General features: G+C 44.8%; 2 protein-coding genes across 2 annotated transcripts; both read right to left on the bottom strand.

Moving 5' to 3' along the window:
* Nucleotides 1-3849: 3849 nt before the first annotated feature.
* nfil3-6 (nuclear factor, interleukin 3 regulated, member 6) lies at nucleotides 3850-6627 on the bottom strand. The gene is made up of 2 exons (XM_061090111.1): nucleotides 6445-6627; nucleotides 3850-5733 (listed from the first exon to the last, which is right to left on the bottom strand). Exons 1-2 carry the CDS (start codon nucleotides 6535-6537, stop codon nucleotides 4447-4449), a joined length of 1380 nt encoding a protein of 459 aa, XP_060946094.1. The 5' UTR covers nucleotides 6538-6627; the 3' UTR covers nucleotides 3850-4446.
* Nucleotides 6628-24498: 17871 nt separating this feature from the next.
* LOC133022580 (uncharacterized) lies at nucleotides 24499-25921 on the bottom strand. The gene is made up of 2 exons (XM_061089406.1): nucleotides 25852-25921; nucleotides 24499-25322 (listed from the first exon to the last, which is right to left on the bottom strand). The coding sequence occupies exons 1-2, from the start codon at nucleotides 25895-25897 to the stop codon at nucleotides 24499-24501; spliced, it is 870 nt and encodes a 289-aa protein (XP_060945389.1). The 5' UTR covers nucleotides 25898-25921.
* Between the last annotated feature and the right edge of the window lie 35027 nt (nucleotides 25922-60948).

Raw genomic sequence — 60948 nt, 5'->3', positions numbered from 1 at the left:
ACAGAAAGAGAGAATCTGTTGTTTTCTCGGCTGCAGCTGTGAACCGAGCAGATGTGACCTTCTGTGTGACATCCAACGGTTTCATGTGTGTTTCCTTTGGCCTTGTGACGGAGGAAGAGTTTTAGGGAAACCCTTGTTTGCTTCTGAACCAAGAGTCGGATTAGATGAATCTCATCTGGAGGTGCAGCGTGATGGGAACAAAATCCACCTTCCACCTCTTGAACCTCACATGAAACCACTTGCTGCATCTGAAGCTGCGTTCCATCACTTATAATCCACTTGTGATGAAACTGGAAGGTTCATGAAACGTGTTATTTTCAAGGATTTAAAAAAATTCTTCTGCAACTTAACGTTTCGGCTCAAAAGTGATTGAATTCAGCAGATTGTGCAACTGAGGTGCATGTTTGGATTCATTCTGATCACAAGCAGGAATGTGTGTGAGTCACGCCGGCAGGACGGAGCACGGAGGAGATTCACTGACTGTTGAATGTCTGTTTCTCACGCTGGAGTGCAGGGATCAGAGAGAGACTCGCCATAGGAGGGTGTAGAGAGAATGGATTTTGCATGTTCTTCCCACGTCTGAGTTAGTGGTTGTGTCTGTATGTTGGTCCTTAAAGAAGAAACACTACAGATAACAGATAATTGCAGTTTTCTTGCTGCTCCCCTTTGAGCTGCAGACAGCAGAACATGCTCATCCAGTGCAGATATATAGATAATATCCACTGGAGCGTGTCCACGTGTCAGATCCTCATCTCCCGGCCTCCTGCTCCAGGCTCAGCTGTGGTCACGCTCTGCTCGGTGTCTCAGCAGATGTACGACACAGAGCATCTTCCACCCAGAGGTTTAAACAGGAAGACAACACGGCCTGAGCCGACGCCTCCAAGGCTGAACTCTGCTGCCGATGGTTCTCTGAGTCCGATCCTCTTCAAGGCTGTTCTGTATTTTCAGGAGAGAAACTGTGTGGAAAAATGCTCCATTGTTTTATGAAGCTTGTTCCACATTCCAGCTCGTCACAGTAACGCTGGTGTTTGTGTTGCACAGTTGAGTCATTAACTGTCTTTGTGTGTTTTGTCCTTGAAGGTTGTTGAAGACTTTTCACATTTGCTTCTCATGTAATGAATATTATTGAGATGTTTTTTATTCACTCATCATCACACATTACATAACAAGTACAACGAACTTAGAAACTTTATACGACTGAAGTAAGAAGCATAAAAATAAAGTAGTTTACAATTGTAGCCTAAAAAAAAAATGTTTTTAAATAACTCTTTTCAAAATAATCACACAAACATCGAACATTTTTCTAAACCCAATAAAGAGCCATCTCCTTATATGTATATATATATATATATATATATATATATATATATATATATATATATATTAATAATTATTAGTAGCCATTTATACAAGGTATGGTTATATTTTGTAGTAAGATTATTTAATTTATAGTCATTTAGAACTCAACAGTTGTTCTGGAAGTAAAAAATCCCTTTTGATTATCAACCATAATATTTTAACCATCCAAGGTAGACTCACCACAAACAAGATACTGCAACAATGTTTTATTCTCTTGTAGAAGATAAAAGTCAGAAGATTAACATGTTTTATTCACGTTGTCAAACAGAAATACTCCACTTCCCACAATCCTCAGGTGTAAAAGTGACATCTCTGATTGGTGGAGCTCGTTGTTACCATGGAAATGTTCACAAATGCCAAAATAACATTTCCTATAATCGCATGGTTCACCGTTACATCACGTTCACAACAGAACAAATGAGATTTTTCTTTCTGACACGCTGTGCGGCTTTTTAATAGAGACGAGGAAAAGAGTCCAAAGGTCAAAATCATTACAGCGAGGTCAAATTCAAGAAGCTGGAAGTCGTTCGGAAGGAATAATTCACAATTGATTCCTTCACTCTGGAGATAAATATGTTCAAAGATTTTCTGATACATAAATGTAGGAAAAAGAATGAGAAATCCATCATCTATGGAACCAGGGTCGTTTTAACAGTGGGTGGTCTCTGTTGAGGAAGTGTAAACTTGCTCTTGTGTTTTCACGGTTGTTAAACTCTCTTCATCCCTGTTGAACTCTTTTTGTTCTTCTTGGTTTGATAAATATCTGGATTCTCCTCCCATGGCTCCAGATTTGTGGGAGTTGCTTTATTTTTAGACTGCGGTTCATTCAGAATCCACTGGACTCCGTCCTGACATCACATCCATCATTCATCAACCACCATTCCTTCACATCTCTTTGTTCTTTGTTTCCTCCTTCTCGCTGGAGGAGACACACAGTGAAGGAGCAGAGGCATCAGGCCCTGAACTTGGATCCCCCCCCCCCCCCCAGAAAAACACACGCACGCACTCCTTCTGCATCACTCCCTCTCTTCTTTGCGTCCCATCCTTATCCCCACCCTACCCCGACGATTTCCCCCCTTCCAGCCATGGCTGCAAGCGTTCCCATAGCAACTGGCACACTGCCTGCCTAGCAACAGGCTTTATCCTTTCACTGGAGGAAAAAAGGGGGGAATGCAGTGGGGTGCGTTTTCTCCTTTTTTATTTTTTTTAAAGGGTGCATGCATGTGGATGTAACAGCAGCGTGTTGCAGCAGCAGCTTCTATGAATCAGGCTCTTCTCTCCTCTGAGCTGTCCCCCTGCAGCTCCGTGTCACCACAGGAAGCTTCACCTGTCACTCAGGTTATTTGAGCTTTCACAATGTGTCAGAATCTGTTTCCTGGAAGAATTACAAGCAAAATCTCGGTTTTTACTTTTAGAATTCAGAGCTGGAATCAATAGTTGTTAGGCAAAACCATCTCAACATCAGTGATAAGGCGATAACATCCCAAAAAGACAAATAACAATCTGGAATATTACACATATATAACAGTGAATATTCATTTATTCTAAATTCTATTCACCTTTTCATACTATCTAGTATACTTATATCTAAAATGCACGTGCACACTCGTTGGATGTGGAACCATCATCTCTTGACTTACCTGCAGGAACAATAAAGATTTCAATGGCCTGAACCATGAGTCTTATCTTGTGGTGAATGGTGAAACTGACTTTGTGGCTCCATTGATATTTTTAGGGCATTGTCTCTGCTGCCCCCTGCTGACACCAAAACAGCATGAACATTCACAAAATCTTGTATAAATTAGCATAATCAAAAGAACAAGAATCTTGAGACTGAATGAAACTGTGTTGTGTTGTGTTTTTGTTCTTCCAGTTGTTATAGTTACAGATCTCACTGTTGGTTTAGATGTTTTTTTAAAAGAACTTAAAAAATAGATGTGAAAAGGTAAAATACTAAAAGAGAAACAAGGAAAGTAGGATGTTCAAAACAATTCAGAGAAAGTGAATAATTGAATAAATGAATTGAATGGAATAAAACGATCTGTCTGTAAAACAGTCTAGATGTAAACTAAATAGGATGAATAAATACAACTCAACGTTCGGGTCAGACATCACGTGTTTTTGTTTATAGCACAGCCTCAGTCGGCTCCAGTCACTGAAACCTCTCGTGACCTTACACTTGTTTGGCTGCTCTTTCATTCTGGGAAAGGTCGGAGATTCTCTGGAGTTCAGGTCTCATAAGCAGCTCTGCTCATATTCTCACTTTAAAACTCTTCAGTCTTCAGAGTCAGTCTCTGAAAAAGTTCCCATAATGCAGTTCAGTAGTGGCAGACCCTCCTTGACTCCTAAATGCTGACTCCGCAACTCAAGTGAAACATATTTGAAGTTAAAATCTTTAGTCTCACGCCAAAGCTGAGGTAACATTCATGATGTCACTTATTTTGTCTCAACTTTAAAAGTCTGTCATGATGAGAAATGAAGTCGACACCATTACATTTATTTGTTTTTAATATGAAAACGTAGAGAGACACAGTCATCACATCACATCATGTTACAGTGTATCACCTGAAATTAAAAATTAAAAAAACTCCTATTCACATGATGCAGATTTACACAAAACAAACAAACGTAACAAAGTTTTCTGTTAACGAACTACAATACTTTAATTTCTGGATGTTTTTACTGTCCGCTGCATGTTGCCGCCAATTTGACCAAACATCACGTTGTGTTGAAAACCTGCTGCTCAGGTTCCACTTGTATTTCACGCGTCTTCTGAATCACCACAGCCGGTTGTGTCTCTAAATGGAGTGAGGCTGTTTGAGTTCTTGTGATATTGTGATGCAACCAATTTCATGTTGTGTGTTTGTAGTCGTCACAGTGTGAAAGATTGTTTAACATTTAACACAATCACAGAAAAAAGTCTGAGCAACGATGATGAAGTAGTTGTCGAGCTTCAGTAGTTGTTACACAGCAGGTTATGAGATTTATTAGAATAGAACATATGAAAACAACACATTTATTAGACTTGAGCGTTGGGTTTAATCAGTCTTTGTGAATCCAGGATCACCTCAGTGAACCTGAAAGTCCTCAGTTGACTTTGGCCATGAGCTGCTGTGTGAACAGCTTCTTCAGCTGAGCCACCTCCTCGCTCAGGGAGTTGAGCTGAGTCTTCAGGTGCGTGTTCCCCGGTGGATACGCCCCCTCAGGGTGTCCTTGTGTGGGCGGAGCCTGGAGGCTGTAGCTGGCGGCTGATGGGTTGTACTGAGGGGACTGTCTCCCCCGCCGTCCCTCGTCTCCCTCCAGCTGCTGGAGCCAGGCGCCGGTGCAGTGCCCCCCCCCTGTCTCGCCTAGACTCAGTCCTTTGAGCGTGGGGCTGCGTCGGGCACAGCCGTGGTCGCCTGCAGCGTCGAACCCGTCCCCACTTCCTGCCGTCTTGAAACGCAGCTTGTGGGGCAGGTTTTTCATGGTGTCTGCGTAGTCCGGCTTCCCTCCGGTGAGCGCCACCGTGTGGTGGACCTCAGCAGGCGAGTGGTGGAGGTCGTAGCCCAGCTCCTCTGCTCTGTGGGGGGATAACTTCCCATGATCGCTGAGCCGGTCTTCAAAGAAGATGGGGCTGCCCACGCTGGAGCCACCGGGCGTGGAGAACCCAGAGTCCTCCGACATGTGACCGGCGTCCCTGGAGCCCCGGGTGCTCAGCTGGGTCGGCTGGTGGCTGCTGTGTGAGGCCGAGGAGCCGTGGTGGCCTCCGTCTCCACCGTGGAGGTGATAGTGAGGAGTCAAGGTCTGAGTGTTGTGGTGAGAAGTCGAGGTGAGGGGCAGGACGGGAGCGGTGGACGGGTCTTTGACCAGACCGAAGCGGAACTTCAGAGCCAGCAGCTCCGCCCTGAGACGAGCGTTCTCCTCCAGCAGAGCCAGAACCCGACTCTCCAGAACCATGTCGTTCACACGCCGCTTCTCCCTGGAGCGCTTCGCCGCCTCGTTGTTCTTCTTCCTCTTGTCCCAGTAGCCGTCGTCCTTCTTCTCGTGGGGGATGAACTCGCGCTTGCGTCGGATGCTGGAGGAGGAGGGGCTCTCCTTGCGTTTGATGGCCGAGCCGCGCCCCAGGAGGGAGCGGGCCAACAGGCTGCTGGAGGTCAGGATGGACACGGCCTCGTCTGTGAAGGACAGCGGCCCGGAGCGACCTTCTTCACCTCCGGCTGGACTAACCGCTGCTGCCGGCTCCAGCGCCTGGAGCACGGCCACGTCCTGCTGCCCCCCCATGTGCTGGGAATCCTCCTCGAACATCTCAGAGCTGAATGAACTGAATGAAGCTGGAGAGTCTCCGCTGTGAGGTGCTCTGTCTGTGGGAAGGAGGCGATGAAGCAACAGTGCCACCTAATGACCAGAGAAGTGAAGGAGAAGGATTTAGTGGTTATGCAAGGACCATTACAACACAAGATTATGTAACACCATTACATCTCTCCCATAAAGAGACACTTACAAAACTCGCATATGGGACAGTGTGTGTTGTAATAACAAAACCAACCAGCCGAACACACTTTTCAGGTTCAAACGTGAAGCAAACTGCAGCTTTTTAAACATTCGAACATTAATAAATGTCAGTTTCATTTTGACTCGGTCAGATCTTGACCTATATTTGTATTTAGCCTAGTTTCAAACCTTTACTTCTGTTTTAAGACTTTTCACGTCCTGTGTTAATCCCAGTTAAATAATTCCAGACTGTTTTTACTTGTTAAGTGTTGAATATTAAAAGTATCAGAGCTGAATCGTCTCCACACAGAATCACTTAACCTACATTTATATCTAACTTTCACATTCACAGTGAATCTGACCTTGTTCTCGGGAAAGTTTCCACTTGTGTCTCGGTTTAGTTTACTTATACTATCGTACAATAAAACAAGAACTTTTTAAAGCGATGAACAGAGAGTTGAAACCACGTCAGCCTGGATTACATCGGACCATCAGTCTATTAAACTACCGAGGGAGCAGCTGTTATAATAAAATACTTAAATATTAAAAGTTCTACGATAATTTGTTATTTCGCCCAATGTTGTTAATTTAATAAAACTATTGAAATAGACGTACCTGTGGTGAATGCTGCGTGTTCCTCTGCGTCTTTACGCACAACAACCTGTGATGTAAACCTCGTGTCCTCCTCTCCGGGTCGATGGTGAACATCCACTGCGCCGCGCTGCGCTAAAGCTCCGGTGCTGCGCAGCTCCGATCTGCTCCACTTGGAATGTCGCAGCTCCTATTTGTAACGTTCGGTTCAGCTCGGGACTGTGTGTGTCCTCCCGTGCACCGGGTTGTGTGTGAGGGTTTCTGGACCCGCCTCCCTGATATGCAACCCCCCCTTCCCCTTCCCCCATTCACAGCTCGTATCAGCTTTCACAACATCGGTCATCATCTTCATCTTCTTCACCATCCTCATCTGACCTCCCTCCCTCCCTCCCTCCTCGACAGGATCAACACTTGGATAATGTTGCGTCTCTGCTTCTGTCTCAGGTGTAAACAGAGTCAGACATGTTTTTATAGATGTTTATGTTCTGAACCCTGGAGTCATGATGTGAAGATTCTAATTACTGAGAAGTTTGCTGAACCAAGATGTGTCTGGAGGAGATGAAGCTTCAGCTCGGTCAGATTTATGTGTGTGACACAGAGACTTAAAGAATAAAAACTATAAGAATGATATCATCAACATCCAGATCCAGGTCCAGAGCCAGATCCAGATCCACCCAAAGATATCTACTTTGAAATGAGGAAACAGGTAAAAAGAGATAAAATAAAAATAGTAATATAAATATAAGATAATGAAAAACTAAAAGAGATATAAACATCATCAAAACATTTTAAAAAATAGGGTATTAAAGGGAAAACAATTCAGAGAAAACAATTAAGTCAATCTTTCATTAATTTAAATTCAATTAAAAGCCTGAATAAAAAGGAAGTCTGCTTTAATAATGTCACTAAATGAATGAGAATAGTTTATTATTTCTATAATCGAATATATCAACTGTTTGTATAACACGTGGTGTCATCTGTCTTGAATATAAGTTTTGTTCATGCACAGTTCATCTAAAGATATGCTTAAATTGCTTAATTGTCATTTATATATTAGAAACTGCTGATTTTGCAGTTAACATTGCACCACATTAATACAAAATACACCACAGTTATGTACTTGGACTTTTAAATGACAAGCATTATTATTTTCTACTTTACTTCGTGATATGATAAAGTACTTAATCAAATTAACAGTTTAACTAAATGTTCCACTGTACAAGAACTTGTTTCAGCCAATGGGATATTTTACTGCCGAGGCCTCACCAGGTTAATCTGCTCATGTAGCAGCTTTGAGGAAGTTGTTCACACAAAGTGTCTGATTCAAACTTTATCTCCTATTCCCCACAAAGTCATATTTCACTTACATCTTTTCCTGGAACTTTTCTAATCTGCAGCTTCATCGTTTCTTTCCAGGAAATGATCAGGAATGCCCAGGAGCTGTAAACGCTTCCTTTAAGGAAACATGGAGCTTCAGACAGCGGCTGTCTGGAGAGCTGCTGCGGCAAACCCTGCAGAGTTATGTAATATGTCACAGATACGCACACAAATACTTCACAGCACACATCGCTGCACAATGAATACAACACACAACAGATAGTGTGTCTGAACCCCGTGTGTGGGTTTATCACAGTTTATCAGAGTCGTATCCTGAGTGTTACACAACGTCTGACTCATCGTTACCCTGGTGTGTGACCGGTCCTCTGCAGAGTGAGATGGCACCCGACTGTGTGTGTGTGTGTGTGTGTGTGTGTGTGTGTGTGTGTGTGTGTGTGTGTGTTGTGTGTTGTGTGTTGTGCTTGTCGTCGACCTGCACCACCAGGGAACACTTCAGTTCTATAGCAGGAGACGACGGACCGAACGCACTCGATCATATCACTCATGTAAATCTCCTGAGTCAATGTGCTCCGGCTGATGGTGAGATTCCCTCCTCGGCCCTTTGCCCCCCCCCCCCCACTGTTTGGCCACGGCTAATAGACACAGGGGCCCCTACCTGTCCCAGTACAGTCCCAGTACAGTAGAGCCTCCCAACACGACTTTGTTCATGTGTAGATTTCACTGTTACACAACAGACCTTCTGCCTCTGATTAGATCCTTTCACTTGTAATTAGTTTCTGTCCATGACGGGATTACAAGGCTGAGAGACGACGTCTGTGGGGAATCTGTCTGTAGGTGGGACGAATATCTTAAAACAAACGGGGTTCACACATCTCCTGTGTGTTGTTAAGGGCCCAAGGAAGTGTAGAGGTCAATTCGGACACACACTGCGACTGGGACTCATGGTTGTTAGTGAGTCAGTTGTCCGGTTCAGGTTCCGGTTCAGGTTCCGGTTCAGGTTCCGAGTCGAGCTTTACCAGAAACAGGAACAAGCTGCAAATAGAGAAAAACGACACCGGACCCAAAGAAGTGAGGAGCCGGCTGCTAGTGAAGTTCCACTGACGAGTATCAGACTTCAAATGTTCTTGTGACTTTTATCTGTGCACGTGTGTGTCGTCAAATTCATGAAGATATTATTCTAAATTGACACGAGTTTGTTCTATTTGCGTGTGTGTTCTTGTTTCTCTGCCGCCGCACAAACACACTTGTTTTCAGTTATACGAGACGTCTGACACAATTCTCAGGCTGCTCGGGTCTGAAGGTTTCACAATCCGCCCCCCCTCCTCCGAAGCTCAACACACCCAAACCTGATTAATTTCACAAGCAAGAATTATTACTGTTTTAGACAGAGTCAGGCTAGCTCTTTCCACCTGTTGCCAGTCTTTATGCTAAGCTAAGCTACATGTCTGCTGGCTGGTGTGTGTGTGTGTGTGTGTGTTCATTTCCCCAAATGTCAAACACTTCCCTTATTGTTCCTCAGCGTTTCAATAACTTTTCAATCTGCCATGTTTTACTATTTATTAGAATAAATTAGAATTCGTCATAATATTATTTCTCTGAAGTTTAAATAGTTCATCTTTACTCTGTGGTGAAGTTTGTGGTGTTTTGGACGATAAAAGATAGATTGATAAACATGGAAGTTTCTTATATTGCTGTTGCTAAAAGTTGAATAATTATAGATATTTATTGCTCAACCCTTCGCTCCTAAAGTACATCAATGAGTGAAGGTTTTATTATCGTGAGATTTATTAGCAGGAGCCACTTTTCATTTTAATGATCAATTACTTCTCAGTAAATCAGAGAAATAAAAGATTAGAGGATTTAAATGAGCTGATTGTTGTTTCTGGCGTTGAATGAAGACGGTTTCACAATCGCAGTGTCAGTTTGCTTTATGCAACAGGAAGTGAGTTACAACATAACTTCTGGCTGACGGTTCAGCTTTTGAAACCGGAGCGTGTTACACATCGACTTGAGAAAGTGCTTCAGGCTCCTTTGGTGTTTGTTTGATTTAAAGTGATGAGACTTACGTAGATTGTGTGTTTTCGACATTCTTCAGTTTGTATGCACACGTATCGTTGAATTTGCATTTCCAATCTGCTCCCACAAGTGTCTGCATGTCACTGAGGACGAGTTGCAGTCAAGTGACTTGGGGGGAAAACAACACCAAGTTCAAAGGAACCACATGAGTTCAACCAGTTCGAGCTGAATTCCTGACATTCTCTCCGAGGCTCTGACGGATTCACCTCGAAACTTTGACCTGCAGAGAGCAGAAATATGTGGAATGGTGGATAAACATCTCGGGTCTCGGGAGCTCACGAACATGAACGTGAGAACCAGTCACGTTGAAAGCGGGAAACACGTGAATGAAAACATGAGGAAGTGTTTACAGGACGAGGACAACTACGAGTTCACAGTCAAATTCAGGACAAAGGGAGAAACATGCAACTTTAAATATCAGCAAAGGCAGCGGCAATATCTGATGTTGGTTTTCCTCTCAAGGTTTTACAATATATGTGTGAATGCTCATAGTTTAGTGTCATAAATAAAACCCGTCTCATTATGAATTAACCATTAATCTTCAACTGTAATGTGTGGATGCAGATTTAAACCTTTGATTTCACAGCCACATCATCTCTGCTTCCTGCCTTTCTTCATAATTCATGTTCTCTCTGGAGGTTTCTATCTGCAGCAGGATGGATATTAATATCTGGGCTCTGTTGCTGCCAAGTCGCTGGCACAGACCACACCCCCGACATCACCTCACACCAGCTGACCAGCTCCACAGGAGGAGAGAGAGGAGCGAGGAGTCGGACAGATAAGTGGGAAGGTGTTAGCCCGAGTTGACGGGAAGAGGAGCGTTACGTAAAGTTCCTGCAGGAGCTTAAAATACACTGAAGTAGAGCTCTGGGGGCGGGGGGGTGGGGGGGTGGCCATCAACCCGCTGACACAGTTGGACGCCGCCGGATGGAGGTCACGCCCGTGGCCCTCGGCGGAACGCCACCTGTTCGAAAGGCCTGGGATCCTCTTCTCCAGCTTCTCTGTGTTTCATTTACACATCTTCTCCTCTCCTCTGTTACCCCCCCCTAGGATGTGCTCTTAAATAAGCATTTGTCCCATTTACTTTACTACGGATTAGAAGAAGAAAATCCCTCGGCAGTGACACAGTTTTGCCGCAGCAGCACCGAGCCACACGCCAGCTCCGTCCTGGTTTCACCTGACGTGTAACGTTATCTAACGAGGATCAGAGCAGCCGACGCCCACGCTGTCGGGCAGTAATATTTCATAATCAATTTTTTGAAAACTTTCATCAGCAGTTTAGCCTCCTTCCTCTTTGGTCTCAGTTTTGTCTCTTCCTACAAATACTTTCTGCTGCTTTAGGTGCTTGCACTTCTCCTTTCCTTTATTGGTGAAATGACAGAATAGACGAGGGTCGGATATAGAAGAGGTGTTGGCAAAGAAAAAACACAAAATTAGTTTGTGTTAGTGTGTCTGTAGGATGTGTATATGAGTCTATGGTACAATTATATGATATAATCAGATTTGTGATCTCTTGTCATGCACAGTAGAAATGAAGCTTATTCAATCTAACATTAACAGTAACTGTGTCCTGAGGTGAAAACACATCATTATTTCATCCCTGAATAAAAGATATAAAGTGATTTATTCCTGGTGGAGTCGATTCCTTTCATGTAACTTAGGTAAACACACTTGTTTTGTTCTCTGCTCTCAGACCTAAAATAAGGAGAATGAGCTTCCAGGGTAAATGTTCTTCTTTGTTTGTCTGATGACTAAGAAAACTGCAGTTAAAAAGAGAAGCTGTGCTCATGTTCTGAATCATCACAGCCTCCATCCAGGGCTCGTACACATGAGAGATGTAGTGCAGGATCTATAAATAGGCTATGACTCAGTTTGTTTGACCTGGAAGGAAAGGGGGGGGGGGTTGTTTCATAACAATCTGTCTGTGTGTGTGTCTGTGTGTGTCTGTGTGTGTTTATTGATCATTTCTTGTTGCTCTGCACCACAGAACATGTCAGTCATCCCTCAGCTCGCCACCCGGTGATGCTTTCACCACACGGACCCTTCGCTGTCGGCCTCATCATCACCGGGGGGCGACCTCTGACCCCCATCAGAGGAGGGAGACGTTCACAGAGGAAGAAGAAGCCAAACGCCTCCGACCCGCTTCCCTCCTCACGCTTCTATTCCTGGGCTGTGACACACGTCACGCCGTTTCCAGAGCAACCGCTTCTGAGGGAGGGGAGGGGGGGCGAGGAGGTGGTGTTGGTGACAGCGGGGGGTGGCTTATGAAATGCTCATAAATCAAATTACGTATATTACAGAGGACGTGTCCCTGGAGACTGGGGAAGGATTCATCTGAGTAACAGGAGAATATGAAACAAGCAAACAGCGGAAACGAGCACAATTTAAGAAATCTGATTATTATGGAGCAGAAATAAAGTAACTGGAGGTTTTCATCTGTCATCATCAGCATCAGGGTGGAGAGACTTCCTGTGACATCATCATGATGAGAGGCTTGTGTTGTTTTCTCCTGTTTACCCAGAATTCAGAGCAGCCTCGCTGTTGTTCTTCCAATATTACATTTCGTGAATAAGAAAAGCAAGATCCTTTTCAGTGTTAGAAATATTTTCTTTGTAACAAACATTTTAAGATATTTTCTTTGTCTCTTGGCAAAACATATATCCTCCATTTATATTTATAATAAACTGTATTGATAAAATAAGCTGCTCTTTATTTTTGAATACATATCTGTTGGTAGATCAACAGTTGTTACAGCCAAAGAATGAAGAACGATGCTTTATGACCACATTTATCCCCAAACTCGTATAGAACTTATTAAAGTAGAGATTTAAATGTGATAATATTCTCTGAAAAGATCAATGAGAAAGGTTTCCTCTAAAAACATCAGCAAAAATAAACCATTTCACTTTCTGATCCTCTTCTTCTGCTTGATAATAAAGTTCAGTGACGCAAGTCAAACTTTACAAATCAAATCAATTAAAGCCAAGATTTAAAGGGAACACTTATATGAATTTAAACTCTAAATATTCTGTCACTTCTAATAACTCGGTGCACATCCCATAATAAGTTACATGTGTGAGAACACCATCCACCTTGTTCACGCGCTGATTTACAGCCGTATCATAGTGTGAGTTAAATAAGAATAGAGTGAGTTCCCAGTGACTCCAGTGAGTTGAATCCCAGCATGGGGACGAGAGGAGGTGTCGGAGCCACATCACACAGTTGATTGGGTTCCAGGCAGATGTCAGGGGGGGTGGTGGGCAATTAAATCCTTCAATTTGGGAACAAAGGGTGTAAACAGAGGGAGTGGCGGGATGTTATGTAACGGCGGTTATGAAAAGCATGCTGTGCGGTTGCGTAATCTGTTCATAATGGGAGGCTGGTGCAGATATAGATGCCCCAGTTTCCCCTTGTTCCCACAGCGTGACACTGGCCCAGTGTGCTGGGAGCTCGGGTTCAGCCGGGGCAGCCCTGGCAGCACCCGCTGTGTTGTGGTTCTCCTCCTCTCCTCCTCTCCTCCTCTCCTCCTCTCCTCCTCTCCTCCTCTCCTCCTCTCCTCCTCTCCTCCTCTCCTCCTCACCTCTTCTCCTCCTCTCCTCCCACGACCCTGCTCCTGTTCTCCTGCAGGAACACAAGCAAATTTTGTAGAGACGATAATCACACAGCGTGGTTCAACCTCTCTACACCCTGTCACACAGATTATATTGTGAGTGGACAATCAGCATTGTGTGACATCTCCTACACTGTGCAGGCTTTAGTGTGTAATCCCTCAGAGCGCCACCTACATGTCACATGGCACACTCCTGTTTGCCTTCTGTATATCTTCATTTTGTGATATTCACAAAAACGATAGAACTTCCAAAACTATGAGAAGCCTTATTTCACACTTGACATTAGGGATGTAAACTTATAATCTTACAAATTACACTTTATACATGAGCAACAGCACGAGGTTTTGAGAGTCTTGTTTCCAAACTTCTCTGTTTCTGCCCGTCAGGAGCTTTCAAACTAAAACGGGTTCGGCAGCGTTTCCCAAACTCTCACTTTTAGCAGATAAGCACTGAATGTTAAGTTCTTCTCCGACTCGTGTCCCAGTTCAGTGGAAAAACCTTCAGTTGTTTCTGTGAAATCCAACAAACAAACACATGAAAACATGATCTCCATCAGTTGAGCTAATTCAATTCTGTTCAATTGAGATAAATGAACAAACCTCGGACTAATGTGTTGTCACAGCTTGTGTCTCTAATCTTTCAGCTATGGGCTGTAACTCAGTGAAGTTGTTGTTGTTGTTGTTGTTGTTGTTGTTGTTGTTGTTGTTGTTGTTGTTATCCTCGTACGATCTTTCTTTCCGTTTCCCATCCATCCAGGATGTGATCTTCACTTTAATGTGACGCCTGCCTCCTGATCCCAGTCGGCTCCACACGTTGGACCGAAGGGATTTTCTTATGAGTCGAGTGAGAACACGGTCATTTCTTTAAATCCCGAAATAGATCGGGAGGCTGCTCAGCAGCGGCCGTGAGAGGGAAGCCGAGCAAAAAGAGCTTTTGAATATTTGGCTGAAAGGGCTTAAGCTGCCCCCCCCCGAGCCAACCCAGAGATGGAGGAGAAATGTGGAAGATTAGGATCTAATTTGGAAGAAGGATTTATCCCAGTGAGACCTGAGATCACCCTGCTCAACCGGCTTCGACCTGGAAACTCACAAACAGTTTGATATTTCCGTGCAGGATTATATAAATAATGTGTTTTCAAGCTGCTTCAGGCTTTAACTCTGACTTCCACCCAGATTGATCATCAGAAGAGAGAGTTACTGTTTTCTTCCTTCTGATCTTTCCATTTCCAACAGGATTCATATTCATCAAATCTCTGAAAATGACGGATGATTCTCTCGGTTTGTTTCTCACTGTCAACCGATGTTGTTATTGTTCATTGGCAGCAACAGAGGGTTTTACCCATTCCATAAATTGTTCTCTGTTGTAGTAATGATGTAAACAACATGTGCACGTTCAATCTGGTGGTGCCTCGGTTCTCCTGAAGCCGATGACGAGCCGGTACAGAGCTGATTATTATTGCTGTAGACAAAGAGTTGTTTATGACTATTATAAATAAAGCTCCTTTCAGACGAGAAATGAAAGTCCAGACATTTTCCTGAGGGGAGGAATGTTGAGAACACAAATGTCAGAGTCAGTTGTTAAACACTTAGGAACTTTTCCTTTAAAATGTCCAACTGGTGATTGATTTAGAGCCAACGCCTGAACACGTCTTAATTGACATTTGACTTTTCTTTTACCCTTGACGCACGGCAGGTCACAAAGGTCAAAGGTTGGTTTCCCTGGGGTAAAGTTTCCTTTTATTACAGGTGATGTTTTCTGCTGCACATTTTCTTTTTCGTTATTTATCTGAGTCTCTTTTCAACATACATAATGTATGTTTGACGCTATCAGAATAAGAAAATCATTGAGCTCCACAGAAAGAGTGAAAATAGAAAACGTGGATGTGACTGATTTATGTGACTGTGTCGTAACGTGGCGTCATGGAACGAGACAAGTGAGTTTTCATTGTTCAGAAAGAGGCGGAGGAGGAGGAGGAGGGAAAGAAGGGTTTGTTCAGGACAATGGTTGAACTAACCAGGGTGTGTTCACTCTGCTCTTACCTCATGCTCTCACTGTCTATTCATTCATTTCACAGAAACAACACGTCCTCTGTGGAATGAGAAAATGAGACTTTATATAAACACACATGATGCAACTCATCCGTTCAATGAACTGGAGAAACGTCTCCGTCAGAAACACCCGTCATCCAGCAAATGTTGTTTTTATATAACTTTCAACTCGCTCTTCATTAAATCCTCCGTCTCATCATGTTATTATTTAATATTCAGTCAGCAAAAAGCTGTAAGATCTTCTATTGGAATCAGATTTATTGTCACAGACTTAATAAAGAAGAGCAAACTGTTGTTCTACACAGTTAATAGTAATGATAATAAACTTTATTTGTGTAGCAACTTTCATACAAGAAATGCAGCTCAAAGTGCTTTACATACAAAATAGATCAAATATAAGCAATGTTAAAATGTAATTCATATTAAAGAACAGCTTTCAAGTAACATAAGAACATGTCAAAGTGATATTTAAAAGAAAGGGAAATAAAGATTCCCATTAATCCATAACTTGAATCTGCTGTTTGCTCTTTCTACAGCTGTTTCAACATCTCTTCTCCTTCTCAGTTTGTTTTCATGTGTCAACAGCTTCCTGCTCGGTCTGTCCCCAGATCACTGCTGCAGCTTCACTTGTCTTCTGTCCAACACGTCCACGTGTGACTTCCCTTCTCTGAGGATTCGTCCAGAGTCGAGGACGAGTTCCTTGCTGACGAGTCCTGACGACAGGAAGTGGTGTGGGTGGGAGGAGGAATGAGTCATCCAGCATCGCTCCGGTGGTGTAGAATCGACTCCAGCAGCATACCCCCCCCCCCCCCGAAGAAGTGATGACGTCAAAGCCGTCACCCTCTCTCCTCAGCACCCCCCCACAGAGCTCTCTTATGGTGTTGGATGAACTCAGGGTAGGATGAGCAGAGTCTTCTTGTGTTGTCAGCTCGTGTTCGGCCTCAGTTCTTCTTCAGCTGTCGAACCTGCTCACCGTTGACTGAGTGAAACCCAAAGACTCTACAAAGTGAAACCATGGAGATGAACTTGGTTTCCAGGATGTGTGGGATCGTTTCCAGGACAGATTGGTCTCTACCTCGTCTTTGTGAAAGTCTGTCCCACTGCTGCTCTGCTCCTCATAAACAAGCTCCCAGTCATTCCAGTGCACTTAGAGAAAGATAACAGCTCCGTGAGACTCATGTTGTTGACGTGTTGTTGGTGTTTACTGGTTTGTTTGTGTTCTGTGAATCGTCATAAAGGACGCACAGAAAGACATTACCCTGGTGTAAATGGATTTGTTCATGTAGTTGTTGGCTCTAATTAAGTGAAGATTACAGATGCTACATAACTGCTGCAATTTCTCATATAGTTTTTGTTTGTTTGTTTGATGGCGACGTTAATGAACATTCGTATGAAGCTGCTTTCAGAGCTCAGGATTAATCTCCTGATGTTCTCCAGATAAACCAAATGTCCGAGTGAGAAGCTCCCAACCTTCTCTGGAGCTTCTCCTGCCAGCGCCTTGTAGTAAAACCTCCAGAGAAGGTTCCAATGAGCCTGAGTGAGAACAAAGCACTTGACAGTTCAAAGGTGTCACAGTTCTGTTTAGTCATGAGTCCCAGGTTGAGATGAACAGTGGGATTTTAGTCCATTCCAACATTTACTTCCCTTCACTGACATGTGGAGCATCGAAACAGAACCAAACAGAACCTTTTGTAGTTAATAAAGTTATTTAATGGAGGTGGAGAAGTTGACACAGAACCTTCCACATAAAACAAGCTTAAAATGTCTTCAATATTCAATCAACAATGATGATCTGATCTTATATTACAGGTTAAGGTTAAAGAATCTGGGTTTTGAATAATTTACATTAATAATAACAATAATAATAGTAATAATGATCAGCAGTACTTCAATACTTTGCAAAACTTTGAACAAACAATGTAGTTTCCATAATCAGGTCTTGAAGGACGAACAGTGGAATGTTTCCTCTTGGTCTCTGAGGCTATACTGACCTCTGCTGGTAGATTATACATAATCCAATTCAGATAAAATGGATGAATGGTTTTAAATATTAATTCATATTTATTGGTATGTTTTTTGGAAGATAAAAATGTATTTCCTACGTGAAGAATCAATTACATTTCAACGTATACCTTGTGAAAATCAGAGCAGTTTTAATCTCAAGGTTGAAACTTTATATTGAAATATAACAGTAAAACTCAATTCATAGAGAATAACAGAGACAATTTATGACTGAACATTGTCTTTATTATAACTGCTGAATAAAACAGTGCTATAAGATATAAAAAAAGCAGATTTGACACAAGATACAAAGCAGAGATAAAAGAGCCTGAGACTTTTTACTTGTTAGCTGTAACTACTGTTAGAATGTTGGTTCTAGTGATTCCTCTTCCTTTAGGTGCAGCTCTAGCGTGGTAGATATCTGAAGTGTAGAAGCAGCAGCACGTCCAGGTTCACTTGTCTTCCTGTGACGTCTGGTCCCCGTTGATCTGGCCGGACTCCCAGCGCTGCCACAGAGGAGCCTTCTGACCTCCGGCTCGGTGAACCTTGGGCTCCTGCTGTGAGATTAGAGGAGGGAGCAGGATTTAGAAGATGAAGATCAGCTCCTTGGTCTTGTGTCTCTAGATTTGAATTAAATGGAAAGTGCAGAGAATATAAAGGATGCACAGGATCAATTTCAGAACTGTACTTATCCAAGAATGAAGAGTGTGAAAAGAGTGAAGATGCCGACAGACACGTCACCCTGACCCAGAACTGGTGAGAATATTAACACCCATACAATCACACTGGGATCTCACCAGTTCTGTACACAAAACATATTTGCAGTTGACACATCACCTGCGACTGCTCAGATTTCTGCTGGTCTCTCCTGGAGGGGGGGGGCCAGACGCGCTCCAGTTTCCCTCTGGACTGTTTCCTGACGTCTGCAGGACAGGAAGCAGCAGTGAGACGGATGATATCAATAAAAACACAAGATTTTAAATGATTTAGCATTTCTCACACATATTTAGACCAAACCACATTTTTGCCTGAATGTTTCTGGCTTATTTCCCCCAGTAACTTCAGCTTTACTTCCAAGTCCAGTCGTGTTTTACAGTATATTATTTTGTGGGTTTTTAAAAAAGTGCATCCACTGTGTCGAGGAAAGTTGTGCACAGCTCAGCCAAAAAATCTTCTTCTAAAATAATGATACTGCATCTATTCTGCTATTTACTCTTGTTTTTCACCCTCAGTGCAAATTCCAATGCGTTGTTTAATAATCTCCTCACACCGAACATCTGCGATCAGGCTCTTATTAAAAATAATCCTAGTAAATTTAGCAAAAGGAAAAAGAGGATCCTTATTTGTATTCTGATTATCAGATTGAGTTTTCAGTTAAAAAAAGCTCAATAAAAGCTCTTAGTTTGGGTTCAAATAGAATCTTTAATGATATCAACAACATAAAATATTTATTTACGATATAATTGACCTCATCATTGTGATATTTTCAGTGTTAAAAGTCATTGAATGTCGTGTGTGGAGTCATCTCTGTGTATCGGTGCCACATGTTCAGTGTCGTGGACGGTCGGGACAACACTGAACACTTTTCATTTCCTGTGTTTGGCCCAGACGCTTTGCTCTGCTGTCACATGCAACTTCATCTTCTTCACCTCGAGCCGACACACACATCGTTATCGAGCTAGTCACAACATGAACATGGTGCCACCTAATGACAAGTGCCCGGTTGAGTCAGGTCCTGAAGCTCTGCTGCAGGGTTCCTAGGCAGCCGCAGCAGACGATGCATTTCAACAAGACGCAGCCGCCGTTTCCCGTCCTCGGTCTTTCCTGCAGGACGAGAACCTGCCCCTGGTTCAAGCTGGAGATCACACAGCCGCCCTCCTGCTGTCACTCAGCCCACCGGCATGTGCTGACTCACAGAGGAGCGACGTGCCCTTAACCATCAGGGACAGAGTTGACACTAAGTTGTCGATAAGACCGCATGGATAAAGCTGTGTGAGGCTAATGTGGAGAGGCATTCGTTAAAGTGCTGAGGCCGAGTGTCAGAAGAAGAGATGTGCTCTGGATAAAGATCTAAGTGAGACTCAAATGACACAGACTGGGACTGACGGGACGCAGCTTCTCAACCTGATGACTTCTTTAAACTCTTAATTAGTTTGTTTTCAAAAGTTTAGTAACGTTTATCACAAAGTACTGAAGAAGTTGTTTGCAAAGTGTTGAAGTTAAACAAATTAACCTCCTTGGTTCATAATCAAGTAACATTACCAACACAGCTTTATGACTAGCGATGTTTAATATAAACATATAATATATTATATTATACTGCATTACATTGCATATTGCAATTTGACACTGTTTACTGTTTTGCATTTTGCATTTCACTTTTTACTTCACTTTTTATATCTTTTATCTTTTATATCTTTTATATATTTTTATATAGATATGTTTATTTCTAAATAAATGTTACTTTGTATAAATATTAGAAAAAGTGAGTAAATAAGAAGTAAATAGTGAGTAAATATATATTGTTATTCTTATGTGTGGTGTATTTATTGTGTTTTTATGTTTCTATGTTCATTGTATGGACCAATAACCAGAGCAAATTCCAGGTAGGTGTAAACCTACTTGGCAATAAATACCTTCTGATTCTGATTCTGATTCTGATGTCCCTCAGGACTAAGCTACATGTCCCATCCCTGATGTGCAGGGTGGACATGTCACCTTCACACTCACCTGCTTCCAGCGTCTGTGTGACTCCTGACTTCTCCTCCTCCTTGCTGCTCCTCCTGTTCTCTCCGTACAGACTGCACCTCTGTCTTCGGAGCTCCTCCTCTCTCTCTCGGGCCTGACGGATGTCCTTCTCCACCTCCGGCTGCAGAGCCAGGGCTGGACGCAACTTGAAGAAGGGGTTTCGCTGGAGGACGGGAGATTCTCGGCCCTCCCTGGTTTTGCTCCTCACCTCAGCAGCGGAGGTTGAACCATCCGAGGTGATGGAGTCCATGCTCCTGCACAGGCGTGAATGCTTGTCTTGTTTGGCGTAAGGGGACAAGCGTGTTTTGTCTCGTGAACCCCCGGTTGGGCTTCTTGATCTCAGGTACTCAGGACTTTTCTCTGTCTTCTCAGAGGTTTCTGACTTGTGAAGCCTGAGGGAACTTTCCAAGGAAAACCTCTCTAGACTCCACGTGCGCTCCAGCACAGAGGGATTAACATCTCCTCTTATTAGTGTGGTGGGATGTTTCCTGAGCCTTGTCGGACCCTCTGGGTTATCCTGCTGGAAAGCCTCAAACAGCAGCTTGGTCTCCTCTAGCTTCCGGATCTCTTCTTTGCTGTATCCTCCTGGGATCGTCCCCTGGCTGACCAGCACCAGTTCTCTCTGGATCTCCTGACTTATCTCCTTCTGCATCTTGTGCTCAGAGAACTGCCAATCGCAGCGCTGATCCACCTGGGAGGGGAGTGGCTCCAGCGAGATATTGGTCTTAAAGGGAATCTCCAGCACATCTGGATTATCTGTGAGATTGAAGATGGCTCCAGATCTCTGCAGGTTCTGCATGGCCTGGTTTTCCTCTTGGATCTGTTTCTCCACAGAGGTATCAGCAGCTGAGAATCGGTGTTGGGATGAAATATTGGGAATTACATGAGGGTCGATTGGGGTCAAATCTGTCGGCTCCCATCTTTCACTTTCATCATCATCAGAGTTATCAGCCTCTTCTGCATCCTCAGACATTGCAGACAAAGACACTCTTTCTTTCTTATCCCCATTCTTTTCCTTCTCGGTCACATTCACCTTTGCTCCCTCGTCCACGACCGTGTGACTTCTCTTCTCTTGCATCTCAGCTCCATCCATCATCCTCACTTCTCTTGGATCCACTTCTGTCTCAAAGTCCTTCTGTTCCTTACCTCTTGTTCCTTGGGCCGTCTCCATCATTTGTCCGTCCTGCCGTTGCTGCACCAGCTGCAGACGTTGAAGCAGTTTCTCTCCCTGTTGGATATCTGTTGCTATTCTCCTGCTGCCGTCTCCCGTCTCTCCCTCTGTCCTCGTCGTCCCTTCAGAGCCTTCGGAGTTGGGATGTTGGGACACTTGTGTTTCACTGCTGCCGCTCTCTCTCCTCACCCAGTCACTCTTCGACAGTTTATAGTCCAAAGATCTGGTGTCAACGTGCTCTTCATCGCTGTCGGTTTCCTCAGCAGGAGTCTCTGGTTCCTGTGGCTGACTGGTGTCTGGTCCACTGGGCTCTGAAGCATCATCTTTCCCAATTAGACCAGGTAGCGTTGGTACATCTGAGTCTGTCTCAGTTAGACTGTCAATATCCTCCTCGGTTTCCGTCCACATCGCAACATCCCCAGCTTCTTCATCTGATTCTGTCCCTGATGGATCCTGACATGTTTCCATGAGACAACCAGTGTCCTCACTAGATGTTTGGTCTTCATCAGCTGGTGGCGTGAGGACCTTGAGGTTGGACGGTGATGTGGCGTCCATACACTCCTCAGAAGTCTCTGTCCCTCTGACTATTACCTCATCCTCCTTGGTCTGTGCTGCCATTAACTGCCTCTCACCATGATGCCAGTCTAAGCCGCCGGGATTAGCTTTATCTTCTGTGGCGTCAGTTGCCCCAGTTGAATGGGTCACACTGGAATTATTCACCATTCCACCTGTGCTGCTCTCTGCTGGCGGCAGAAGAGCACTGGAGGATGGAGGAAGAGGAGGAGGTGGGATGAAGACATCATCTGCGCCCTCGTCTTCCATCAGGCCGTGGTATCTCCTGGTCACTGCCTTGGTTTCACCTTGTGGATTCTCACCAGACGTTTCTGATTGGACGTCTGTGTCAGTGATGGAGGGACGCCCGTCCTCTCTGGAGACGAGACCTGGGTCCATGGGGACGAGCTTCTGAGACACTATCAGCTGTTTCCTCTGTGTTCCCCTTTAGTTCTGCCCTGTTTGGATTCAGATGAAAAGAAAATGATACTGATAAAGTAACAGAAAATTAATTTTGATGCTGTGCACATTCATAAATCAAGATGAATGAGCACAGACCAGTTGATCCTGCACCTTTCTGTAATTCTGTTTCCCCACTTTGGAACCGGGCCTTGTTACATGACCTAAGTTCTTTCATTTCTTTTGAGCAGAGCCTTCAGCTCCCAGGATGTTCTGGTGACTTGTCCCCCCCCCCCGGCTGTGGCCGAGCACAGGTCATTCTGCTGACAAAGGGAAAGAGTAATCAGCTTTGCTCGGTCTGTTTTGGGACACGCACAAGATTCAATATCCGCCTGCCCGGTTGGACTCAGAGTTTTCCTTTCAGAAGCAGTTTTTATTCGATGATACATTCTGTTCTCGTCTGGTATTATATATATTACTGATCATCCTTCTATCTACAGCTGTTACCAGACACGTGTTGTGTGTAGTGAGTCACAGAAAGCATGGAGACACTCTGCAGCCTCTTTTCAACACTTCTCCTCCTTAATTGAAAATATCGCCTCTGCTTAATCGGGGTTGCATGTGTGAGTCTATATTTACACCTGTATTCAGGAGCTTAATACCAGCCGCTGCAGTTTGGGATTATCAGCAGCAGCACCACCATACTTAATATCAAGCTTATGAGCAACAAGACATAATAAAGTGGATTAAACAAGCTTAACCTGTTTGTTTCACCTTCCAAGGGACGTTTTCTCCTTGTTGTCATGTAGAAGATTATTTTACTATTCAACAAATATTCAAATACTTTGATATGATTTGATTTTGACTATAACACAAGCTCCTGAGTCTGTGTTCTTGCTCTTGAAGCTCTACTATTAAAACCTGCGAGAGAGAGAGAGAAGTGTAACCAGGAAGTAAACAAGTTAAAAGGTCTGAACCAATGGTGCAGAAGAGTTTGAAGGAAGAAGAGACCCACCTGCTCGTAGATCTGCAGCCATCTTCTGTGTGTGATCACCTCAGTGGAAATATGAATGATCCGGCTGATGATGGAGCTGATCTGCTTAGCAGCTGTACTTCCTGTCCTCTGTGTCATGTGAGCAAACAAAATCCTCTTCGGTTCAAATCACCCACAGAGACAATGTAGTGACATGGACAGGCCGATTGTAATGTGTATGTAAAGATATGGACCCAGGTTGAAAAATACTGGAATCACCCTTTTAATGTTATAATATTTCCACACTAAGATTTAGAAAGTGAAATAGTGAAAACCAGTCCCATGTTGTTACTCATTATTAGTGCAGTAACTATGAGGTGCTTTAAGAAATCACACAATACATGAACACAATTATATATTTCTTTAATAAGCATATATTCCCGTAAACAGCCACTGTAATGAATCCGTCTTATACCAGGTCACAGTGACACCATAATAAAACACGTCAGTAAACAGGACATAACCCAGATTATAGAAATACTGAGGTCACATCCAACCTTCAGAAACTCGTCCTCAGTGTTTCAGATTCTTCTTGATCAAGTATTAATTCTCTTGTTGAGGGTTAAGAACAGAGGATGTCCCACGTTGTTAAGATCTATGAGTCAGATTTGTGAATATGGGCTATACAAATACATTTGATTGATTGATTAATTAAAATCAATTAGACCATGATTAATCATCTTAATGCTGCAAACTGTGAATTTCTTTCCTCTCCCAGTCCTCTTTAGTTTTTCCATTCCTGGAGGAAGTACCTATGGAATAGTTTCTGGCTTTTAAGGCAACTGATAAATCCCAATGTAAAGAAAGTAAAGGTCACTTGAGGTGAGACTGCACAGCTGCAGGAGGGCATATTGAAATGCTCCACTTTGTCCACCAGGGGGTGGAAGTGGATCTTTAATCACACCTCTTTAACAGTCTTAAAACATCCTGAGGCTCTGGTTCTTTGACAAAGTGAAGGGGTCCGAGCTGAGTGACAAACCACTGGGACCATGTTGGGCTCATACTGGTGTGCACTCAGATAAATGATCATTGAAGCAGCAGTGGTGTGTGCGGAGAGGCACAGTGGTTTGAAACATTAGGATCAAGTCGAGAGTCTTTCTCTCACATGACGGAGCAGCACTTGCAGGTCTTGGGCTTGGAGGTGTCTCCTGTCTCTGCTGTGCTGGGGGACAATGGTTCATTCAACCCTTTGTCCTCGTCCTCTCTCTGGACTTTAGCTCCAGCTCCTTCCAGGGGAACGTCCTGAAGCTCTTTCTCTTTCTCCACCTCCTGCTCTGCTGCCTCGTTTGACCCTGACGGAGGTGAAGCAGCTGTTTCCGGTTCCATGAGGTATTCCTCTCCGTCCTCGGTGATGATGACTCGCTCGGCGGTGAGCATCCCTTCTTCTTCCTCTTCGCCATCGCCTTGGTCAGATGTGGCGTCCGTGTATCCCAGGAACAAAAGGGTCACGGGGCCGTCCTTCAACCTCTGGTCGTCCACATCCTCTATTCCCACGTCTCCAACAGCCATGATGTCCTCTCTCTTATCGCCGTCGTCCACGCTCGCCTCGGCCTCTAACTCGTAGCTTCTGTCCAACACGTTGTTGTCTTTAGACACAGCTTGATGGGTGAAGAGAGACGGGAGTTTTTCCTTCAGGATCCCGGAGCGTTCAACCTTCTCAGTCTTCACCTCCGTCATGTTGGGAACGACTGTGACCTCGTCCAGCAGCGCCTCCATCCCGACCCCGTCGATGACGCTCAGGATCTGGCCCAGCTCCTCGGTCGAGGGTTGACCTCCTGACCCCCCCACGGTGTGGATGCTCTTCCTGCCGTCGTCGAACACCGTGTGGACCCGCTCGGCCCCGGCGGACGTGGGGGCCACAGATCTGACAACAGTGGCCCCTGTCTTCGGGTCCCGCTCCACCTGCACTGTCAACATCCCCATGACTGAAATACAAGAATTCAGATGAAGTATGAGATGAAAACAACTCCCAAGGCTAAATTACAGATAAATATAGATTCATTTGTGAAGGTGAAAGGTTTAAAGGTGCACGCCGGGTCACAGAATCACAGCTTTGTGACACAAATAGCAAAATACAGACGGCACAAAAAAACTAATGAGTAGAAAATGACAAAGTGGGTTAAACATAAGTGAGGTTCAGCTCAGTGGATTCGTTAAGTCGTGGCCTGAAGGCTGAACTTGGACAGAACGACCGAGAACAAACGGGTCATTGTTCGCATGAGGAGAGAAAAGAGACACAACTGAAGATTTCTGTTCCAGCTTGTTTTAAAATCGTATATATTTCATGTTAGTTGGGGAATATCTTGAAACTCTGGGACATTATACTGAAGGGCTGCAGGGGGACGGATGGAGGCGTCGGGCACTGATAAGGAAACGTGAACTCAGTGTGTGAGTTTCAACCCTGTAACTACACCACATGATATATATTTGAAGTTAAGTCACACTGAGTCTCACCTGATCGGCCATCGTCGCCACTTTCATGAAACATCCTCTTCGCCATTTCAATGGAGACGTGATCATCAACCTCTTCACGTACTGTGGAGGAAAAGCACAGGACTGTAAATACAGATGAGTGACTCCAGAACATCTCAGACATGAACGAACCAGAGTCTGATCTGCTGAGCTGAGATTCACACGCTGGACCAGTCGAAGTGAAACACAAACTTTAAAACAAATGAATGGATTCAGTCAACAGAAACACTGGAGTGCTTTTACTTTGAAACAGGTACAGGATGTGTCTTATTGGACGGATAGAAACTCCTTAACACTGAGTGTAAGTGATCTCAGGCTCGACTCCCACAGGCCACGCTGCTCGAACCCGATATCACAAACGCCAGAATGAAAAGCGAAACGCTCACTCGTCCACTGTGACTTCCTTTTGACTTTTCTTTCCCTTTTCTATTCCTCCCTGCACCAGGTAAATATGAGCTCAGACGAGTTGGAGTAAACTTTTGCCCTCGTGGCGCTGTTGTATAATCGAAAGGATTTTTTTCCGGTACAGTTGAAGTAGAGCTGTTCTTCAGACACGGCTCCATTCTGTCAGCCGGAGTTAACTTACTGTTCTTCAGGCTGAGATTTAGTTATGGTTCATTATCATCTGTCAAGACATAATAGATTCCAGGACGACACAGTCACGGGGGAGACAAAGAAGAAACAGAAGATGATGGAGAACTAATGATGACTTCTTACTTCAGCCTGTGGGTAAAGAACAGATAAGTGTGGATTCTCTTCATGGTCAAACACTGCGTCAGCACCGAGTTCTGACTTCTAACACAAGCCTCCTCGTGTGTTTCTCCTCAGAGCGAGTTAAAGCAGCTCAGTCATTTCAGTCACGCTGTCGGATGCCAGGGTCGGACTGAGCTAAATATATATAATACGATACATTAAAAATAACAGTGATACATTCGGTTGAGGTTACAGGTCATATATTAATAAGCTCATATGTATGTATAACTGTATTTGTTATTTAAAGTCTATGGTTCATGTACTAGATGCTCGATTGATTTAAGATAAGAGAAGAACGGAAAAGAATGAAACAGGGAATAAAATGACACAAATACAAAATAAAATCCTAAAATATTGTCTTTACAGAAGTAAAAGAAGAGGTTAAAAGTTTTTAATAATACATTCGGGTTTAGTTTTGAGTGGAAGACGTCAAACTGAAAAACACACACAGATATTATTCATCAAAGCAATCAGGTCATTAAATTCAGGGAGAAGTTCTGGTTTTATTCTCTGATGCAGTGAAATTATTCAGTTGTTGTATTTTTTATTCATGATACATAATTTGAGGGGCACAACTCGTCCCAGTTGTTTGGGGAAGTAAAATGTTTTGTGTTTGTTTTAACATTTATTAAACAGTTGCCAAAGCACCAGGGGGGGCGGGGGGGTCAGGAGGCCAAACTGAATTCTGTCGGTATCACATGACCCTTGTTTCTATATTCATTCATGGGTAAGTTCGATTTCTTTTCAAAGTTCAGCCTTGGAGGAGAATGTGTGCTTTTGAGGCTGTGTGTGCTTCACAGCCTCAAAATGATTTCAGGCTATTTATGTTTCCAGCCTTGTTAAGTGAGAAGCCACAGTTCTAGTCAGAGGTTCCATTCGCTGTGTGTGTTTCTGTCTGTGTGTGTTTCTATCTGTGTGTGTGTTTCTATCTGTGTGTGTGTTTGTCTGTGTGTGTGTGTGTGTGTGTTTGTGTCTCCTCACTGTTCTCACAGTCACGTCTGCTTATCTCACCTGATAGTGGCTGAGGCTCCGGCTGCAGCTGCACAGTTCACACACTCTTTGTTTTCTTCTTCAGTCGCTTGCTCCTCTTCTCTGGCATCAGCTGCCTCCTCTTCCTCCTCTTCGTCCCCGGGCGTCTTTTGACTTTCGGTTTGTTCACTGTAACACACACAGACACACACATACAAATATGCAAATTACAGCTCAAATCATAAATGATTCAGAGCGGTGGACCAAGAGACGCTGTGTGAGTCTGTGTGAGTGTGTGTTTGTGTTTGTGTTCAAGGCAATAATCCATCACAACATAGCTGCTTCCTGTTTGCTGTTGTCATGCTCAACGAAACGTGTGTCCCTGATAAAAACATGCACTCGCTGCTACATGGCAGATTTTTGCATGTTTGCATTTTGCAGAAATCAGAGTCTGAGCATCAAATATGATTTTCTGACACACAGTACGACTTCCGTTAGTACAGTATTGTCCTGGTAATGCATCAGAGGGGGGGTAGAAGCATCGTCTGTACCAACTCTACTCTTTTCAATACAAGCCGGGGAAGTGTTTGCATCAAATCTCAAAGCTTAATTTACTTCAAGCTTCAAGTTACTCATTCCTTCATTCGTTTCAAATAATAATAATAAACTTGCCCGATGTGCAGCTTCAGATCTCTGGTGTCCATCAGTGCCCGGTCCCCTCATATGGAGGGTGTGGCCAGGGGAGAAAGAACCAAACAGATGTGATACTGAGAACATCTTCATCTCCTTCGGGATCCAAAACTCACATTTAGTAGTAAACGACGACAATGCAGGCGTTGATTTATCTTCAGGCTAAACACAAAGTGACGCTGCTGCACAAACACACACACGCCCCGAGGCAGTGGGAGCTCGGAGGAAAGCAGATTGTGTTTCTTCTTCTCCAGGCTGCTGCAGTTTGCATGATGCAGCAGTGAGCCACTGACCAGATGGGTTGCACTGGTTGTTGTGTTAATCTTTAAAAGGGCGTGTCCTGCTGGGAACAGTGAGGTCGTTAATGGGATCCATACCGACTCAGTGAGAAGGATCCCTGAGAATAAAGGGCTGTTTTCTCTTCTTCTCTGTCGTCACCACTTCCTCCAGGAACGTTTTAATTAAGTGTGTTTCCTGCTTTGGCTCGAGCTCGTTAACAACTGGTTCTTTAAGTGTCACGACATGTTAACTGATCTGAAAACAGCTTGTTCATGTCAGAGCGACTCCGCCCAGGAACACTTGACGTCAGCTCGTGAGCAGCTCGGCCAGAGATGTGACGAGAGGGTGGGACACAGCGGAGGTCAAATTATAACATGAAGCAGCTGGAGGTAAACAATGAAAACCATCAGGTCACATCCCAACTTTCACTTTTCACATTTACAATAGAGCTCAACAGCAAATTTCCTATTCATTCATCCATCAATGTCTCAGAAAATACTGTTTTCTGTCGTATATTTAACATGACATGATGTCTGTGGTTGTTGTAAACATCTCCATGGTAACGGGGAGCACCAATTAGAGACGTCACTATTACACCTGAGGATTGTGGGTAGTGGAGTACTTCTCATGACGTCATGAATAAAACATGTTTAATATAAAAAGTTGTGGCTTCTACAGGAGAAAATAACTTTGTTTCACATTCTCGTAACTTGTGGTAAATCTACCTAGGATGGTTAAAATATTATGGCTGATAATCAAAACCGGTTTTCAGATAATACTTGAGATTTGAACTTCTGGAACTGAACTGTTCAGCTGTTTATTAAAAGAGTTGATAGATCCTGACCTGTTTCTGTGTCGTCTTCATTCACCGTCCTCGGCTTCTTCTCTTCTCCTGCTGTCCAAGTCTCTGCAGGTGAAAGTTATCCCTTTAAAACAGAAATAAAATACATAAACACTCGGTGCAGCTTGGTCTTTTCTGTCTCAGTTGTTAAAGTGTTTCATCAAAGTCGGTAAAAACTAATAAAGTGTGGGTTTGTTGAGTCTGTTTGTCCAAATCTCAATGAGTAAAGTTGAGTCCAGCCTGTGAATATCTGCTCACTTCTTTAGTCTCACTTTCCTGCTCCAGCTGCAGAAAGTGTCACAATCATCAAACTCCATCTACAAACTCACGGCTTCACTTCAGATCACACAAATCACACAACTCCTCTAACTTTCTTGTAACTTCATCGCTTCACGATCACGTTCTGATAAGTCTTACCTCTCAAAAGCAAAAATGTCTTTTAATTTTAGTCCCCCAAAGAAAAAAAACACTGAAGCAACTGCTGCACTTTCCTGGTCTGAGAGTTCTGCACTTCTGATGGTGGGTTACACCCGCTTTCTGATACACTTCTGTGGTAACACCCCTCTGCAGTCATGTTCCCTGAGGACAAGGACGTCTTCTGTATGAAAGCAGAGAAGAGAGGGAGGGAGGGAGGGAGGAGTATTTTTAGGGGACGTGACCAACAGATTAAAGCGGCTGATACAGCTGGCAGCGAGCAGGGATGCCGAGAGAAATAGTTCAGTGACGCAGCACATTGTCTGCATGCTGACGCCGGATCAGTGCCGTTAACCTCCGCTGCCAACATGCTGAACTCCATCACTCTCTCTCTCTCTCTCTCTCTCTCTCTCTCTCTCTCTCTCTCTCTCTCTCTCTCTCTCTCTCTCTCTCTCTCTCTCTCTCTCTCTCTCTCTCTCTCTCTCTCTGGTGAAGTGGGTCACTGGTGTTTGGGCTGATTCATTTCTTTATTTCGTGCATTAGAGCCGAGGTCAGGACGGCTCCACTCGGGCCCTGCAACCTTTTATTTCACAGACCAGGGATTATTGGCCAGAAAGTAAACTGGGGAATGTTCTCTGCGTGCTTCACCTCGGGGGGGTCGAGTCCGAGTGTTCCACCGAAGTGACGCCGGGGGTGCGGTGAGATCGTACTGACAGGAGGTGAAAGTTCTGGTTTGAGGCCGAGCAGAGAGGGACGGTGAAAGAGGGGAAAGTGAAGACAGACATCCGTTGGTTCTTCTTTGCTTCGAGCTCTGGATCTAACATGTCAAATAGAAATGAAATCTCTTCAGAAGGAAGTAAACATCCCAGAATGACGTTAGATGTGTTGCTCCACAGCCTCTCTGCAGAAACACCTATAGCATCAGTTGATATTACGACAGCAATGTCAGACGCATGTATTATATATTATCACACCATTATTTATTTCATGTACTGTTAGAACTATAGAGTTACACTATTGTAACTTGACATTACTTACTATAAATATCAATAATTGATATGATAAATAATAGGTTGGAATAACACTTTCCCAGCTGGGAGCATAAAGTGATTTTCAGTGCAGGGAGACGGCATAAAATACATGTTATAAATTACAAATGACAATCACACATATGAAGAACAACAGAACAGACACATAAGTCACACAAAAGTTAAAGAAAAATAAAACAATTAGAAGGGCTCTCAGTGGACGCCTCCCACGCAGCTTGTGCACTGGTGTGTCGCAGCGGGTGGTGTGTTGTGTGTGTGCATGTGTGTGTGTTCATGGTGACACTAACTAATTAATGTGATTTTAACTTTCAAGTTTTTTGCACTTGAAAGTTAGATCCACATTATCTTCTGCAAACCACACAGAGATGAGAGCAAAGTTTATTAAATCTGATTCAGTGGTGAAGGAAATCGAGGTCAGTGCCTCAGCTGGAGTCTCCTCCATCACTCTCTCTCTCACACTCACTCACCCAGTGGAGTGTCGGAGGTCTGGTAAAGAGACGATGGGGATCCACGTCGATATCGATCAGCTCAGACTCCGACTCTCTGATCAAACATGTAAGCGCCTCACAGAGATCGGCCTCACCCAGGCTCAGTCAGGCAGGGGTGTATGTGTGTGTGTGTGTGTGTGTGTGTGTGTGTGTGTGTGTGTGTGTGTGTGTGTGTGTGTGTGAAGTTAGCTCCAGCTCACATTCCTCACACGTTCAACCTGCACTCTGAACTTTCTCACCAGCGTCCAGGCCGTAAAGTGCACTCAGGCTTCACCTGTTGAAAGCACGTGGCCCTGGACTCGGGGGTGTCTCCTGAGTTTAATGTGTAACTCCCGATGTGTCGGCGGGGGGGGAGGGGTCCGCTCCTGCTGCCTCCACATCCCTCAGAGGAGAAATGGTTTAGATAATAGAGGGATTCATTTATTGGAAGTAAAATCAATTTAAACAACGATTTCAGCCGTAAGTGTAACAAACGTTATATTATTTTCTGCCCTGAGGTTCAGATCATATACACTGAATCTCCTCGGCTCATAATCCTGTGACGGACTTCAGACGTCACATCAAAGCCGGTCGCTGCGGAGGCCCGTCTCTTTGAAGTGCGGCGGCTCAGAGCCCCTTTGAGACGTATCATAATTCACCGTTAATGACTGTTTGTTGGCTCAGCAGCAGATAAGAGAATATCTGCTCGGGGCTCCAGAGAGAGAGAGAGAGAGAGAGAGCGCTGACTTCAGATCTGCTTTTCATGTCGGGAAACGAGGTGACGGACCCTGTGGAGTGTTGAGTCAGAACTTTGTGCTCCTTCCTGATGCTGCGTGATAACTTCAGCTGTGAGGAGGAGATGATAGTGAACAAGTCGTGACTCTGACCTCTGTGTATCAGGGGTCAGGGTAACATTATGAGTCTCATGCAGAGGTCACTGGCTGCAGGAACAGGAAAACCAGTACAAAACAGGGATATCAGGCTTATTAGGGTTAGTGGGTTCTTTCCTGGTCTTTCAGTTTGAGAGCAGGACATTTTGATTTCATGTTCTCTGATGCTGTCACTCAAAACCAAGCGCTCACACTCGAATATGTGTGACTGCAGATATTTCACACATGCACAGAACCAGCGTGAGGAGAAGAGCTGAAGCTGGGGCGCAGGAAATCTAAGCTTAAGGTGTGTCTGCGTGCCAGCCCATGGTTTTGAGTGAGAGCATTTTTTTAAAATCAGAATGTGAAATCAAGAAGTCCTCCAACTGCTCTGAGACAGAAAGACAACGCCCCGGTATACAGAGGGAAAACCTCCATAGCAGTGAAGGTGAAGAAGAACAGTCGGAGCTGCAGTTACAGTCGAGTTACTTCATCATCTCACTCACAGAAGTTTGTCACTGGAAGACAAGCGATATCAGATACGAAGAACAAAGTCGAGCAGAGATCACAGGAAACGACAGCGACATCAAGACCAATTAGATCTGTGACACACGACACACGAGGCCACAGGTGGAGAACGGGAGTCGTGACGGAGGGATAATGAGGAGCTGCTCTGCTGAGAGGTTTGAGTCTGTTTGGATTTGATGAATTAAAGAAACACGAGGTCACTGACAAACCTGCAGGGAACGTTATCTACACACAGCAGCAGCTCATACATGCACACACATGTGCACGTGACAACACAAAAACACTTGTGATACTGTATGTGTGGTGGGTGTGTGTGTGAAGATGATGAGTGACAGATGGTTCATTGGTCGTGTTCCCAGACGCCAAGGAAACAGATTTATATGATGGACGTTATTTCAGATTATATGTGTTTCTCTTGTTTGGACACAAAGAGACAGTTTGTGATCTAAACATCCAGACAGGACAGTATGAGGATGAAGAGGTCTCAGGTGTAAGAAGAAAAACAAACGTGGATTGAATTCCACTGAGGATTATAGCTCAGGAGATTCGCCTCGGTCAGAAGAGCAGAACAGGAAGTCTCATCGAGAGCTGCAGCCGTTCAGAGAGCTGACACAATGTTTTCATGGTTTCATGTCGGCTTCTCCTCAGGAACTTGTTTTCTTCTCCCAAACAAAGCAAGGAAGTTAAAGTTGAACAGGAATTAAAATGAGGCCTGGCAGAGAAACCCGTGTTTGTTCGGACCTGTGACTCCGACGTCTCTTCCTGTAAAACGCACAACTCAGAGGCGACAGCACGATGATAAAAGCAAAAGTACGATTATATAACAAAAATAACAACTGTTCCTCTCAAGAGTGAATAAATAAAAACAATCTTTAGAGCAGCACAAGCAGGTGCAAAAACTATTTGAGAATTGGAACTCAGCTTTGACTGACAAATATTAGGTTAGGAAGCTTGTCGGGATCTTTGAGTGACAGCTGTTTATATTATGTGCTACTTTTTGTCGTGGTGCGTCTCTTTCTTTGTAGCTTTGCTTTCTGTCTGAACCACTTTTCTGAAGGTGATAAAACCACTGAGTCCTGAGTGATCCGATCACAAGTGGAGAGCTCTATGCTCATGCAGTGTGAACATGCCCAAGATACATCGAGGATCCGTTTGAGACCTGATCTCTCAGACCAGATTCAGAAGGGACACACGTGTTCTTTTTGCTGTGAGTGGTTTTGGGCAGAAACTGAAGCAACACACAGTTGAACCCTTGAAGTAGAGGACTCACGTGTTTTTAGTTCTTTAAATATTGACGTAAAATGCACTTTTCGACAGTTTTTATCTGAAAAATAATGCATTATCTTCAACCTTTGTGGTTTTCTGTTGGCACCTTGCACAGCTGTGATGCTAGTTGTATATTTGTGGTCAAAAAATCATCCTACAGTTGACTGTGAATCCAGGGGTTTGACAAACTTTGTCTCCCCTGGTCATCTACGCCCACCCCACCTCTCCACCCCTCCACCCCTCCATTCCTCCATTCATCTGCACAATTACATCCTATCACATTCCATCACATCAATGACCATCCAGGTATGAGCCTGTTCCGTCTGGTTGATAATCTGAACGTCCTGTTTCTTGCTCCGGCCTTCGAGGTCTTCCTCAGCTGTCAGATGAGGAGTTGTCGTCTTGCAGCACACAGATTGTGCGCTCTCGTGCGTGTCTGCCCGTGTGCAGCCTGATGTCAGTGTGACTTACTTCATCATTGGCTCAAATCAGTATCAAGGCGCCGGCTGCTGCTGCTGCAGATGGCTGCTGTGAGCTCGGCTGCCTTGAGCTGCTCTGTCAAGTACTTGTTAATTAGAGAGAGGGGACGCTCGTGCTTCCCAGAGGAGTGCGTGCTGCACTGTACAGCCCTCAGTGTTTAAACCCCCCCCCCCCCTCCATTCAAACAGCAGATCAGTGGAGGATGCTGTTGCTCACTGTTGCTCACTCGTCCTGCTCCCTCGGATTTCACTCGCTCTCCTACAGGCTTTGATTCGCTCGCTCTGTTTTTTAGTTTGAAAGAAAATATACTTGTTGTCTCGAATGCGTCTCAAATTCTGCTGCAGTGGAAACTGACCTGTGTGTGTGGGGGGGAATGATATGTTCTTCCAAAGGCCAGATGACTGGGAAAACTTAAAAAACATATATGCAAGCCTCTCCCACACAAAACAGTTTTTTATAAAGGAATAAAGTACTTGTACATGTACTAACTCTTTTAGGTACAGACCATTTTTGACTTATCTCTATTCAGACCTTCCTGCAAATGAATGCTGACAAATTAAAAGGCAGATAGCAGAGGAATTTTGATCAATGTTCAAATTAGAAATGAAACCAGCACCCGGCACAAAAGTCTCGTCCCTCTACCTACAGATTCTACAGATTCTAAAGATTCTCATGCCTCGCTGTGGGATTACGTGGATGTGAAATGAATCTAATCTGTGTGAGAAGATGATATAACCCCCCCCCCCCCCCCCCCCCCCCCACCTCTCCCTGGGATCTGTTCCTCCTGTTGAGGGAAATCAAAGAGCCTCAGCAGCAGCCTACACACGTTACCATCACATGCACGGATTCACCCACATTCTCCGTATGGAAACGTATGATTTCTCCAAGTGAGCTCACATTGATCCGCCCACATGGCAGCCGGGGGGGCCTTGGCATGCACGGGCACTTCACCAGCTCCAAGGGAGAACATGCAACATGCAGCAGAGCCGATAGACAACATGCTCCACGTGAACCGTTCTGCAGCATTGTCTGTCTGTCCTCCCACTCCAGCTGCAGATTGAGATGTGCAACGCTGCTTAATATACGTTTATTCAAAATGGGCCACAGAGCGCTGGAGGGCTCACACTCAGAAATCACATCAGTGAAGGAACATCTAGTACTCTGCAGCCAAATCTGCATATTTCAGTAATAGAGATTCGATTTAAGTTCGATATCTGTTTTTTGATTTACTTCAGGACATATTAACTCCTGCCCTTCCTCTCCTCCTCTGCCCTTCACCCAGTATCTCTCTTCTCCCTGTAGAGTGAGAGGAGAGGGGAGGGAGGGCTCAGCAACAGATATATAATGGGGTCACGCTGCATGGAGAATGGGGATTAACCATCACTGAAGGTCAATATATGCTGCTAATTGCACTTTAAAGCGGCTTAAAGAAGTGTGAGCACCATAGGCTGTGTATGAAGATGGATGAAGCCTCTGTGGTTTTACCTGGTTCCTGATGCAAAGATGAGCACAGAGGTGGAGCACAGGTGGAGCTTCCTGAGTGAAGACCTGTTTCCCATCTCCGTCATGTCTTCAGGCTCTAGTCTTTTTAAACATCACGTCCCAGTCGTCAGCTCAAGCAGCTTAAACTGACGAGTGATATGTAAAATGTATAATTAACCTCTCAACTGAAACTAAGCTCAGAAAGTACTTTTAATTGGCCGTTACAAGATAACCCCTGTTCCTTTACCATACTGATCCCTTTAAATAGCATAAGCTCTCAACATGTCCATTTCTTTCCCCCCGTGGATAAATATGGATCCTTAGTTCATCAAGTATCATCAAATGTCAGGAAAAGTTTCCAGGGAAAACGAGAAAAGCTATTTTAGCAAATATGTTTTCTCCTGATGCAGGTTACTAGTGTCTCGATGCCTCAGTGAATCAAAGAGCTCTTAACCTCAGGAAACCTGGGATTCATGGAAGAGACTCATCTCACTCTTTGGCCCCGAGCTCATTAAAACACAAAAAATAAACGACTACGAGGCTGTGACCTATTTTTTGGGATCCAGACTTTTACGCTGATCTAGAGAAAGACAGTGTCGCAGAGGAGTCGTCCAGCCAAAGGTCAAATAAGGTTAATTAAAAGAGAAAACTATCATAATCCAGTTTCTTTCCTAATGCAAATTTTATCCATGGTCATTTTTCACGGATCTCTGTCAGTGATATTCAGATATTTGTTTCTTCAAATGGACAACATCTTTTCATGGTGACATTTCTAGTTTATACTAATGGAGTCCCTCAGGGTTCGATGCTGGGTCCCCTCACATTACTTCCTGGCCTCATAATATGGAAACACATTTTGTGATATCATAACTATGCTGATGACACATGGTTCTACCTATCCCTGACCTCTGGAGACGTAAAGCATGTGACATCACTGGTTGGATTCCCGACAACCTCATGTCAGAACTCCTTAATTACATGAATCCCAATCTTTAACATAACTAGAACTGCGTTTTTTATTTTTTTTAATATACGTCCAGAGTGAGAAGCTCTCATACCGACGCAGACGATTGTCTATCTCCATTATTTATTGTACTGTATATCAGAGTCTATGTTATTATTCCTCATGTTAACTGCAGTAGCAGAGCAGCTTCATCAGGAGCTGGATCGGCTCTGGTTGCACATTAAACCATCTGAACGAGTGGATTGTGTTTCCATAAATGTTGATTTATGAGGCCCACGTTAACCATATCTGCCGGGCTGATGAGAGTAATGGGACTGTGGAGCAGACAGGCTCATCAATTATTGATAGGAAAAGAGGGGGTGGGGGGTGGGGAGATGTGTGGCTGTGACGAGCAGCTGGAGGAAGAGCGTCTGAGACCGTGAACCCTCTTCTTCGTTGGTCTGTTATGAGAAGGACAGCTCTGTTATCTGCAGGTAAACCAGACCACATTAGGGCGGAGGTTGTGTGTCCCAGCGGAGGTTGTGTGTCCCAGCGGAGGTTGTGTGTCTCAGTGGTGAACGTCCATCATGTCCATCAGCTGCTCATCGTGGGCTGCAGGGCCTCAGATACCAACAGGTCAGTTTCAACTCGTCAGTCTTGAGGGTTCAAGCTGGGACAGAAGAGTCAGGAGATAACACGACAGAGCAGAGACTGTTGAGTTGATGAAGTTAATACCAGAACATCTGCCTCGTAGACAGAAGCTCAGTTCTTCACATTTAGGCTGAATCCGCATGTTTTTGTTTTGAACTCGGACACCTGCTGGCTGCACTACGAGCAAATCAAACTGAGAACTTTGGAAACACCATTGATCCTTTGTTCGTTTGAAACCTCTGTTGTGGATGACGTTAGATGACGTAGACGCTCATAACCTCTTTCTGATTGGGTCTTCTCGGTCAGGGTGAAGCCTTGATTCGTCAGGCTCCTGTCACATGACCCCTCCATTCCTGAAGAAAACAACCGAGACGAGCCAATGTTCTTTTATTCACTTGCCTGACTGTGACTCCAAGTTATTCTCAACTTCAACAGCACGATGAATCAAGAAGCTCCTGATGCATCTGGAGTTTTAAGGTACGAGTGTTAAGATCCACAGAAGAAAGGAGGTGAACGTTTTTCTTTTTCTATTGACAGTGATGAATGAACGAGCCCGGATGGACCCTCGACTTCCACCTTCTCTTCTCTTACTCTGCGTCTCGTCCCATCTGACCTTTGACCTCCACCCCTTCTCTCCTCCTCTGTGTCACCAACACATTGAATTGTCGTTGTGTTGAACAGTAACACAAGAGCATCTTTAAAGATTCTGTGCAGATGGAGTGTGAAGAGTTGTCTCTTCATCCCACTCCTTCATCCTCCGCCACCCCCCCACCGCTGCGTGTCCTACCTAATGAGGCGCTCCTCTTCAGCATGTGGGCGTGTCTTATGGCAAATCTCAGCCGCCTCGGGCGCCGATCTGGATGTTTGTATCTCAGTCAGATTGTCAGCATGTCGCACATTTCACTCTGTTGATGCTCTCACTCATCTCTGACATGCAGACACATAAACAAACCACACACACACCTCCAGCGTCTCCTTGTGTTGTGTTACCGTCTCAGACGCACAAACAACAATTCTGTCATTCTTTGCTGGGAAAGAGTTTTGACTGATTGATACAAGACTATGTTTTGTCTCGATCCTCTGAGACAAGTCAGAACCCAAAATAAAATATGAAATGAGTGAGGAATGGAATCGCTGTCACACTGTCACTGACGTACTGGGACTGGGAATCGAACTCACTCACTATCTTTAGTAACACGGTTGAGTTCCGATCACTGCAAATCAAAATGTCTGTGTCTCACCTCTCAGTCAGTTGTGAGTATATTACTTATTAAAGCATTGTTATATAAGATCTCTGCAGTAAATCATGAAGATTATAATGTTCAGATTCTGTTGAAACTTTTCAAACATTTGTCTTTTCAGAGACTTAACAGTTCAAAATATTGTCATATTGAAAGTTGAGGCAGTGCAATATCCTGGAATTGACAATATCTGGGATATGAAAGAAATTAAATATTGATTTGGAGTTAACACACATGACAATATCATGAAAAATTATTGAGTGCCTCTTAAATCATTTACGTTCCTTTCTGTCTTGACACAGTAACATTACATGTGAAATCCTGTTGGATGTTGTGGTAAATTTGTATAAAATTAAGTCATATATGAGAGTAATTTATTTACCAAAAAAAGATATTGATATTGCGACAGGCCTATGAGACATGTAATATTTCTATATTAACCTTATAAATCAATGTGTAGATAATACATGATTAAAATTTGGCAGATAAAAGTAAATATTCTTTATCATTTTACCTGAAATGTGTCACCTTATGATAAATTTCCAGTGTGTTGTGCTCATCTCATACTAACTAAGCACAACAGTTCATTTTGAAGATGACCAATTTTGACTAGAATTTCGAACAAACTAAAAAATGATTCCTGTGTCTCAAGTGTCTCAACGTCTCTTCTCCTAATAACCGCGGCCACAGCAGATGGATCAGTGCACAGGCGTGAGCGGGGGGGAACCAGGAGGGGGGGGGGGGGTGGCTGACTGCAGCAGGTACGGCTCATTTTCAGAGCCAGTGAGACCGAGCCGGGGACAAAGTGGTGGCAGCAGTAATGAGGAGGATGACAGTGATGCTGATAGGTGGTGGTGGTGGTTTGTCTGGACCGCAGCCGGCACATTTAATAAAAGAGACGGAATGTCCTCATCGTGCCGTCAGGGACAGACAGGCCGAGCGGCTGCAGGGAATCTGTCTCCTGAGCACTTGGGTCACATTAACTCCATAAACTGTCTCTGTTGTTCCACAGCCACCGGTGAGGACGCCCTGTGACTCGTCCCTGAATGTTTACTCTGTGTCTGGTCTTCATTGGAGACAGACATTTTGGATTCAGTCTATAGTTTTATCACTGGTCCTGCAGTTAACCTTTACCCTGTTTCCTCTGACAGGACATTTCTTTGGAGTACCTTTGCTTGTCTAGAAGCTTGTAACCTCACATAGTCCAAATTTCACAAAAATAATTCTGTAGGCTTGAGCGATAATGAATAAAGTGTCTTAACTTATACAACTTGCAAAGTGGAAGAGTTCAGGTCAACTAGATATGAAGCAAACAGCAGCTCCGTCAGGGTTGTGACTGTTTCAGGTCTTTTATAATGACTCCTGACATGTTTACACCTTGAGAGATGTGGATGTAGATTCCTCATTGTTTCGACACATGAACATGAGACTATAAAGTAAAATAAATGATATGACATGAAATAATCTGTAAAAACGTAAACTTAGAAAACAGGATCAAATATAAAAACGATATCTGATTATGCTAAAACAAGGAATTCAAAGTAAAGGGAGAATGCTTCAAAGTATATAAATAAATATGATATATTGATATTTTGCCATTAGTTTATTATTGTAGATGCTAACATGTGAGGAGCAATCAATTATATTGTATTTATATGGACAATATAGATTTACTCGTGTTTTTTTAGCAATATTATCTTCTGAAATGGAGTGAAATATAAGTATAAAGTCACATAACCACTGAGCCTAAGTACAGCAGTTCAGTAACTGCACTTCCCTGCAGCCAGTCACTCACTTTCTCAGTGGTCCCACTGTGACCAGTAACGATGCTGCAGAGCCTGAACCACAACAACATCCACAAAGAAACCAGACCTTCAGTCAGGTGATCAGTTCTGTCTTCATCACTGTAAAGATATCTCTTCAAGCTGCTTTAATGTTGCCTGTCATTTACTTTCACGCAGGTTTACAACCTGTCACTTACATGAGTCACCGACTGAAATGAGTCTTCACAGTCCTCGGCCTGGAGTCACGACCGTTTACATCTCATTAGGAGACGCTCAGCCTCCTTGTCCTCAGCCTCAGGACCCATCTGGTGCCTTCACAATAACATGCATCGTTTCCCCCTGTGCCCGAGGGGCTGATGGGGGGGGGGGGTTCCACGTACGAGGGACCACGCCTCTCGGGTGTAAAGGAGTGTGGGGGGGTGCAGCTTGGGGAAATCAAATCACATGAGGTGGAATTTATTTCCCAATCACCGTGAAAGAGGAGGACACCTGCTGTAAGACCCCTTGATATCTGTGGAACAGACAGTGAAACCTTCCTGATGAGTAGCAGGAAGCGGATTGGTGGAAAAACAAAGACTCATTATGAAGATAAATCATGGATCTTGTCGAACAGAACCAGAAATGTTTCAGGGATTCATATTTAAGAGTTTGGTGCAGATCACAATCTTGTTTCTTGGCTGTGACGTGCTCTCTCCTGAGCTTCCTTCTATCTCCATGATGAAGCCTCCGCACACTCGATCCTGAAACCCCTGCACACAACACCGGGCAGTGGATGTAATAGAGACGAGCTGGTGTGAGAATAACCCGAAATAAAAATCTCCTGTCGGGTGTTGAAGTGACAGAATTAGCCGAGGATCCTGGGAGAGGTGCGGACAAAGGAGAGAGGATAGTGTTGGAATGTGGCCCTTTGTTGTCGGTCTGATTAATGAACGGCCCCTGTGGACTACAGCTGGAGCCTGTGGCATAATGATACCCTGTGTGTGTGTGTGTGTGTGTGTGTGTGTGTGTGTGTGTGTGTGCACGCAGGGGGGTTGTGTCTGAAGAGCTGGGTGGAAATTACTGGTGTTGGTAGAAGGGGGATAATGTGCGTATCTGTGCAAGGTGTGTTAATATGATGGGCTTGAAATTGGATATTAGGCTTGTATGCTCTTGCAGTGTGGACACGTCATGTATGAGATGTGTGTGGCTGTTTACTTTAGAGGAGGGTTTTCTTTAAGACTGATTTGTCTCTCATGTAGGAGCCAGCGGCTGGTTATCGTAGAGTGTAAACACAGGGAAACCACAGGCAGGTCTTTGTGCTGCAGTTTCGGTTTAACACACATTGTTTGTGCAGGTTTAACAAATGGAATAGAATTTATTAAGCCTCTTTTCCACTGGTCAAAAAAACAAGTAACCGCTCTGACATCTGGTTTTTGTCTGGTCTGCAATGTGAACAGATTCTATCGGCATTAAGGGGAAAGTGACAAATTAAAAGTGCAATGTGTCAGGACAGTGAGGAGAGAGTTCCATGTTTTTTCGTGTTTTTTGACGTTGAACGTGACCAAAAAACAAACTCGTCTACTGACAATGGGAGAGGAGTCAATCGTCTTTTTAACCAGTGTTTAAAATGATGTAAAAGGGGAATTAATTATTAATCATTAAGGTATTTATACACTATAAGTGGCAGCATGAGTGGTTGAATTGCTTGAGTAGTGTTTCCGGTTTAAAAGTAATTAAAAAGAAGGCAGCGCAGATGAAGCACTTTCATCAGGACTCTGCACTCTGCTGCTGTAAAGCTTCTGTTTCATGACTTCGTGCCTCCAGCTCTCGTCTGAACTGCCGACTCATCACATCGGACTGAACGTCTCGCACCGCTGCACATCTGATGTCGACACTGAATCGATCATCTGAATTATTCAAATGAGGCATGTACACAGAGGCAGCATGCAGGGAAGGTGAAGGCGTCCAGCTGCACGGGGGGGGGGCTGCTTGTCCTCATGCATGCATGCATCGAACATACACAGCGCACAGGCATGAGTGGATTCATGGTTCTGCAATGTGCATGAATGATTAAATGTGTTAATGCACAAATATAACTCACGTCCCATCGACCAAATGTGTTATTTTTTCTCTGGATGCAGAGGAAGTTTCACAAAGCACAAACCGCAGCTCAGCAGGATTTCCTTCCTCTTCCTTTTACCCATGCTCCATCCTCCATCCCTCTCTCTCTCTCTCTCTCTCTCTCTCTCCATCATTCAAGTTCGGAGGGATTGGCGGCTCGAGCAGTCAGATGGGGGGGGGGGGATGGACGGGAAAGTACACCCATGGGACACAAATGCACTGTGCTGTAAACCATAACAGCCCCATAACAGGCAGATTTCTCATTTCCACGATGCTAAGGACATATCTCATCCACACGGGGACAATCCCACCGAGACCCTTACGAGGCCGGACGGCGCACTCAGCAGTGGAGGAGGGGAACACAGGGGGGGTGGGGGTGGTGGTGATGGAAATACGCTGATAACTGAGGTGATTCTGGAAAGCCACTCGTTAGAGCACATACCTCTGTCCCATTAAGCCCTTTAATCCCCTTCAAGTCAATCAAGCTGCACTAAACTGTATCAGGCCCCTTAATATAATAATGTACGATCCATGAGTTATTCCCTGAAAGCAATGAAAAGGTCAACATGATAAAGAATGTAAAAAATATATTTTCTTTGTCAGGATCCTTCTTGGACGATTTCCCACTAGGAGCTCGTAATGTTCCAAATCCTGGATTCGCGCCTGAATCAAATCAAAACCGCGCTGAACAACCCAACCTGCTTGTTGGAGGTAACAGACCCTGAGATGTGGGTCAGAAGCTTTGTGCTTATGAACCATCTGGTTATTAATAAGTCTGAGGTGATGCTCTATTCATGAAGAGTGGGCAGCACAGAAGCCACGAGCAGAGAAACCTGAGGTTAACCTCCTGATTCATTTAGCAGCTCTGGGTTCGTCTGAGCAGCCGGACGCCACCTGTCCTCCTCGTTAGAAAACACGTAAACACAGAATACTCACAGTGGGGGGGGGGGGGGGGGGGGTAATTCAGTCATTAAAGCCTGTTTGTTATTATAGTTTTGGTTTCATGAACAAACAGTGAATATGGAGCCAAGGAACTAAAAACTCCATCGAGTTTCACTCCCTAATATTTCATGTTTAAACAATTTTTCTAATTAATTTCATTGTGGTCGGCACGCTGGTGCAGCGGTTAGCGCTCTCGCCTCACAGAAGGTTCAGGGTTCAAATCTCGGTTTCTCTGTGGGTTTGGTCCTGGAGCTCCGGCTTCCTCCCAGTCCACAGATCGAGGTGAGGTTAACCCACTGGAAAACCAACGTGAATCCAATTCATCCTGATGGAGACATGACCTCATATATCAAATATCACAGAAATCTCAAAGCCAAAAATGTCCAAGTCCTCTAGAGCGGAAAGTTCATTTTGATTTAAGAACTAAATTCTCAAACCAAGTCGAGTTTCAGATCCAACTCCCACCAGGGACCACTCGTGTGTTTAAACACATTTCATCCAGAATGAGTTCACATTGATCCTTTGCAGAGAGCAAAGCATCAGAAGCTGTTTTTAAACCGTCTTCTGTTTTCTCTTTATCTCGTCGTGACCTGATTGCTGGAGATGTTCTGGCAGCCTGTCAGGTTTTCTCTTCTTTCTGCAGAAGAAACTTTCCTTCACCTCTCGCACTCTGACGACGACAAACAACGACTCACACAGGAACAGCCGGGTTTGTGTGAGACGATCACAATGAAGGAGATTTGAGACCTTCGTCAAGAACGACAGATATGAAGGAATATCAGTCCCAGATTTAAGGTTTATTTCTCTCTAAATATGTAAATTAATTTAAAGCATGACAGAGGTAGTGTTTAATGAATATTAAAATGAAGGAACACCTAACTTAATATACATTTTTAGATATAATGGATATTATTTTAACATATAGACTTTTTAAAGATCTAAAATGTATATTATTGTTGAATTTTAGACCTTTTTTAGCCTTTTTAAGACCCTGTTAAACCCTTCACTCTCCAGCCAGTGTGGCCACATCTCTATCTCCCAGCTCTGATGTCACATGTGCTCCAGGAGCTCGAGATCAATATCCACGTTTCATTAACCCACATCCAGAATGTGCTGAGCTGGAGGCAGGCAGCCGAGCAGCCGAGCATGTGTGCAGCCCTTCATCTCCTCCGTCTGCAGCACCCTTCCATCCCTCCATCCCTCCATCCCTCCATCCCTCCATCCCTCTGTCCTGTAGTGTTTGGGTCAGGTTCATGTCCTCTATGTCCAATCACATAGAGGAGGGGAGGGAGAGATAGGAGATAAGGGGATATATGGACAGAGGGAGAGAAGGGGAAGGATGGAGACAGGAGAGGGATGGATGGAAGGAGATAAGGGGAGAGAAGGGGAGGGATGGAGAGGAGAGAGGGATGGATAGAAGGAGATAAAGAGATAGATGGACAGAGGGAGATGAGGTGAGGGATGGATAGAAGAAGATAAGGGGAGAGAAGGGGAGGGAAGGAGATATGGGGGGAGATGGACAGAGGGAGAGAAGGGGAAGGATGGAGAGGAGAGAGGGATGGATGGATGGAAGGAGATAATGGGATAGATGGACAGAGGGAGAGAAGGGGAGAGATGGAGAGGAGGGAGGGAGGGATGGAGAGGAGGGAGGGATGGATAGAAGAAGATAAGGGGAGAGAAGGGAAGGGATGGATAGAAGAAGATAAGGGGAGAGAAGGGGAGGGATGGATGGAAGGAGATAAAGGGAGAGATGGACAGAGGGAGAGAAGGGGAGAGATGGAGAGGAGGGAGGGAGGGAGGGAGGGATGGATGGAAGGAGATGAGCGGAGAGGAGAGGTGGACAGAGGGAGAGAAGGGGAGGGATGGAGAGGGAAAACCAGCTTTGAATACAAATGAGCTGACACACATAATGTATGCCCTCCCTTCCCCTCTCTCTCTCTCTCTCTCTCTCTCTCTCTCTCTCCCTCCGTCTCTCACACACACGCTGAATCACTCGTACTCACACACATGTTCCTGCTCACTCTCTCTCTCCCTCTCCTCTGCGTCTCCTCTTTGGACCAAACGCTGCACAGGAGGTAATTTCAGCCTCTTAATTTATCACTGTGTGTTGGAACAGGCTAATTAAAAGAGGTGTGTTTGTGTGTGTGTCTGTGTGTGCATGTGTGTGTGTGTGTGTGTGTGTGTGTGCATGTGCATGTGTGGAAGATCTGGAGACAGAGACTCTCCGTCTGCTCTCTCACGCTTCACCGTGGACCAGGAGGCTGCAGAGGAGAGGAGAGGAGAGGAAGAAGAGGAGGAGGAGAGGGACGGACAGCTGGGACGAAGGAGATTTTCACACCCCTCCACCATCATCTGATCTGACATGGCCACCGCATAGGAATCTGCTGCCACGGCAACCGGCAGCTGGGCGTGGAGGTACCCGAGGTAAGGAGGAGGATGAGTGGACGGATGTGAGACCTGGAAGTCACAGGAATCACCTCAGGTCTCTGAGTGTGTCTGTGCATGTCCTGGTGGTGGGGGGAGTGTCTCTGTGGTAATCTGTGTTGTGCGGTGGTATTCCCCACCGCACAACACAGAAGCCCTAATCACCCAGCTGCGGGTAAATCCTATTATGGTTTTACTCCCCCCCCCCGTTACTTTGTTCTCCTGACAGCAGCCAGGGATGCCCTGTAGTCGGAGGAGGAGGAGGTGTGTTGTTGGTGTGTGACTCAGCTCAGGTGTCAGGGTGCATTGTTTGTGTTTGCAGCCTTTATGTGTGTGTGTGTGTGTGTGTGTGTGTGTGTGAAGGGGAAACACGACGCGTGGGACAATGTGTAAAGCTGAGGATGCTCATTTTGCACACACACACACACACACACACACGTGCAGGTACACAAAAGACTAAACACGAGAGGTGAGCGTTGTCATGCTTCACCAGAGGCTGCAGGTCACAGACGTGTCCCTCCTGTCCCCTCAGTGAGACGTCCTCTGCAGTCGCATGTCGGTTGTGTCGGTTGTCGTCTCTCTGGATGAGGCAGAGACACAACAACCACTGACTGACATGGAGGGAATCGAACGCTGCACCGCTGCTGCACCTCCTCTCACGTCCCTGCTGCACCCATGTCGACTCCTGCACGAGAGGAAACAAGTCAGCAGCGTTTAGTGAACGCAAGAACGATGACAAAACCAAGCGTGATCCAGTTTGTCGTGCACAATGAGTTCGCACACGTGTGTGTGCTGTGTGTCCTGGGGGGGGGCCGGGTGCAGGACTGCAGAGGCAGGCGAGAGGACATATGGCGGCCTGGGTCTCTCCCCTTTGACTGGAGTCCTCGGAGCAGCAGGGGAATCAAACCTCCTGCCCTCCACAATGTGTGTGTGTGTGTGTGTGTGTGTGTGTGTGTGTGTGTGTGTGTGTGTGTGTGTGTGTGTGTGTGTGTGTGTGTGTGCGTCAGTGTGTGTCTGCTGCCAATTCAACTTTCCCCTCTGCAGCTCTGCTTCTCTTCATCTCCACCATTTTGATTTCAGCTCCCCCCAAATGTTGATTCTGATTGGTGAGCAGTGGGTGTGTGTTGTTGTGTGAGTCTCCTCCACATGTGCGTCTGTCCCACTGTCCGTCTGTCTTTGTCCATCCGTCTCTGTCTCTGCTGACAGGTTGGTTTGATTTTCTCTGATTGATAGAGAAATGATCAGATTAGGCCCTTTTCACTTGGAACGTTTTAATCAGATCAAAACCATCTGGACGTCCTCTCTGCGTCCACATTGTTTCTCTCTCTCACACACACACACACACACACACACACACACACACACGCACGCACGCACGCACGCACACACACACACACACACACACACACACACACACACACACACACACACACACACACGCACCGACCAGTTTAGTCTGAACCTAAATTTCAGATTTGAAAATGTTGTCCGACCAGAAGTCTGGGTCTCGATCAAATTGAACCATGGTTCGGTTTGTTTACAGTTTTTGGGATAGTTTGGACTTTTGGACCAATCACAGGAAGTAGAGACAGAATTACACAACAGAAGAAGAGGAAGAGGACGCAGTCTTCACCTCCTGTAGTACTGTGGCACTGTACTACTGTGTAGAACTGTAGTACTGTGTAGTACTGTTGTACTGTGGAGTACTCCGCCTGAAGGTGCTGCTGACACACCAGATGCTGGCAGGTAGACGCAGCTCACACAGGTGATGACAACAGAACTACGTATGTCAAACCCTAAATTATAACGTGAAACCAGAACTAACCAGATCAAATGTAAACAAAGACATGAAACTACAGGATTCAGGCGATCATAATCAAATAATTTAAATCACTGTGTTTTAACTTGATTTCAGTGCTCCTGAACTCGGGACAGACATGAAGGTGCAGAATGCGGACGAGTTGTCCTCCTGCTCAGTGTCTCCGTCCTGCGTATTGAGCGATGGAGTTTTTACATAAGCGGCAAACATGTCACACAAATCAGCATTCAGAGAAAGCTTGTGAGGAAAAATTCCCTCACACCAAATGTGCGTGGGACAGCTCAGAAGTCTGTGCTCAACCCCAAGGGGGGGAGAATGTAACTCGAGCTTTTGTAATTCCAATTCTTCTGGTGGAATCGTCACTGACTTGCTGTCCCACTTAACAGATATGATTCATCACAAGCTTCTCCGCCTCACGTCCTGCCACCGAGTGGTTCCTCCCCTAACGCGTCCTCCGGAGATCCGTCTCCACCGACTCACAGCTCCTACGTGGACTGTCTCGAGCTGTGAGTGTCTTTGTGTCTCGTCCTCCCACCGAGGGAACGAGACACAGAGACACAGAGAGACACAGAGAGACACAGAGGAGAGAGGGAGCAGGAATCATCCCTCCCTCAAAATCTGCTCCTCTTTCTCTCACTGCTTCTGTTACCTGAGGCGTCGGCCTGTTCCACCTGACAGCTACTACTTTCAGTTTGGTTTGGTCTCACACACACGCACACACGCACACACACACACACACACACACACACACACACACACACACACACACACACACACACACTCATACTCTCACACACACACACACACACACACACTGGTTGTGTTGTACTGAGAGATGCTAAGAGCTTCATGTCTTATTCATCCTTCAGGCCGACGCTCTCCACCAGAGAGAATCAGGAGGAAAACACAAAACTCACCAGGAGAATAGAGGTCAACCTGTCAGAGGGAAAGGAAATCTCTCCTGTCTTCATCTTCATCTTCCTCTGCATCTTCATCCTCTCTTCTTCGGTCCTCTCCTTCATCTTCATCTTCATCATCTCCTCTCCTCTCCTCTCCCTCCATCTTCATCTTCATCCTCATCCTCTCTTCGTCACTCCTCTCCTTCATCCTGACCCTCTCCCTCATCTTCATATTCATCCTCTCCTCTCCACCACAAAACTTGGTTGAGATATAAATCATTTTTTCTTCACTTATTTACATTGTGAGGTTGTTTTTCAACATGTTTGTTGATTTCTCAGAGAATAATTCATGGATCTTGATGTTTATGGGACTGATATTCATGAGTGTGTACAATTGGGTCTAGATTCAAATATCTAGTGAATTTACATTTAGTTTCATACAGAGTCTGTGTGTATATATATATGTGGTATAGCTTTGCATTCTTTTTTAATGTAAAGTAAATCAAATTTGTCACTAAAAATCACAAAATAGACAATCAGCAACAAACTAAGTCGAAAAAACATGAGAAACAAATATTCAGTCACATAAATTAACATAGATTAACATTTCATTTTCTGTCAGAAAAGAAGCAACGCGCTTCTCTCTCTCACACACACATACACACACACACACAGACACACACACACACAGACACACACACACACACACACTCTCTCTACTGACTGCTGGTTTATTTTTATTTCTAATTAAGTCATTTACTTGTTTACAAAGTGCTCAAGAGTTCATGACTTGTGTCATAGATTCCTGTGGTTGTTAAATGAGCAGCTTTATGTGTGTGGATGAGAAAAGAGACTCTATAGTGTAAAGTTATATTTAAATCAAAGTGCACAGAGAACTTTTCTGATTCTGAGTTAATCTGTTTATCTTGTTTATCACAGGTCAGTGACACATCATGTTTAAAATAACAGCAGCACGTGGAGATATTAATTTGTCCTGACTGGATTCCTCTTGATCTCCCACTGTAAACTGACCTCAGGTCAGCAGGTGCTCTAACGTGGCTCCACCCTCTTTCCTCCAGGATAAGGAGACAGAAAAAGAAGGAGGGATGGCGGTGGAGGAGAAGCCGGGTGTGAAGAGCAGCAGCTCCATCCTCCCCTGCTTCCTGTTTGTGGAGGTAAGGATCGTGAACATGCAAACACGTGACTCAGATCTTATTCTCTCTGACTCTGTGAACAAAACAAACAACTTTCAACACGAGTATAGAATAGAACTGAGTTATGATCTGAGAGGAGTCTCTGGACACGCGTCTCGATGAGCTGCCTGTTCCCTCTCTCTCTCTGGGCTCTCACACCGACCTGTGTTTTATCTCTGCGGTCGCCGCTGGTGTAAAAACCTTTGTGGCTCTGAGATCTGCTCGTCGCTCTCTTTCCTCTCCGTGCAGCTCCACACTCTCAGTCCCAGTGGTAAATATTTCAGGCTTGAGTTTGGGACGACTCTGCAAACACCGCTCCAACTCATCACATCCCCACTTGGTGTCACACATCCCAGCCCTTTTCCGGCAGCTGAGGATTTGTGAAGTTGTTCTCTGGTTGAATAAAGTCCAGCCTGGTTTAGAACTGCATGATTCATCAAGGTGGTTGGTGGATGTCACAGCACAGACAGAGTGGATTTGTAGCAGTGGTGCTCTGGGCTCTGGAGCTGGGTTGTAGAGGTCAGGTCAAAGGTCATCGTCTGTGGCCGGGGGAGAACTCGCTGCCACAGACCAACACGTGGAGCGCCTCGTCCCCTGTGGAACTCATGCTGCAGCAGTCAGACACATGACGGTGGGGGGGGGCTTCTACACACAAAGCATCAAGTGTGAGACTGAAGAGATAAAACAGTTCAGAAGCTTATAGTTACAGTAGTTTATGTAGTTTGACTTGTTGGTGCAGCTGCGACACACATAAGAGAACTGGAACAAAAACTAGTTTGCATCACATATCATCTCTCAGAGTAAACATCTGTTTACTTCTTATGTGTACTTATTTTCAAAAAACTGTCTGGATGTGGAACAGATATCTAAAAAAGATGCTTCACACTGGCCATGTGTATTGTTAAGGGTCGAAGGAATGGCTGTGTTGAATCGGATGGAATTTGGACACGTGACAGATTCAATATTAATATTACAACAACAGCAACAACACAAAACTTAATGGAAGTCGCCCGAGAGTCGTCCTCGGTTTTAGTTTTCTTCAGTATTCATGATATCCAGTGACAGTTGTTTGTAGATCCACGTGTTGATCAAACTTCCTCTTTACTTCCCTTTAACTCCCCAAATTGTTAGTGTCATATCGTAGAAGTCGATTAAGAAGTCACACAACAACTTGCAAATTTAAACTTCAGTGCAAAAATCCATTAATCTTTTCCATGTTGCACAATCAGTGTTTTTTCGGAGCTTAGTTGTGTTGGAATAGTCTATTTTTGGTTTGAGGGAGATACAGTATTTGTTAATTAGGAGATTTGCCGACTCTAACTCAGTCTGCTCTGCACAAACTGTTCAGTAATTGGCTGCATCATGAACTGAGAAGTGAAGTGAGGTTCCCTCTGCTCCTCCTGTGCTGCTCCTCTGTGTCTGCACCTCCTCTGCTGCTCCTCTGTGTCTGCTCGGCCTCTGAAGGGACCAGGACACAATAATCACACAAACCCACTGGGCCCATGAGAACCAGTCTGTGAATCACTGGTCCCTTCGGTCATAATATTCAGTAAAAGCCTCCATCAGGCCACTCCGCCACATGACTCCCACACACAGGCTCTCCGCTCACAATTCCCTCGCTCACCCTAGTCTGTGCGTGTGTGTGTGTGTGTGTGTGTGTGTGTGTGTGTGTGTGTGTGTGTGTGTGTTTGTGTGTGTGTGTGTGTGTCTGTGCAGTAATAACAGTACATGCTACTGCACTTTGGACGCTGCATTTGAAGACCGATTGCGTCATAGCGGCGCGACTAGACACCGTCCCATTTCAAAGGCTACTTCTAACACGTCCTTTCATCCCAGAGAAAAGAAAGGCTCCCATTGGTCGATCCTCTGTGGTCTCATTTCTGTTCTGTTGCAGTCGACACAGCCCGAGAAGAAAGTCCTCCATCGTAGGCCATGTAGATCGTGTCCTCTGAAGGATGCAGCTCCTGAAGTGAGTCACAGACAGAAGCACACTTCTTAATTTTGAGAAGTGTCGGCAGTTGTCGATGAGTGAAAACACAAATGTTTCTTTAGCTAATTAAACTTTGCTCTACGAGTGGATAGAAACTGTTTCCTGGTGCTCGTGCATCTCACCTATTTGAATCTATCCAGCACACAAGTGTCTAATAACTCTCCTGCGGTGTAACTACAATGATTTTGCTAACACCTCGAAAAACAAACCTGACATTATAACTTAAGCGTATAACTTGAATGTCCAAATATTGCTTTTATGCAACGTACTGTAGAAATGAGTTCAGTAGTTGGCCATGTTTGAATATGAGTCACACAAAATGAATAAAGTAAGCATGTCAATATTAAATATTAAGTTGTTTTCTCAAACTTCTATATCTCTGCACTTCAAAGTGAGACGCGCAGCGGGGGGGGGGGGGGGCGCTCTTTATTAACTTTGGACGGGCAGAACATGTTTTAATGCCGAGTGAAAACAGTTCTGATGATTTATTCTGTGTTATTATGATATCATCTGGCAACAGGACTCATGTTTTGCCGCGAGTTGGAAAATCAGGCCACTGAGTCAGAGTCTGAACTGGGTTTGAGTCGATCTCATTACTGATGCTGTTGCTACGCAGAGAGAAACTTCACAGACTGATCTCACTCTGCTGCTGAGTCGTTAAACCTGGAACGATGATTATAAACCATCTAACTCCATATTTAATGTTTTCATGTGAGAATTATGCAGCTGAGAGACAAACTCATCACAAACTGACGAGGGGAAAATGTCAGATTTTAGCTCCTCGAGAAGAGAACAGAGGAAGTCCAGACATCAGCTGCTTCTCTCCTCTCCTTTTGTCCTTTTCACTGCTGGCTCTGCTGCTCCCGTCCAGGAAGAGATTCACTGAGCATGCAAACTAAACACTGACATTATCCAGAGGGGCTGGATATGAAAAACGCAAATGTACGAGTCAGCTGCTCTGGACTTTCTCTGGAGTTTCTCCTGTAAAAACTCTGTATGATATCTGATGAGCTCATGATATACAGCAGGAGGAACACGGCGAGCGAGTGGGACAGAGACAAAGTGTTGATCTGGAAAGACGATGAGATTCAAGAGCTTCTGGTGAAACGAGCCGGCGCTGGTGGAGTGAGCTGGAAACAGAAACATGTAACCTCTGCACAAGGATTCGTAGAATATGAATTATTCTTTTTAAATTTAGGTGAACGGGATAAGGTGTGTGTGTGTGTGTGTGTGTGTCTCTCTGTGTGTGTGTGTGTGTGTGTGTGTGTGTCTGTGTGTGTGTGTGTCTCTCTGTTCCATACCAAAGCAGAGAGGTCTGGTCTTTTATTTAGCCCCACACCTCATCAGCAGTTACCATGGAAACCAATCAGCCAGCCTCCCTCTCTTTCTTCTGACTCCTTTCATCGCCTCGTGCCCTAATCACAAGTCACAACCTTTTCTCTCGAAGCTAGAACCACTCAGCCATCTTGTTCCGCGCGTCTCCTCCATTTTGCTTCGTCATTTCTCATCTTTCTCTGCGACTCAGATATCGACACCGCGTCTCGCTCATTTCTGTTTAATCACATTTCATTCATCCTCCAGCTCCTCTGCAAAATTAATTTCCATATCCTTTTTTATTTATTTTCTTACCTGGGGAACAAAAAGGAGTCATTTCACTTCCACGTCGTCGATAGATTTCCTGTTTTCCTTTTTATTCACCCTTCAAGAAATGTGTTTGTTCGCGTCCGTCTGGGGACACAAATCGCAAATTGGCAGTTTAAAAGTAATTTCTGCTTAAAGCTAATGTGCTCGAGTGGCAAAGTGTAATGGAGGATGCAGCTCTGTGTTGTGAAGAGTCTGTAATTATCCAGACCAGTGGAGGAGTGAACATGAAGCCCCATCCCTCCACTGTAAACACACTTCACCACACGTCTCACACATCTGCACGTTCTGTCGTCTGCTGCCAGCGTTCAGTGACCGAGGTTTGACCTCTTCACCTGCAATTAGATTTCATTACACTGCAGCTTTAGCCCTCTGCCTTATTTGACCAGTTATGACTTAATACGAGATTTATTCAAGTCTGCAATTTGAGGCTTTATGATTTGCTGCTTTACTGAAGTTATCCGGAGACGATTCAAGTGAGAAAACAAATGTTGAGTGAAGTGTCCAGTAGATGTGAACTCATGAGAAAACACAGTGGACGTGTTGATGACGTTTCTAACAAGTGACGACAAACTGGCAGAATGAAAGTATCCCAGGATGCAGAAGAGGAACCATGGCAACCAGCAGCCTTTGGCCAATAGGAACTGGTCCCTATGATCATTTTGATAATCTGAATTTCAAAATTCAGTTTAATTCAAAGAAAAACATGATTATACAATCTTCAGTGCGGATAAACCAGGTAGGATGAACACAAAGGTTTCTATTATCCCCTGTTTATAAAAAGCTCTGCACACAAACAAGGACAGAATATTTAAGACGTGTTTGAGGACGACTCACTTATGACGAGGAATAATTATGCAGCATGGACACAGGAGCTGCTGATAGGCCTCCACCAGGGGGCAGTGCTGTAACACAGCTGAAGATCCCTCATCTGTCCCTTTGACACTCATCCAACACTAAGTTTTTTTCATCACATGTTTTCTCACTTAATTTACTTTGACACTTGGAAGGAAAAAGCACAAAGTCTCTGCTGCTGCCTCATTAACACCTGAGCAACACGCAGAGATCATCAGAGTGCGTTTGATTCCCACTCTGTCTCTATAAATAGGCCTGTGTGTGTGTAATGGTGGGTAACACACTGGGAGTTTTACACCTGTCACTGGGAGCCCCCCCCCCCCCCCAGTCCCACCCCAGTCACTCTCACAGTCGGCTGAGAGTACAGATGTTGAGCTGGATACACACACAAAGTGATATCAGGGTAATTGCACCTCGGCTGGAACACAAAGTGCACGTGGAGCCCACTCATCACGTGCACCCCCCCCCTCCTCTGTGCTGTGATCACACAGATCATGTGACAGTGGATCTAACATCAGATGTGAAGCTGCAGCTTCTGATGTTATTTACGTGTCAGATAACAACGTGTGATGTGAAGGCGTCACTTTGAATTAGCAGAGAAACGCTCCACTCACACTATTACTGCATTTGGTGGTGGTGGTGGGGGGGCTGTATACAGCTGTGTGTGTGGGACTGAGTCTATAGACCTGTGTGTGTCTGTGTGTGTTTGTGTAGTAATTGTGTAACCTCTTTAGGATCTCTTTCTGTTTACACACTGACACTAACGAGGGAAAACATTGTTTCTGAGGTCCTGGTTAATGTTAGAGGGAAGATGTGAATTAAGATAAGATGAGATAAGATAATATAAGATAAGTTAAGATAATATAATGTAAAATAGTAATGTACCTTTATCAATCCTCCACAGAGGAAGTTCAGTATTGATCCAGCAGCACAAGGGCGGAATGCAGTATCAAATAAAAACATGAATAGAAACACAACCAAGAGTAAATTAGATACAATAGAAATACGATACAATATTAGGCTGTTTTAGAAATGTGAAATATAAAGAGTAGGTTTTTCCAAATTCTTTGTAATCGCCGAGGTTAGGTAAAGGTTTGGGATGATGTTTTTGCAAGTGTATGTGTGTGTGTATGTGTGTCTGTGTGTGTGTGTGTGGCTCATTTGTGTGCTCGTGACAGTATTTATTTTGTGTAGTTGTTCGTCTTGTTGATCCTTTTGTCTTCTCATAGAATTAGTTGAGCGTAAAGTGAAACCACAGAACAGATGTGTCCTGTGAAGCAGCCGTGTTCCGGCCACGTCTACTGGTTTCCCAGCTTGAAACCAAAACATTGAGCCGATTCATCACTACCCGGTCGTGGAGCGGCGCCCTGCTCTCCGCCGCTGCTCGCTGGCCTCCTCTCTCACATTACTTATTCATGGGCAGTGAGTAACACGCAGCCTGCCCACTGTACGACTTGGCAGACAAAGGGAGTGTGGAGCTGGGATCAGGTAGTGGGCCAGTAATCGCTGTTTTGCTGCAGTGTAATCTGTGTGGTGTGCATGCACAGGGTTTCCCCGCGGCGCTGTGTGCACTGCAGGGGCGTGCATCCGACCGCATTGAAGACGTGCAGGGAGGTGGATCCCCGACCGGTTGTTGTATTATTCTAATCCTGTGTTATGTGTTGGAGGAGCATCAGGAGGCTGGCAAGGGAAGAACATGAGAGGGAGACAAAGGCTGGAGGATGATTAAAGAGACGCTGGTGTCTGTTCTCTGGTTCCCGTTGGTCCCTCGTCTCCATTCGGATCAGGGTCTAGACAGGCATGTATGAGGGGGCAGCCACAAATCTTGACGGGGCATTGTGCTTTATTATATTATTATTATTATAAATTGGGATTTAGTTTGAGGGGGCACAACATTTATTTGAGGGGGCCAGGCCCCCTCTTGCCCCTGCCTAGACCCGGCCCTGATTCGGATCCTTTTCACATGAATTCAACTCGCTCTGGTTCTCCTTCCTGCTTCTGTTGCTGCATCCAGACCTGCACTGAACTCCAGAGAATCTCATGATATTCTCTGGAGCAGCTGAACGCAAAAGTCAGAGGCCTCGGAGATTCTGTGGAGTATCACCTGCCAGGCACCCTGGATAATGTCTGAATGACTCCATATAAGAATCCTGCAGGAAGATGATGAAGTTTCTGACATGTGACAGATGCAAAACTGTGAACGTAGAGGCCACTGACGCCATCTTGGAAAAACAACGAGATAGTTTATGATGATAAGAGCCAAAGCGGATTTTTAAACGTTACTTCCTGTCGCCTGCCTGCTGAGAATCTCCTGCTGCGAAAGTCACATCTGAAATCTGCTTCAGAGAAAAGCCTCAACTCTCATAATTCACTCACCCAATCTCACCCTGCTCCCCTCATCTTCTCCCTTTTTATTATTAACTTCTCCACCTGAACTCTTCTCATTTTCCTTCTCCCACAAACAACTGACAAACCTCTCAGGGTCATTTTCACGTGGAAACCATTTATTCAGCCTCACAAAACCCATTTATCATTTTCCGTTCTGTCAGAAAACTTGTCGTATAGATCGGGAGCAAAAAGGCAGCTCCAGATATTACTGCTTTAATGTAGCTGTTCATCATCATCTGAGCGAGATGTCGATAGAAGGAGCGATGCTGCACATTGAAAGAGCTGCAGAGAGGAGAGCAATGATATCATTTCTGTTAATTAAAGCATAAAACAGTTAATTATAGTAAGAAATCATGCTTCCATAAACAAACAGCCTCCTGAACAGTGGATCTGTTTAATCCTTCCTCCGGTTGAAAGCGCTGCTGCTGCTGTTGTTTGCTAATTGAATGAGATGATAATCGTGTTTCATTTTCATTTCTACAAAACTTTTAGAAATTCATATGAAAACTCAACTCTCCCAAAAAAACGTCTTTCTGATCCATTGCTTCAGGAACTGAGTCTTTTCACAGCGACAGATCTCTGTTTCTTATATTTAGATATTTTTTCAATAACAGACCCGAGATCAGATTCCAGCTCACAGAGAATCCTCCTGGTAGCGTGTCAGGACTTGTGTGTGATGAAGAGTGAGGAAGACTCTCGAGGGAAATGGAGTGTGGGAACGTGGCAGTGGGAGTGTGTGGGTGTGTGTGTGTGGTGGACGCTCTGGGGACGTGTGTGTAGGTAGGAGGCTTCAAACCGAGAAGAGGAAACGCCGACTCACCAGAAAACAACATCACAGCTTCAACAGGCAAAAAGGGCTTTATGGAAAATAGAGAAATGGAGTAATCTGTGGATTGTTTGCTTTAACACTGAATAACTACACACTGCTTTGATTCATAGACCTGAAATCACGTATTATAGGATTATGGTGGATTTAATGATGCTGGTTCAAGTTCCACTAGAGGTTAATATCCATTATAGCTGCAAGAAGAAGAACGTGTGATCCAATCCAAAAACTTTGCTGACCCAGAAAATGCTGATGTGCGGATGTGCAGTTATACAAGCTGACGTAACCACACACACACACACACACACACACACACACACACAGGCACTCACACAGACACGTAACCCCCCACCGTGACAAAGCAAGACGATCCTCACGTTCCTTCTTCTCACGTTGTCTGAATCTCAGTCTTCACCTCTGATGCTGAACACTGTGAATCAGAATCTTGTGTAGAAACAACACTTAAAACATGAGGAGGAAGAAAGTGGAGCAGAGGAGGAGGAGGAGGAGGGGAAGGAGGTGAAGTTATTTCGGCTGCTACCCCAGAGCCTTGCACCTGTTCCCCAGCATCCCCTCACCTCCCGCTCCTCTCTTCTTTTATCACCCTCCACACTCCTCTTCTTCATCAGCTTCCTCTTCCTCCTCCCCTGCTCCCCTTGTGAACCCCTCCATGTGTTCTCCTCCTGCCTCCTTCCCTCCTGCCTCCTTCCCTCCTGCCTCCTTCCCTCCTCACGGACGGGCCTCCTCCTGCCGTGCTGCCCAGGTGCAGTGTAGCGTGCGTTGATGGCGGCGGCCTCTTAATGGACGGCGTGTGTTTGACGCTGGACCCCTGCGCCTCCTCATCCTTCTGCTCCAGATCCTCCGCCTGCAGAAACACAAAACTGCTCTTTCAGGCAGCTCAGTTCCGACAGCATCCAGGGACGCGGGTGGACGCTCAGAGGAGTCGAGGGAGGAAGAGGAAAACACAGGAAGACAGATATTGTGACTCTTGTTAAAGCTTTTGGTTCATATCCTGTCGAGGTGTAAAATGAAACATGCATGAATGAACATTTACTCTATTTTAACTGGCAGCTCCAGCTCGGCACTTTGTGTTAGAAGCAGCTGACGGGTTTACAAACATCTCAGGCTGCCGAACAAGAGCAGGAACACGTCTGTCTTTAAATAGACGACTGTATATTTAGATGAGTTATTCCAGAACCTGCCTTTTCATAAATAAAGTATAAATACGGCTCGTTGAAAATGGCTGACGCTGAAAAGATGTCGATCCCTGAGAAGATCAAGGTTTGACGTCGGAGAAGGATGTGTTTTTTTATCCAGGTTAAGGGAGAGAGGGGGGGAAGGCTCCTTCACACTCCGTCTATATATCTGTTCTGTGTTTTCAGTCATCGATGCGTCACTGCAGTTGTAAACCTTCGCTGTCTCCTGACGTCTTCGTCTTCACGACCGAGCGCAGTGTGTCGTGTCCCTTTTTTTTTTACAGCAGCTGAAGCTTAAATCAAGTCACAACATTCAGCCGAGTAAAGTGAATGTGTTGGAAGGAAGAAGGGGGGGGGGACGTGGGAGAGATGTTAGTGGGATGAGTGGGAAATGAAGAACGAGGGAAACTTTCTTGGTCGGGAGAGGAAGAGGAAGAGGAGGCTGGGACTCTGGCAACATTCACACAAGTGCAGTTTCATTTGAAAACACTGTTTTAAGACTTTGCTTCATGGCTCCTCATCAGTTTGTGGTAACACACCTGAAAAGATCCTGTGACCACTTGTGTACATTGCTTCATGGTAAATACAGAATTTAACTGCACAACATGAGTTAGTAAAGACAACAGGGTCAGTAACACAGAGCTATACAAATTAAATAGAGTTTTCAAACTATCAGAGTTGGTGTCGTAGCCCTGGAGCACGGCTCTCTTCTGACAGAGAAACACACGGTGACATTTCTATTGTCACACACACACACACATCAGGTAACACACAGGAGTTCTCTCACTAAAGGGCAGAGTCTGGTCCTTGAGTACCTGCTCAATACTGTGACCTTTCAGACCAGGATCATGTGCAGCTCGAGGTAAATGCTCTCGACTTGGTTTGTCTATGGAGACGTCTTAATGTCCGTGAAACCAGCTGAGGCTGAATCCTCACTTCTCTGCAGACTCCAGATGAGCAACTAGCTGTAGGAGAATAAGAGTGTAAGACAATTAGGAGACGTATTTTAAATGACATGCAGGTAATTAATGTCCGTTGTCTTATCGTGTATCAAAGATCTTTATCTCTAATGAGCATCTTTCATATCGTCGCAAACAGAAATCGATGAGGAACTCATTTCCCGCTCGACTCGTTCCACTTAGCCACAGGACGTGGAGGGAAGTGAGGCTCCATCACAACATCCAGACACCTGGAAGAATTCAGTCACTATTATGTCGGCGTGTAATGAGGCGGAGTGAGAGAAGGGCTCGATAATCTGACGGGTGTAGAGAGCGGTGACGTGAGGACACACTCCTCCGTCCTCACACGCTCCCGACACCCCCCCCACGCCGCCTCCATGTGACGACCTGACCCGCTCTATTGTGACCTTTCATCCTGACAAGCCACTGCCACCGCTCTTTTTTGCCGTGTCCTCGATAAAAATGGGTCAGAGTGAGGTGAGTTCTTTTGCTCTGGAGTCCCTCCCCCTTTTTTTATTAGTGTCAGCTCTTTTTGATGAGAGGTAAAGAAATAAGGAGCAAGAAGAAAGTGCGAGTTAGAGGAAAGGTGTGATGGAGGCAGAGGAGCACGAGGAGTAACTCTGGACAGTTTCCCGAAATCTTCCAGAGGGGCTGCATGTGAGAATGTAAATGTCTGAGTCGGTTGCTCTGGATATTTTATGGAACTTTTCATGCAGCAGGAAAATTAGTCGACGATTTTATGACGTTTTTAATGACGGACGTGAAATGGGAAGATTACAATCTCATGATGAAGACGTCAACTCGGAGGTTTTGTCGATGAGGGTCTGTGGCGATGTGTGATAAACATAATCGCTGGTTTCTGCAGATTTTATACGTCAGGAGAATGTCCACAAACAGTTTAAAGCAGCTTAAAACAGCCTGAAGTTGTCAGAGTGTGAGGAAGATGCTTTCCCCTCCACATCACAGGTTCATTCATCACTACATTTAGAAACACACATAGTCCGATGGAACAGTAACATTTGACTTCATGCTGTTTCTAGTACGCTGTGATCGAAGGCAAGGTGATGAGATAAAAGCCCAAAACAAAGCGTGCATCCGAGTGGACTTGCAGGTTAAAGGTTAAAGGTCACCAGCATGAACT

Source organism: Limanda limanda, chromosome 17, assembly GCF_963576545.1.
Source record: "Limanda limanda chromosome 17, fLimLim1.1, whole genome shotgun sequence".
Lineage (NCBI taxonomy): Eukaryota > Metazoa > Chordata > Actinopteri > Pleuronectiformes > Pleuronectidae > Limanda > Limanda limanda.
Note: the sequence above shows the minus strand (reverse complement) of the source record. Positions and strands in the feature narration are given on the sequence as shown.

Coding starts and splice junctions, on each gene's coding strand:
- nfil3-6 (XM_061090111.1), bottom strand. CDS start 6,537: ATGTTCACCATCGACCCGGAGAGGAGGACACGAGGTTTACATCACAGG. Junction 5,734..6,444: donor ACACGCAGCATTCACCACAG/GTACGTCTATTT, acceptor TCTGGTCATTAG/GTGGCACTGTTGCTTCATCG.
- LOC133022580 (XM_061089406.1), bottom strand. CDS start 25,897: ATGGCGAAGAGGATGTTTCATGAAAGTGGCGACGATGGCCGATCAG. Junction 25,323..25,851: donor TGGCGACGATGGCCGATCAG/GTGAGACTCAGT, acceptor CTTGTATTTCAG/TCATGGGGATGTTGACAGTG.